Source organism: Lolium perenne, chromosome 1 (genome assembly GCF_019359855.2).
Source record: "Lolium perenne isolate Kyuss_39 chromosome 1, Kyuss_2.0, whole genome shotgun sequence".
In the NCBI taxonomy this organism is placed as follows: domain Eukaryota; kingdom Viridiplantae; phylum Streptophyta; class Magnoliopsida; order Poales; family Poaceae; genus Lolium; species Lolium perenne.
Genome location: NC_067244.2, coordinates 230707069 through 230779157, shown reverse-complemented (window position 1 = coordinate 230779157; position 72089 = coordinate 230707069). Strand labels below are relative to the sequence as shown.

The 72089-nt window shown below is 44.4% G+C and overlaps 1 protein-coding gene and 1 long non-coding RNA gene across 2 annotated transcripts; both read left to right on the top strand.

The window, feature by feature from the left end:
* The first annotated feature begins 36688 nt into the window (after nt 1–36688).
* Nucleotides 36689–38139, top strand: LOC127326563 (uncharacterized). Its single transcript, XM_051353416.2, has 2 exons — nt 36689–37071; nt 37154–38139. The coding sequence occupies exons 1-2, from the start codon at nt 36863–36865 to the stop codon at nt 37416–37418; spliced, it is 474 nt and encodes a 157-aa protein (XP_051209376.1). The 5' UTR covers nt 36689–36862; the 3' UTR covers nt 37419–38139.
* A 1142-nt stretch (nt 38140–39281) lies between these two features.
* On the top strand, nt 39282–68414 carry LOC127326570 (uncharacterized). Its single transcript, XR_011751007.1, has 3 exons — nt 39282–39348; nt 66346–66530; nt 68158–68414. It is a non-coding gene; the product is annotated as an uncharacterized lncRNA (long non-coding RNA).
* The last annotated feature ends 3675 nt before the right edge of the window (nt 68415–72089 follow it).

The following is a 72089-nucleotide window of genomic DNA, read 5'->3' as shown; positions in this document are numbered from 1 at the left end:
GTGCGGCCACCTTGGTGGTTCTTGGGGTGGCCGGCCCCCTCCCCTTGGCCCCTCATTATATAGGTGGAAGCCCCAAGTGTTGGACTACAAGTCTCCGAATAAGACCCGAACCCAAAACCTTCCATGTGATAGGGAAACCTACCCAAGGTGGGAATCCCACTTGGGGTGGGATTCCCCCCTTCCATGTGGGGGGGTGGCCGGCCCCCATAGGGGGAGTCCACTTGGGACTCCTCCCCCTCTAGGGTTGGCCGGCCATGGAGGTGGAGTCCCTCCGGGACTCCGCCTTCCTTGTTGGTTTCTTCCGGACTTTTCTAGAACCTTCTAGAACCTTCCATAGAACCTTCCGGATCATTTTAAATCTCATAAAATGACTTCCTATATATGAATCTTATTCTCCGGACCATTCTGGAACTCCTCGTGATGTCCGGGATCTCATCCGGGACTCCGAACAAATATTCGAACTCCATTCCATATTCAAGTTCTACCATTTCAACATCCAACTTTAAGTGTGTCACCCTACGGTTCGCGAACTATGCGGACATGGTTGAGTACTCACTCCGACAATAACCAATAGCGGGATCTGGAGATCCATAATGACTCCCACATATTCAACGATGACTTTAGTGATCGAATGAACCATTCACATACGATACCAATTCCCTTTGTCACGCGATATTTTACTTGTCCGAGGTTTGATCATCGATATCACTCTATACCTTGTTCAACCTCGTCTCCTGACAAGTACTCTTTACTCGTACCGTGGTATGTGATCTCTTATGAACTTATTCATATGCTTGCAAGACATTAGACGACATTCCATCGAGAGGGCCCAGAGTATATCTATCCATCATCGGGATGGACAAATCCCACTGTTGATCCATATGCCTCAACTCATACTTTCCGGATACTTAATCCCACCTTTATAACCACCCATTTACGCAGTGGCGTTTGATGTAATCAAAGTACCTTTCCGGTATAAGTGATTTACATGATCTCATGGTCATAATGACTAGGTAACTATGTATCGAAAGCTTATAGCAAATAACTTAATGACATGATCTTATGCTACGCTTAATTGGGTGTGTCCATTACATCATTCATATAATGACATAACCTTGTTATTAATAACATCCAATGTTCATGATTATGAAACTAATCATCCATTAATCAACAAGCTAGTTAAGAGGCATACTAGGGACTCTTTGTTGTTTACATATCACACATGTACTAATGTTTCGGTTAATACAATTATAGCATGGTATATAAACATTTATCATAAACATAAAGATATATAATAATAACCACTTTATTATTGCCTCTAGGGCATATCTCCTTCATTCTCCCACTTGCACTAGAGTCAATAATCTAGATTACATTGTAATATACGTAATACCCATGGCATTCTGGTGTTGGTCATGCTTTGCCCTAGGGAGAGCTTTAGTCAACGGATCTGCTACATTCAGATCAGTGTGTACTTTGCAAATCTTTACTTCTCCATCTTCTATGTACTCGCGAATCGAGTGGTAACGCAGCTTGATATGCTTCAGCCTCTTGTGTGACCTTGGTTCTTGTGCATTGGCGATGGCACCCATGTTATCATAGTAAATGATTAATGGGTCCAATGCACTAGGAACCACACCGAGCTCTACAATGAACCTCTTCATCCATACCGCTTCTGATGAAGCCTCTGAAGCCGCTATGTACTCTGATTCTGTTGAAGACTTCGCCACCGTGCACTGCTTCGAGCTTGCCCAGCTTACTGCAGCACCATTCAATATAAACACGTACCCAGACTGTGACTTAGAGTCATCAGGATCAGTGTTCCAACTTGCATTGGTGTAACCATTTACAACGAGCTCTTGGTCACCTCCATAACAAAGAAACATATCCTTAGTTCTTTTCAAGTACTTCAGGATATTCTTGACCGCTGTCCAGTGTTCCATTCCTGGATCACTTTGATATCTGCTAGTCAAACTAACAGCATGTGCTATATCCGGTCTAGTACATAGCATGGCATACATGATAGATCCTACTGCCGAGGCATAGGGGATATTACTCATCCTTTCTCTTTCTTCTGCCGTAGCCGGTCCTTGAGTCTTACTCAAGACCTTGCCTGGTAACATAGGTAAGAATCCTTTCTTACTTTCGTCCATTCTAAACTTCTTTAGAATCTTGTCCAGATATGTACTCTATGATAGCCCTATTAGGCGTCTTGATCTATCTCTATAAATCTTGATGCCTAATATATATGATGCTTCACCAAGGTCTTTCATTGAAAAACTATTATTCAAATAAACTTTTACACTGCTTAATAGTTCTATATCATTCCCAATCAATAATATGTCATCTACATATAATATCAGGAATGCTACAGAGCTCCCACTCACTTTCTTCTAAATACAGGCCTCTCCATGACACTGTATAAACCCGAAGTCTTTGATCACCTTATCAAAGCGTCGGTTCCAACTTCTTGATGCTTGCTTCAGTCCATAGATTAAACGCTGAAGTTTGCATACTTTGTTAGCATTTTTAGGATCGACAAAACCTTTGGGTTGTACCATATACAACTCTTCCTCAATGTCTCCATTAAGGAACGCCGTTTTGACATCCATCTGCCAAATCTCATAATCGAAAAATGCAGCTATTGCTAACAAAATCCTCACAGATTTTAGCTTCGCTACAGGTGAGAAAGTCTCATCGTAGTCAACTCCTTGAATTTGTCGGAAACCCTTTGCGACAAGTCGAGCTTTATAGACAGTAATATTACCATCAACATCTGTTTTTCTCTTGAAGATCCATTTATTCTCGACAGCCTTTCGGCTATCAGGTAAGTCTACCAAAGTCCATCCTTTGTTATCATACATGTATCCCATTTCGGATTTCATGGCTTCTTGCCATTTGTTGGAATCTGGGCTCATCATCGCTTCTTCATACGTCGCAGGATCCTCATCATTTTTATCCACAATCATGACATTTAGACAAGGATCATACCAATCAGGAGTGGCACGTTCCCTTGTCGATCTGCGAGGTTCAGTAGTTTCCTCGTTCGAAGTTTCATGATCATTATCATTAGCTTCCTCTGTTGCCGGTGTAGGCGGTACAAGTACAACTTCCGGTACTGCACTACTCTGATCAACGAGTATAGATTCATCAATCTCATCGAGTTCTACTTTTCTTCCAGTCACTTCTTTAGTGAGAAATTCTTTCTCAAGAAAGGTTCCGTTCTTAGCAACAAAGATTTTGCCTTCGGATTTGTGATAGAAAGTGTACCCTATAGTTTCCTTAGGGTATCCTATGAAGACGCATTTCTCCGCTTTGGGTTCTAGCTTGTCCGGTTGTAACTTCTTTACATAGGCTCCACAACCCCAAACTTTCAGGAACGACAGCTTAGGTTTCTTATTAAACCATAATTCATACGGTGTCGTTTCTACGGATTTTGATGGTGCTCTATTTAAAGTGAATGCGGCTGTCTCTAATGCATAACTCCAAAATGATAACGACAAATCAGTAAGAGACATCATAGAACGAACCATATCTAAGAGAGTTCGATTATGACGTTCGGACACACCGTTTCGTTGTGGTGTTCCCGGTGGTGTCAATTGTGAAAGTATTCCGCATTTCTTTAAATGCATGCTAAACTCATAACTCAGATATTCACCTCCACGATCTGATCGTAGAAATTTAATCTTCTTGTTACGTTGATTTTCTACTTCACTTTGGAATTCCTTAAACTTCTCGAAAGTTTCGGATTTATGTTTCATGAAATAGATATACCCATATCTACTCAGATCATCTGTGAAGGTTAGAACATAACGATAACCACCGCGCGATGCTACGCTCATTGGTCCGCACACATCGGTATGTATGATTTCCAATAAGTCAGTTGCTCGCTCCATCATACCAGAAAATGGAGTCTTAGTCATTTTTCCCATTAGACATGCTTCACATCTATCAAGTGACTCAAAGTCAAGTGATTCAAGTAATCCATCGGTATGGAGTTTCTTCATGCGTTTCACTCCAATATGACCAAGACGACAGTGCCACATATAAGTAGAATTATCATTCAATTTAATTCGCTTAGCATCAATGTTATGTATATGCGTATCACTACTATCGAGATCTAACAGAAATAAGCCATTCTTTTCAGGTGCTCGACTATAAAAGATATTATTCATAAAAATAGAACAACCATTATTCTCAGATTTGAATGAATAACCGTCTTGCATTAAACAAGATCCAGATATAATGTTCATGCTCAACGCGGGTACAAAATAACAATTATTTAGGCTTAAAACTAATCCCGAAGGTAGATGTAGAGGAAGTGTGCCGACAGCGATCACATCGACTTTGGATCCGTTTCCAACGCGCATCGTCACTTCATCTTTCAGTAGTCTTCGTTTATTCTTTAGTTCCTGTTTCGAGTTACAAATATGAGCAACCGAACCAGTATCAAATACCCAGGTACTAGAACGAGAACCAGTGAGATAAACATCTATAACATGTATATCAGATATACCTTCTTTCTTCTTCTTGACAAGGCCGCTCTTCAGATCAGCCAGATACTTGGAGCAATTACGCTTCTAGTGTCCCTTCTCCTTGCAGTAATAGCACTCAGCATCAGGCTTAGGGCCGTTCTTAGGTTTCACAGGAGGCGTGGCAGCTTTCTTGCCACCCTTCTTGAATTTTCCCTTAGACTTGCCCTGTTTCTTGAAACTGGTGGTCTTGTTGACCATCAACACTTGGTGCTCTTTCTTCATCTCAATCTCAGCAGCTTTTAGCATGCCAAAGAGTTCAGGTAACTCCTTATTCATGTTCTGCATATTGTAGTTCATCACAAAGTTCTTGTAACTTGGTGGCAGTGATTGAAGGACACGATTAATTCCCAGTCTGTTAGGAATCACTATTCCCAAGTCACTGAGTTTCTTCGCATGCCCGGTCATGGCGAGCATATGCTCACTAACGGAGCTGCCTTCTTCCATCATGCAGCTGAAGAAATGTTTCGATACTTCATAGCATTCCACGGCCGCATGAGTCTCAAAAATAGCTTTCAGCTCTTTCATCAACTCATGAGGATCGTGGTGCTCAAAACGTTTTTGAAGATCGGATTCCAGACTGCACAGGATGGCACACTGAACTTGAGAGTACCGAGTTTTCCGAGTCTCGTAAACAGCTTTTACTTCATCGGTTTCAGTTTCTGCAGGAGGGTCACCTAGCGGTGCATCAAGCACATATTGCAGATTTCCGCCAGAGAGGAAGATCCTCACATGACGGAACCAGTCGGTGAAGTTGCTACCGTTGCTCTTAAGTTTTTCTTTCTCTAGGAACTAGTTAAAATTGATTGAGGACGCCATCTCTACAACATATATTTGCAAAAGTTTAGACTAAGTTTATGACAAATTGAGTTCAAATTTTAATTCAACATAATTAAAAATCTAGGTGAACTCCCACTCAAAACAATATCCCTCGCATTGTCTTAGTGATCACACGAACCAAATCCACCGCACCTAAGTCCGATCATCACGAGACAAGGTGTGATTTCAATGGCGAACACACAAAGTGTTCATCATATCAACCATATGATTCATGCTCTACCTTTCGGTATCACGTGTTCCGAGACCATGTCTGTACATGCTAGGCTCGTCAAGGCCACCTTAGTATCCGCATGTGCAAAACTGTCTTGCACCCGTTGTATGCACTTGTTGATTCTATCACACCCGATCATCACGAGATGCTTCGAAACGACAAGTCTTGGCAACGGTACTACTAAGGATGAACACTTTATTATCTTGAGATTTTAGTGAGGGATCATCTTATAATGCTACCGTCGGGATCTAAGCAAAATAAGATGCATAAAAGGATTAACATCACATGCAGTTCATATGTGATATGATATGACCCTTTTGTCTTTGCGCCTTTGATCTTCATCTCCAAAGCACGGACATGATCTCCATTATCTTCGGGCATGATCTCCATCATCGTCGGCGTAGCGTCAAGGTCAATGGCGTCGTCTTCATGATTGTCCTCCATGTAGCAACTATTACAACTACTTTGAAATACTACTCAACATGAAATTTAAAGACAACCATAAGGCTCCTGCCGGTTGCCACAATACAATAATGATCATCTCATACATATTCATCATCACATTATGGCCATATCACATCACCAAACCCTGCAAAAACAAGTTAGACGTCTCTAATTTGGTTTGCATATTTTACGTGGTTTAGGGTTTTCGAGAGAGATCTAATCTACCTAGGAACATGAACCACAACGTTGATACTAGTGTTTTCAATAGAAGAGTAAATTGAATCTTCACTATAGTAGGAGAGACAGACACCCGCAAAGCCTCTTATGCAATACAAGTTGCATGTCGAACGAGGAACAAGTCTCATGAACGCGGTCATGTAAAGTTAGTCCGAGCCGCTTCATCCCACTATGCCACAAAGATGCAAAGTACTCAAACTAAAGATAACAAGAGCATCAACGCCCACAAAAACCATTGTGTTCTACTCGTGCAACCATCTATGCATAGACACGGCTCTGATACCACTGTAGGATAACGTTGCATAGAAAACAAAAAATTTCCTACCGCGAACACGCAATCCAAGCCAAGATGCAATCTAGAAGACGGTAGCAACGAGGGGATTGTCGAGTCTCACCCTTGAAGAGATTCCAAAGCCTACAAGATGAGGCTCTTGTTGCTGCGGTAGACGTTCACTTGCCGCTTGCAAAAGCGCGTAGAAGATTTTGATCACGGCGCCACGAACGGGCAGCACCTCCGTACTCGGTCACACGTTCGGTTGTTGATGAAGACGACGTCCACCTCCCGTTCCAGCGGGCAGCGGAAGTAGTAGCTCCTCTTGAATCCGACAGCACGACGGCGTGGTGTCGGTGGTGGTGGAGAAATCCGGCGGAGCTTCGCTAAGCGTGTGGGATGTGGTGGAGGAGAGTGGGCCGCTAGGGTTTGGGAGAGGGGGGCGCCGGCCACTAGGGGTGCGGCCACCTTGGTGGTTCTTGGGGTGGCCGGCCCCCTCCCCTTGGCCCCTCATTATATAGGTGGAAGCCCCAAGTGTTGGACTACAAGTCTCCGAATAAGACCCGAACCCAAAACCTTCCATGTGATAGGGAAACCTACCCAAGGTGGGAATCCCACTTGGGGTGGGATTCCCCCCTTCCATGTGGGGGGGGGGGTGGCCGGCCCCCATAGGGGAGTCCACTTGGGACTCCTCCCCCTCTAGGGTTGGCCGGCCATGGAGGTGGAGTCCCTCCGGGACTCTGCCTTCCTTGTTGGTTTCTTCCGGACTTTTGTAGAACCTTCTAGAACCTTCCATAGAACCTTCCGGATCATTTTAAATCTCATAAAATGACTTCCAATATATGAATCTTATTCTCCGGACCATTCCGGAACTCCTCATGATGTCCGGGATCTCATCCGGGACTCCGAACAAATATTCGAACTCCATTCCATATTCAAGTTCTACCATTTCAACATCCAACTTTAAGTGTGTCACCCTACGGTTCGCGAACTATGCGGACATGGTTGAGTACTCACTCCGACCAATAACCAATAGCGGGATCTGGAGATCCATAATGGCTCCCACATATTCAACGATGACTTTAGTGATCGAATGAACCATTCACATACGATACCAATTCCCTTTGTCACGCGATATTTTACTTGTCCGAGGTTTGATCATCGGTATCACTCTATACCTTGTTCAACCTCGTCTCCTGACAAGTACTCTTTACTCGTACCGTGGTATGTGGTCTCTTATGAACTTATTCATATGCTTGCAAGACATTAGACGACATTCCACCGAGAGGGCCCAGAGTATATCTATCCGTCATCGGGATGGACAAATCCCACTGTTGATCCATATGCCTCAACTCATACTTTCCGGATACTTAATCCCACCTTTATAACCACCCATTTACGCAGTGGTGTTTGATGTAATCAAAGTACCTTTCCGGTATAAGTGATTTACATGATCTCATGGTCATAAGGACTAGGTAACTATGTATCGAAAGCTTATAGCAAATAACTTAATGACGTGATCTTATGCTACGCTTAATTGGGTGTGTCCATTACATCATTCATATAATGACATAACCTTGTTATTAATAACATCCAATGTTCATGATTATGAAACTAATCATCCATTAATCAACAAGCTAGTTAAGAGGCATACTAGGGACTCTTTGTTGTTTACATATCACACATGTACTAATGTTTCGGTTAATACAATTATAGCATGGTATATAAACATTTATCATAAACATAAAGATATATAATAATAACCACTTTATTATTGCCTCTAGGGCATATCTCCTTCACCAATGCACTAGACAAACCAAAACGAGGCCTCATATATGTAGGATCACACGGCAGGCAAAGGGACTGCCCGCAAACTAAGTCTAGTGTGCAAGTCATATGTCACACACGACTAAGTTTGAAGGGAGCACCTTGCCTTCTAGTGTGCCATTGTTAAATCATTGGCTAATGCAGTACACAAACAAAAAGGAGGCCTCATATGTAGGATCACAAGGCAGGCACAGGGACTGTCCGCAAACTAAGTCTAGTGTGCAAGTCATATGGCACACACGACTAAGTTTGAGGGCAACACCTTGCCTTCCAGTGTGCCATTGTTGAATCATTGGCCAATGCAGTACATAAACATGGAAAGCAAGATGCATAGGCCTCATAGAATGAGCACGTATGGAGGAGATGTTTGACCTGAACCAATGGCATGGTGAAGTTCAGTCATGCCATAGGTTCTGATCAATCATGTCCTCACACTACGATTACCGGTTACAATCATCGACCTAGTTCAATCTGAAACTACACAATGTACAACTAACTACACAATCTACAACAAACTACCGCGACTGATTCCGCACAGCAATCTCAACAAGCTAAACCCCAGCACAAAAAACCCTTCCCCTCTTTGCATGCACAGTAAAATCTGCCAGTTTCACCAGTCCAAACCCCGATGTACGAAGGATCTACCGCAATCAGCCACTATAGTAACAGATCTAAGAAAATCGTGACGGTGAAATGCAAGAACTGGACAAGAACTGCAAGAAATAGGGACGAACACCATCGTCAATCCGACCGCTATCCTAACGGAAACCCTAGCAGATCTACTGCGCATGTCGTTGGAAATGCCCTAGTACGGCATGTTTGAACAGAACGAGTAGGAAGGTGAGCAGGAGGGATTGTTACCGCCATTCTTCCGGCTGAGGACGAGCTCGAGGTCGCGGGCGAAGACGAGATGCCGAAGAGGACTGCGGACCTGATTGTCGCCGATGTCGAGGTCCTCGTCGCCGACGTCTCCACCTCTGGTAGCGGTTGTCCTCCGTGCGGCGGTGCGGCGGATTGGTCGGCGGGAGGAGAACCGCCGGGTGATGTGACAGTTTGGGGGGAGGTGAGAGTGCGGTCGTGACTGTGAGGAAGGAGAGGGGAGCGGTGAGCCTAATTATGACGTGTGTTCCCGAAGGGACGCGGCGTCTCCGCCTCCCTTCTCCACGCGTGCAGGCTGATAACCCACAAGTATAGGGGATCGCAACAGTCTTCACGGGAAGTAAAACCCAATTTATTGATTCGACACAAGGGGAGACAAAGAATACTTGAAAGCCTTAACAGCAGAGTTGTCAATTCAGCTGCACCTGGAAACAGACTTGCTCGCAAGAGTTTATCGCAGGTAATGATTTTATAGCAAAGATGATGGTGAAATAACAAAGAGTGAGTAACAAAGACAGCGTAGTGATTACGGTAAATGCAGGATTAAAATACTGTAGGCACAGGGATGGATGAACGGGCGTTGCATGGATGAGAGAAACTCATGTAACAATCAAAGCAGGGCATTTGCAGATAATAATAAAACGGTGTCCAAGTACTAAGCAATCCATAGGCATGTCTTCCGTATATAGTTGTACGTGCTCGCAATGAGAAACTTGCACAACATCTTTTGTCCTACTAGTCGGTGGCAGCCGGGCCTCTAGGGAATCTACTGGATATTAAGGTACTCCTTTTAATAAAGTACCGGAGAAAAGCATTAACACTCCGTGAACACATGTGATCCTCACATCACTGCCTTCCCCTCCGGTTGTCCCAATTTCTGTCACTTTGGGGCCTCGGGTTCCGGACAGCGACATGTGTATACAACTTGCAGGTAAGATCATAAACAATGCATATCATGATGAAACAATAACATGTTAAGATTTGAGATCATGGCACTCGGGCCCTAGTGACAAGCATTAAGCATAACAGGTTGCAACAATATCATCAAAGTACCAATTACGGACACTAGGCACTATGCCCTAACAATCTTATGCTATTACATGACCAATCTCATCCAATCCCTACCATCCCCTTCAGCCTACAGCGGGGGAATTACTCACACATGGATGGAGGAAACATTGCTGGTCGATGGAGAGGCGTCGGTGGTGATGATGGCGATGATCTCCTCCAATTCCCCGTCCCGGCGGAGTGCCAGAACGGAGTTTCTGGTCCCGAGACGGAGTTTCGCGATGTGGCGGCGTTCTGGAGGGTTTCTGGCGACTTCGACTTCTCTCCTCGCGTTTTTAGATCGAAACCTTTAAATAGTCCAGAGGATGGTGATGACCCACAAGTATAGGGGATCGCAGCAGTCTTCGAGGGTACTATAACCCAATTTATTGATTCGACACAAGGGGAGACAAAGAACACTTGGAAGCCTTAACAGTGGAGTTGTCAATTCAGCTGCACCTGGAAACAGACTTGCTCGCAAGAGTTTATCAGTAGTAACAGTTTTATAGCAGTAGCAGTAGTGAAATAACAGCAGCAGAGTAACAAAGACAGCAGTAGTGATTATAGTAAACAGCAGGATTAAAATACTGTAGGCACGGGGACGGATGACGGGCGTTGCATGGATGAGAGAAACTCATGTAACAATCATAGCAGGGCATTTGCAGATAATAATAATACGGTGTCCAAGTACAAAGCAATCAATAGGCATGTGTTCCAATTATAGTCGTACGTGCTCGCAATGAGAAACTTGCACAACATCTTTTGTCCTACTAGCCGGTGGCAGCCGGGCCTCAAGGGAAACTACTGAATATTAAGGTACTCCTTTTAATAGAGTACCGGAGCAAAGCATTAACACTCCGTGAACACATGTGATCCTCACATCACTACCATCCCCTCCGGTTGTCCCGATTTCTGTCACTTCGGGGCCATCGGTTCCGGACAGCGACATGTGTATACAACTTGCAGATAAGACCATAAACAATGAATATCATGATGAAACAATAACATGTTCACATCTGAGATCATGGCACTCGGGCCCTAGTGACAAGCATTAAGCATAACAAGTTGCAACAATATCATCAAAGTACCAATTACGGACACTAGGCACTATGCCCTAACAATCTTATGCTATTACATGACCAATCTCATCCAATCCCTACCATCCCCTTCGGCCTACAGCGGGGGAATTACTCACACATGGATGGGGAAAGCATGGCTGGTTGATGGAGAGGCGTCGGTGGTGATGATGGCGATGATCTCCTCCAATTCCCCATCCCGGCGGAGTGCCAGAACGGAGACTTCTGGCTCCCGCGACGGAGTTTCGCGATGTGGCGGCGTTCTGGAGGCTTTCTGGCGACTTCGACTTCTCTCTGTGCGTTTTTAGGTCGAAGGCATTATATAGTCCGAAGGAGGGCGTCGGAGGCCGGCCGAGGGGGCCACACCATAGGGCCACGCGGGCCCCCCCTAGGCCGCGCCGCCTTATGGTGTGGGGCCCTCGGGCCTCCACCTTACTTGTCCTTCTGGCTCCGTCAGTATTCTGGGAAAATAGGGCCTTCTGCATAAATTCCGAGGATTTTCCCGAAAGTTGGATTTCTGCACAAAAATGAGACACCAGAACAGTTCTGCTGAAAACAGCGTTAGTCCGTGTTAGTTGTATCCAAAATACACAAATTAGAGGCAAAACAATAGCAAAAGTGTTCGGGAAAGTAGATACGTTTTGGACGTATCAACTCCCCCCAAGCTTAGCTTATTGCTTGTCATCAAGCAATTCAGTTAACAACTGAGCGATAAAAGAACTTTCACGAACAGATTTGCTCATATGATGTATATATTCTCATGCTATGGCTAATACTTAAGCAGTTCATAATGAGATACATGCAAATAAGATCATCAAACAGCTATGTCAATCATGGAGAGGTACCAACAATTGATAATAAGCATCATGAATCATGTATATAAGCAGGATTGCAATGTTCATAAGAGAGTATGATAAAGTGGTATCTAGCTTGCCTGTATTTGATTGGCAAAACATAAATGCCCGGGCACCTCTGGAGTTCGTAGAAAGACTAGAAGTAGTGATTGTCAAAGATAAAAGCATCAAAGTTATACCACAATCAATCATATTTTGAGACAAGCATATTATACTAAGAATGACAGTTGTGCTCTCAAGATAGTGCTCAAAGAAATAATGGAGACACAACATAAAAGTAAAAGATTGACCCTTCGCAGAGGGAAGCAGGGATTAACATGCGCTAGAGCTTTTCATTTTCGAAATCAGGAGTAAAATTATTTTGAGAGGTGTTTGTTGTTGTCAACGAATGGTAATGGGTACACTAACTACCTCGCCAACCGGAATTTCAAGAGCGGCTCCCATGAAGTATTTGCATATTTATGTGGCACTCCTTCCAACCTTTCTTACACAAACCATGGCTAACCGAATCCTCGGGTGCCTGCCAACAATCTCATACCATGAAGGAGTGCCTTTTTATTTTAGTTTTATTATGATGATGACACTCCCCCAACCTTTGCTTACACAAGCCATGGCTAACCGAATCCTTCGGGTGCCGTCCATCAATCACAAACCATGGAGGAGTGTCTATTTAAGTTAATTAATTCGGGACTGGGAATCCCATTGCCAGCTCTTTTTGCAAAATTATTGGATAAGCGGATGTGCCACTAGTCCATATGAGAGTCCGTCAAAAGTAAATGACAAGGTTGAAAGCTAAACACCACATACTTCCTCATGAGCTATGAAACATAAACACAAATTGAGAAGCATTTTGAAGGTTTTAAAGGTAGCGCATGAGAATTTACTTGGAATGGTTTGAAATGCCATGCATAGGTATTTATGGTGGACACTTTGGAACAACTTGGTTTTCAGGTGTTTGGAAGCACGAGCAGCGTTCCCGCTCAGTACAAGTGAAGGCTAGCAAAAGACTAGGGAGCGACAAATCAAGAGAGCAGTAACTGTCATAATCATGCTTGCGGCAAAATAAATTAACGGAGGCATAAAAGTGATACAAGAACTCTGAAACAATATAAATCATCGAGGCTTAATTGACTTTGGTTCAGTCATATGCATGCGTGAGCATGTGCCAAGTCGATATAAATGAATTATTCAGAGGAGGATACCGCAATGCCATACTTACTTATGAATAAAACAATGCAAGCAAACATCCATGACATGCTACTCATATTAATAAATTGGAGCTAAACATGAGAGATCATAAACTACTAGACTTTCTCAAATAACATATACCTCACATGAACCAACTAAGCATGCTCACATGGATGAGTATATGTACAAAAATGAAAATAAATAGAGTTCATACCAGCCTCTCACCACAATCCAATTGTCGTAGATCGTCATTATTGCCTTTCACTTGTGTAGCTTGGATAATATGAAATGAAAACCACGCTCCAGCCACCGAAGACCATTGAACTCATAATGAACTTTACAAACCAAAGAAGAACAACAAATATTTTTGGTGTTTTCGAATTAGAAACAAGAACAAAGGAAAACAAGCAAACAAAGCAAAATCTTTTTGGGTTTTCTTATAGCAACTAGCAATAGCAAATAAAGTGAAACAAATGCAAGAAACCAAAGCAAACAAATGGTGAAGAGAAACAACAGAAATATTTTTGGTCTTTTTGTGTTTTGGGAAAGAAACAAAGCAAAAACAAGAAATAGCAAGCTAGAAAACTCACATAAACACAAAGCAGCAGAAATTCGTCAAACTTGACAGCAGTACAGTACCCGATTTTTAATAAATTCTTCCACTGCTCAAATCGAAAAGTGTTTAACTAATGAAAGTTAGATAACAACCTGGGTAACATGCACAAAAATTGGCTTCGCAAAATACTATTCTGGCTATTTTTGAGAATTTGTACGGTAACAGTCCAGAATCTGTTTTCAGGCAGCACTTCCCCAAATATCATCTTCCTCTCATTAGAAAACCACTCAAACAAACAAAACAAGTATGTACAAGTATCCAGCAATCATAATATGCAAAGAATGAGTGATGCCGGTATACCTCCCCCCAAGCTTTGGCTTTTGGCCTAAGTGGAGTTCAACCCCAACGAGGGTCGCTGTTCCTCGCCGGTGGATAATTCATGGCGTAGTCATAGTAAAGTTCCTGTGCAGAAGAAAAGCGTGGAGGCTCCACATGCCCAACATGTTGATGCGAGGAACTTGCTGCATCGGACGATGAGTCGAGGTGTTCCTCGGTCTCCTCCGTGTTGTCCCTTGCATGATGGCCTCCTCCCTCTATGTGTGCATTCAGTGCACGTTCTGTGACCGACCAATCTTCCCTGGAATCAAGGTTAAACAGAACAGGCGCAGGCAATCTTACTAGTTTCTCAGTTTTCTTAGTTATTCTCCAGACTTTCTTATAAAATGTCATCTTGTAAAACAGGTTACCCAAGTTGGAGGAGTCAGAAACAAATTCATGTCTAATCATAGAGACTATGTCAAGTTTTTCTATGGAAAGTGGAATGTCAAGATGATGAGGTTCTACATTATGCAAAGCTAGTAAACGAGAGGCGATGAGACCTCCACAAATTCCACCTTTCTCACGGTTAGTAGCAAGTCTATAAGCTATCAATGCTCCCAAATTATAAGTCCTACTACCTTGCAGTGCCGCAGCTAGAAAAGCTAAATCCGGGATAGAAAGTTTACCACCAATCCTTCTAGCAAGAACGCATTTAGTAATGAAATAGGCAAAGTAGCGGATAGCCGGGAGCTGAATGCTAGTGATTTTACCACTATGCTCTGAGAAACTCCTTCCATAGCAAATCATATTGAAGAGGCTTAAGAGTTCTTGCGGTGATCCCCTTATCTTCTCGCATGACCCCCATTGCGGTACTCTAATTGCTGCACAAAAATCACTGAATGGCAAGTTGACAATTTTATTATAAATCTTATATTGAACCATGGGGTTAGATCGCGACCAATTGAACTTAAAGTCCTGCACAACAGACATAGTTAATTTCGCATATTGGCTTGGCTCTCCTTCAACAAAATCACTCAGCCCTGCACGAGAAATTAGACTCTGAACATCTTCCAATATTCCCGCGCTTCTCATGAAATCCGCGCACGGGTAGTAAGAGGGGTATACTCCCTCTTCACGGTTCACTCTCATGACTTGTTGGACCTCCAATTCTTGTTGGTTAAGTTGATATCTATTCCACTCCATTTTCTGAAATTTTCAACAAACAATATAAAATTTGATTTGGTGACATATAATCAAGGGGAACTACTATAGGAACTTGCTAGAGTACTAATCATGCATCAAAACTAGTTTATACAACTTAGAACAAGCATGCAAGCTCACTAAACATGTTACCTACAGCAGCAAAATATTCAAGATATACTCAACCAAACAAAATTCTACTTGGATAGGCGGAGGAGTCACATACCGGAGAGCAAATGTGCCAAATTTCAGACAGAAATCTGGGCTGAGCAAAGAGATCGAAAAATCCTGAGCTCTTGAGCAAAAACGCGAGTGAGAGAAAGCTGGTTCAAGTTTTTTCGGGAGAGAGAAGATTCTGGGAGGAAGAGATGCTAAAGTGGGGCAAGGAGGGGCCCACACCACAGGGTGGCGCGCCCCCCTCCTTGGCCACGCCGGCTGGTGGTGTGGCACCCTGGGCCTGGGGTGCCCCATAGGTCATCCTCTGGTGCTCCCAGGTGCCTCTTCAAAAAATAGGACCAACGGTATAATTTTTGTGAATTTTTGAAAACTTTGAAAAATGCACATTTCTGGGTATTAAGTTTATTATTATTGGCCAGGAAATTTTTTGAAAACTCTAATTAACTAAGGAACTTTGCAAATCAAAAGTGCTACAGCAAGTAAGACAAGTGGAGGAAGAAAGAGATGTTGTTTACCTCATCTATGCATATGAAAAGTATTCGTTAACAAGGTTGATCAAGTCTTGCCACCGAATAATTTTTACATAACATAAGAAGAAATAAACCTCAAATCAATCATGTTACCTTGAATTGTATTGATATGGATCCAATCATAAGATTTTGATAACCTTCTTTAGGCTCATATATAGGACAATCGATAGTTCCAACTTTGATAGTTCTTACATTAGAAATAGTATTGACTCCACGTACTTTATCAATCTTCTTTGGGAAATAGACAGTATGCTCCTTATCATCAACATTGAAAGTAACATTTCCTTTATTGCAATCAATAACAGCCCCTGCGGTGTTAAGAAAAGGTCTCCCAAGAATAATAGACATATTATCATCTTCAGGCATTTCCAACACAACAAAATCAGTTAATATCAAGCATTTAGTAGTAACTTGAACAGGAACATCCTCACATATACCAACAGGAATAGCAGTAGATTTATCAGCCATTTGCAAAGATATATCAGTAGGTATCAACTTATCTAGATAAAGTCTCTTATAAAGAGAAAAAGGCATAACACTAACACCGGCTCCCAAGTCACATAGAGCAGTTTTAACATAATTATTCTTGATAGAACAAGGAATAGTAGGTATACCTGGGTCGCCCAACTTCTTTGGCACTTTGCCATTGAAAGAGTAATTAGCAAGCATAGTGGAAATTTCCTCATTGGGGATTTTCCTTTTGTTAGTAACAATATCTTTCATATACTTTGAATAAGGAGGCAATTTAATAGCATCAGTCAAAGGGATTTGCAAGAATAAAGGTTTCATCCAATCGCAAAATTTATTATAGTGTTCTTCTTCCTTTGATTTTAATTTCTTAGCAGGAAAAGGCATTTGCTTTTGCACCCAAGGTTCTCTTTCATTACCATGTTTCTTAGCAATAAAATCTTCTTTAGTATACTTTTTATTTTTATCATGCTTTTCAGGTTCATCTTCTACCTCTTCTTTATCAGAAGCATCATTCTTATCATTATCATTATCATTATCATGTTCATTTCCACTTTCAGTTTCAGCATCGGAAATAGAAATACTATTAGGATCATTAACAGGTTCAGAGGATTCTACAACATTTTTATGTTTCTTCTTCTTTTTCTTCTTAGAAGGAGCACTAGGTTCAATGCGTTGAGAATCTTGTTCAATTCTTTTGGGGTGCCCTTCAGGATATAGAGGATCCTGGGTAGAGACACCACCTCTAGTTGTTACTTCATAAGCATGTTTCTCTTTAGAATTATTATTTAGCAAATCATTTTGCACTTTAGTGAGTTGATCAATTTGAGTTTGAATCATTTGAAAATGTTTAACAAGCACCTTAACATCATTGGAGGTTCTCTCCACAATATCATGCAAATTGCTAATAGCTTGGGAATTTTCCATTAGATGATTCTCTACTCTCATATTAAAATTTTCTTGCTTAACAATATAATTATCAAACTCATCTAAGCATTGCGCAGGAGGTTTTGAATACGGAATATCTTCCCTAGTAAAGCGTTGAAGGGAGTTTACCTCAATCATGGGTGAAGGGGGAATTATCTCACATATATCTTCTATGGGAGGTAGATTCTTCACATCTTCGGATTTAATACCTTTCTCCTTGAGAGACTTCTTAGCTTCCCGCATATCATCATCATTCAATTCAATTAAACCCCTCTTCTTCAATATTGGCGTTGGAGTTGGTTCAGGTGTTTCCCAATCATCATGATTCCGGCTTATTCTGGCCAATAAATCTTCAGCTTCATCTGGAGTTCTTTTCTTGAAAACACAACCAGCACAACTATCCAAATATACTCTAGATTCAATGGTTAGTCCACTATAAAATATATCAAGTAGATCATTCTTTTCCAAATCATGTCCAGGTCGAGCTCTGATAAGAGAACAAAATCTTGCCCATGCCGCAGGCAATTTCTCTTCATCTCCCTGATCAAATCTGTAAATTCTCTGTAAAGCAGCATATTGAGCACTAGCAGGAAAGTATTTTCGAAAGAAAACATCACGCAACGCAGTTGGATTTTTAATAGAACCAGGAGGCAAATTATTATACCAAGTTTTAGCATCATCCTTTAATGAGAAAGGAAAAATTTTAGTGACAAAGTAAGTACGCATCTTGATATCATCAGAAAACAAGCTACTCATAGAAGAAAGTTCAATCATGTGTTCTACAGCACTTTCTTTTTCAGTACCACAAAAGGGTGTTTTCTCTACAATAGCTATATGAGATAGATCAAGAGAAAAATCATAATCTTTATCCTTAATGTATATAGGAGATGTGGCAAATTCAGGATCAGGAGATAGCTTATGTCTAACAGTATATTGTGCGAGAAACTTTTTAATGTTTCTTGCATCAGTAATAGAATTGCATTTATCAATAAAATCATCATTAAGCTCCACATAATCTTCATCAGGATCATCACTAGAATAATCAAGTTCAGGTGAACTAACAGGTGCAGTGGCATTTTCATCAGGAGTTTCAGCATTTTCAATTTGTCTAGACCTAACAATTGTAGCATCTAGAAAGGATCCCAATGAACCACTATCATCAAGCACAGCAGAAACATTATCAATATTATGAGAGTTTTCAGATTCAGCAGACGTACCAGCTTGTGGCGGTGAAACAAGTTGACTTATCACAGATGGTGAATCAAGTGTAGCAGAGGTACTCAGAGTTGTACCTTTTCTTGTAGTGGATGGTAATATGGCGACTTTAGAATCGCGAGCTTTACCCATGATGGAGAATTTGCAGCGAACAATATCAATCCAAGTGAACTTCCAAATAAAGCTATGCTCCCCGGCAACGGCGCCAGAAAACAGTCTTGATGACCCACAAGTATAGGGGATCGCAGCAGTCTTCGAGGGTAGTATAACCCAATTTATTGATTCGACACAAGGGGAGACAAAGAACACTTGGAAGCCTTAACCGCGGAGTTGTCAATTCAGCTGCACCTGGAAACAGACTTGCCCGCAAGAGTTTATCAGTAGTAACAGTTTTATAGCAGTAGCAGTAGTGAAATAATAGCAGCAGAGTAACAAAGACAGCAGTAGTGATTATAGTAAACAGCAGGACTAAAATACTGTAGGCACGGGGACGGATGACGGGCGTTGCATGGATGAGAGAAACTCATGTAACAATCATAGCAGGGCATTTGCAGATAATAATAATACGGTGTCCAAGTACAAAGCAATCAATAGGCATGTGTTCCAATTATAGTCGTACGTGCTCGCAATGAGAAACTTGCACAACATCTTTTGTCCTACCAGCCGGTGGCAGCCGGGCCTCAAGGGAAACTACTGGATATTAAGGTACTCCTTTTAATAGAGTACCGGAGCAAAGCATTAACACTCCGTGAACACATGTGATCCTCACATCACTACCATCCCCTCCGGTTGTCCCGATTTCTGTCACTTCGGGGCCATCGGTTCCGGACAGCGACATGTGTATACAACCTGCAGATAAGACCATAAACAATGAATATCATGATGAAACAATAACATGTTCAGATCTGAGATCATGGCACTCGGGCCCTAGTGACAAGCATTAAGCATAACAAGTTGCAACAATATCATCAAAGTACCAATTACGGACACTAGGCACTATGCCCTAACAATCTTATGCTATTACATGACCAATCTCATCCAATCCCTACCATCCCCTTCGGCCTACAGCGGGGGAATTACTCACACATGGATGGGGAAAGCATGGCTGGTTGATGGAGAGGCGTCGGTGGTGATGATGGCGATGATCTCCTCCAATTCCCCGTCCCGGCGGAGTGCCAGAACGGAGACTTCTGGCTCCCGCGACGGAGTTTCGCGATGTGGCGGCGTTCTGGAGGCTTTCTGGCGACTTCGACTTCTCTCTGTGCGTTTTTAGGTCGAAGGCATTATATAGTCCGAAGGAGGGCGTCGGAGGCCGGCCGAGGGGGCCACACCATAGGGCCGCGCGGCCCCCCCTAGGCCGCGCCGCCTTATGGTGTGGGGCCCTCGGGCCTCCACCTTACTTGTCCTTCTGGCTCCGTCAGTATTCTGGGAAAATAGGGCCTTCTGCATAAATTCCGAGGATTTTCCCGAAAGTTGGATTTCTGCACAAAAACGAGACACCAGAACAGTTCTGCTGAAAACAGCGTTAGTCCGTGTTAGTTGTATCCAAAATACACAAATTAGAGGCAAAACAATAGCAAAAGTGTTCGGGAAAGTAGATACGTTTTGGATGTATCAGAGGGCGTGATGTCTACGGATGCTTCTATTCTTGTAGACAGTGTTGGGCCTCCAAGAGCAGAGGTTTGTAGAACAGCTGCAAGTTTCCCTTAAGTGGATCACCCAAGGTTTATCGAACTCAGGGAGGAAGAGGTCAAAGATATCCCTCTCAAGCAACCCTGCAACCACAAAGCAAGAAGTCTCTTGTGTCCCCAACACACCTAATACACTTGCCAGATGTATAGGTGCACTAGTTCGGCGAAGAGATAGTGAAATACATGTGGTATGAATGAATATGAGCAGTAGTAACGGCACCAGAAAATAGCTTGATGCTACAACTGGCGTGTGGTTGATGGTGGTAATATTGCAGGCAGTACAGATGCAGTAGAACAGTAAACAAGCGATGATTGCAGTATTTAGGAATAAGGCCTAAGGATTATACTTTCACTAGTGGACACTCTCAACATTGATCACATAACAGAATAGATAAATGCTATACTCTACACTCTCTTGTTGGATGATGAACACCACTAATTGTGTAGGATTACACGAACCCTCAATGCCAGAGTTAACAAGCTCCACAATATTCGATATTCATGTTTAAATAACCTTAGAGTGCACGATAGATCAACACAACTAAACCAAGTACTAACATAGCATGCACACTGTCACCTTCACACTATGAAAGGAGGAATAGATCACATCAATACTATCATAGCAATAGTTAACTTCATAATCTACAAGAGATTACAATCATAACCTACGCCAAGTACTACACGATGCACACACTGTCACCATTACACCGTGCAGGAGGAATAGAGTACTTTAATAACATCACTAGAGTAGCACATAGATGAATAGTGATACAAAACTCATATGAATCTCAATCATGTAAGGCAGCTCATGAGATCATTGTATTGAAGTACATAGGAGAGAGATTAACCACATAGCTACCGGTACAGCCCTTAGCCTCGATGGAGAACTACTCCCTCCTCATGGGAGACAACAGCGTTGATGAAGATGGCGGTGGAGATGGCAGCGGTATCGATGGAGAAGCCTTCCGGGGGCACTTCCCCGTCCCGGCGGCGTGCCGGAATAGAGACTTCTGTCCCCCAGATCTTGGCTTCACGATGGCGGCGGCTCTGGAAGGTTGTGCCGTGGCTTTTTCCGTATCGAAGATTTAGGTCAGGGACCTTTATATAGGCGAAGAGGCGGAGTCGGAAGGTCGACGAGGCGGTGACACAGTAGGGGGGCGCGGCCAAGGCCTGGGCCGCGCCACCACAGCGCCTGGGCCCACAGGGCCCTCCTCTGGTGGCTCTCGGGTGTTCTGGAAGCTTCGTGTGATTCTAAGATGCTGGGCGTTGATTTCGTCCAATTCCAAGAATATTTCCTTACTAGGATTTCTGAAACCAAAAACAGCAGAAAACAGGAACTGACACTTCGGCATCTCGTCAATAGGTTAGTTTCGGAAAATGCATAAATATGACATAAAGTATGCATAAAACATGTAGATATCATCAATAATGTGGCATGGAACATAAGAAATTATCGATACGTCGGAGACGTATCAGCATCCCCAAGCTTAGTTTCTGCTCGTCCCGAGTAGGTAAACGATAACAAAGATAATTTCTGGAGTGACATGCCATCATAATCTTGATCATACTATTGTAAGCACATGTAATGAATGCAGCGATCAAAGCAATGGTAAATGACACGAGTAAACAAATGAATCATATAGCAAAGACTTTTCATGAATAGTACTTTCAAGACAAGGATCCATAAGTCTTGCATAAGAGTTAACTCATAAAGCAATAATTCAAAGTAAAGGTATTGAAGCAACACAAAGGAAGATTAAGTTTCAGCGGTTGCTTTCAACTTATAACATGTATATCTCATGGATATTGTCAATGTAAAGTAATATAACAAGTGCAATATGCAAGTATGTAGGAATCAATGCACAGTTCACACAAGTGTTTGCTTCTTGAGATGGAGAGAAATAGGTGAACTGACTCAACATAAAAGGTAAAAGAAAGGCCCTTCGCAGAGGGAAGCATTGATTGCTATATTTGTGCTAGAGCTTTGGTTTTGAAAACATAGAGAGTATAAAAGTAAAATTTTGAGAGGTGTTTGTTGTTGTCAACGAATGGTAGCGGGTACTCTAGCTCCCTTGCCAGACAAACCTTCAAAGAGCGGCTCCCATTTTATTTTTATTTTTGGGTGGCACTCCTTCCAACCTTTCTTTCACAAACCATGGCTAACCGAATCCTCGGGTGCCTGCCAACAATCTCATACCATGAAGGAGTGCCTTTTTATTTTAGTTTTATTATGATGACACTCCTCCCCACCTTTGCTTTCTCAAGCCATGGCTAACCGAATCCTTCGGGTGCCGTCCAACAATCACATACCATGGAGGAGTGTCTATTTTTGTTAATTAATTTGGGACTGGGAATCCCATTGCCAGCTCTTTTTGCAAAATTATTGGATAAGCGGATGAAGCCACTAGTCCATTGGTGAAAGTTGCCCAACAAGATTGAAAGATAAACACCACATACTTCCTCATGAGCTATAAAACATTGACACAAATCAGAGGTGATAAATTTTGAATTGTTTAAAGGTAGCACTCAAGCAATTTACTTCGGAATGACGGAGAAATACCATGTAGTAGGTAGGTATGGTGGACACAAATGGCATAGTGGTTGGCTCAAGGATTTTGGATGCATGAGAATTATTCCCTCTCGATACAAGGCTTAGGCTAGCAAGGTTATTTGAAACAAACACAAGTATGAAGCGGTGCAGCAAAACTCACATAAAAGACATATTGTAAACATTATAAGACTCTACACCGTCTTCCTTGTTGTTCAAACTCTTACTAGGAATTATCTAGACCTTAGAGAGACCAATTATGCAAACCAAATTTTAGCAAGCTCTATGTATTTCTTCATTAATAGGTGCAAAGTATATGGTGCAAGAGCTTAAACATGAGCACAACAATTGCCAAGTATCAAATTATTCAAGACATCATACCAATTACTACATGTAGCATTTTCCGTCTCCAACCATTCAACAATTAACGAAGCAGTTTCAACCTTCGCCATGAACATTAGAAGCTAAGAACACATGTGTTCATATGAACCAGCGGAGCGTGTCTCTCTCCCACACAAGCATGAATTTATTCAAACCAAACAAAAATGAAAACAAAAGCACACAGACGCTCCAAGTAAAATACATAAGATGTGACCGAATAAAAATATAGTTTCAAAAGAAGAAACCTGATAATTTGTCGATGAAGAAGGGGATGCCTTGGGCATCCCCAAGCTTAGACGCTTGAGTCTTATTGAAATATGCAGGGATGAACCACCGGGGCATCCCCAAGCTTAGAGCTTTCACTCTTCTTGATCACATTGTATCATCCTCCTCTCTCGACCCTTGAAAACTTCCTCCACACCAAACTCGAAACAAACTCATTAGAGGGTTAGTGCATAATCAAAATTCACATGTTCAGAGGTGACACAATCATTCTTAACACTTCTGGACATTGCCCAAAGCTACTGAAAGTCAATGGAACAAAGAAATCCATCCCACATAGCAAAAGAGGCAATGCGAAATAAAAGGCAGAATCTGTCAAAACAGAACAGTCCGTAAATACGAATTTTATTGAGGCACCAGAATTGCTCAAATGGAAATGCTCAAATTGAATGAAAGTTGTGTACATATCTGCGGATCACTCACGTAAATTGGCATAATTTTCTGAGTTACCTACAGAGAATTAGGCCCAGATTCGTGACAGCAAGAAATCTGTTTCTGCGCAGTAATCCAAATCTAGTATGAACCTTACTATCAAAGACTTTACTTGGCACAACAATGCAATAAAATAAAGATAAGGAGAGGTTGCTACAGTAGTATCAGCTTCCAAGACACAAATATAAAATAAAGTACTGTAGCAAAACAAACACATGGGTTATCTCCCAAGAAGTTCTTTCTTTATAGCCATTAAGATGGGCTCAGCAGTTTTAATGATGCACTCGCAAGAAATAGTAGTTGAAGCAAAAGAGAGCATCAAGAAGCAAATTCAAAACACATTTAAGCCTAACATGCTTCCTATGCATAGGAATCTTGTAAATAAACAAGTTCATGAAGAGCAAAGTAACAACCATAGGAAGATAAAACAAGTGTAGCTTCAAAAATTTCAGCACATAGAGAGGTGTTTTAGTAACATGAAAATTTCTACAACCATATTTTCCTCTCTCATAATAATTTTCAGTAGCATCATGAGCAAACTCAACAATATAACTATCACATAAAGCATTCTTATCATGAGTCTCATGCATAAAATTATTACTACTCTCCACATAAGCATAATCAATTTTAGTTGTAGTGGGAGCAAATTCAACAAAGTAGCTATCATTATTATTCTCATCATCAAATATAGGAGGCATGTTGTAATCATAATCAAATTTATCCTCCATAACAGGCGGCATCAAAAGACCACTATCATTATAATCATCATAAATAGGAGGTAAAGTATCATCAAAGTAAATTTTCTCCTCAATGCTTGGGGGACTAAAAATATCAAGCTCATCAAAACCAGCTTCCCCAAGCTTAGAATTTTCCATAGCATTAGCAACAATAGTGTTCAAAGCATTCATATTAATAACATTCCCATTAGCATGCATATAAAGTTCCATGGGTTTTTTAATTCTCTCTTCAAACACATCATGTCCTAATTCAAGATAAAGTTCATAAAGATCTCTCATATTTTTGTTGTTTTCCATTATGCCTAACTAGTGTAAACAAGAAACAAAAAGATGCAATTGCAGGATCTAAAAGAAATAGCTTCGAGTACTTACAACGGCGAAAATAGCTTAGTAGCCGAGATCCGGAGTGTGAGTACCTTTTACCTTTCCTCCCCGGCAACGGCGCCAGAAAAGTGCTTGATGTCTACGGGTGCTTCTATTCTTGTAGACAGTGTTGGGCCTCCAAGAGCAGAGGTTTGTAGAACAGCAGCAAGTTTCCCTTAAGTGGATCACCCAAGGTTTATCGAACTCAGGGAGGAAGAGGTCAAAGATATCCCTCTCAAGCAACCCTGCAACCACAAAGCAAGAAGTCTCTTGTGTCCCCAACACACCTAATACACTTGTCAGATGTATAGGTGCACTAGTTCGGCGAAGAGATAGTGAAATACAGGTGGTATGAATGAATATGAGCAGTAGTAACGGCACCAGAAAATAGCTTGATGCTACAACTGGCGTGTGGTTGATGGTGGTAATATTGCAGCGATACGGATGCGAGAGAACAGTAAACAAGCGATGATTGCAGTATTTAGGAACAAGGCCTAGGGATTATACTTTCACTAGTAGACACTCTCAACATTGATCACATAACAGAATAGATAAATGCTATACTCTACACTCTCTTGTTGGATGATGAACACCACTAATTGTCTAGAATTACACGAACCCTCAATGCCGGAGTTAACAAGCTCCACAATATTCGATATTCATGTTTAAATAACCTTAGAGTGCACGATAGATCAACACAACTAAACCAAGTACTAACATAGCATGCACACTGTCACCTTCACACTATGAAAGGAGGAATAGATCACATCAATACTATCATAGCAATAGTTAACTTCATAATCTACAAGAGATTACAATCATAACCTATGCCAAGTACTACACGATGCACACACTGTCACCATTACACCGTGCAGGAGGAATAGAGTACTTTAATAACATCACTAGAGTAGCACATAGAAGAATAGTGATACAAAACTCATATGAATCTCAATCATGTAAGGCAGCTCATGAGATCATTGTATTGAAGTACATAGGAGAGAGATTAACCACATAGCTACCGGTACAGCCCTTAGCCTCGATGGAGAACTACTCCCTCCTCATGGGAGACAGCAGCGTTGATGAAGATGGCGGTGGAGATGGCAGCGGTGTCGATGGAGAAGCCTTCCGGGGGCACTTCCCCGTCCCGGCGGCGTGCCGGAACAGAGACTTCTGTCCCCCAGATCTTGGCTTCGCGATGGCGGCGGCTCTGGAAGGTTTCTCGTGCCGTGGCTTTTTCCGTATCGAAGATTTAGGTCAGGGACCTTTATATAGGCGAAGAGGCGGAGTCGGAAGGTCGACGAGGTGGTGACACAGTAGGGGGGCGCGGCCAAGGCCTGGGCCGCGCCACCCTGGCGTCTGGGGCCCACAGGGCCCTCCTCTGGTGGCTCTCGGGTGTTCTGGAAGCTTCGTGTGATTCTAAGATGCTGGGCGTTGATTTCGTCCAATTCCGAGAATATTTTCTTACTTGGATTTCTGAAACCAAAAACAGCAGAAAACAGGAACTGGCACTTCGGCATCTCGTCAATAGGTTAGTTCCGGAAAATGCATAAATATGACATAAAGTATGCATAAAACATGTAGATATCATCAATAATGTGGCATGGAACATAAGAAATTATCGATACGTCGGAGACGTATCAGGGCGTCAGAGGGCAGCCGAGGGGGCCACACGCTAGGGCGGCGCGCCCCCCTCCAGGCCGCGCCGGCCTTGCGTCTGGGGGCCCTGGGCCTCCCCCAGGCCTGCCCTTCTGGCTCCGTGATTTTTCTGGTAAAATAGGCCCTTTGGTATAAATTTCGAGGATTTTCCCGAAAGTTGAATTTCTGCATAAAAACGAGACACCAGAGCAATTCTGATGAAAACAGCGTTAGTCCGTGTTAGTTGTATCCAAAATACACAAATTAGAGGCAAAACAATAGCAAAAGTGTTCGGGAAAGTAGATACGTTTTGGACGTATCACAGGCTTCTGGCCGCAACGTGTCTGACCCCGGAGAAACTGCCATTCTGGGCGTTCCTCCAAGGCCTGTCCCGGGGGTGCTTTAAAAACCGGTTCATGCAACAACGCAGTGGGATGCAGGCAATCCGTGGCTGCAGGCATCCAAACGGGCCGAAAATTGCTCCCCCCATGCGAGCCAAGGAGGATGCAGGCTACCAAACGCGCCCTATGTATTCCGTGTGTTCCCTCTTCGTGTTTCTAAGTGGAATTCGACCCACAGGATAATAGACATATGGAATACAGATGATGTGATAGTTGTCCGTTGTCTTCATCTTCATCTTTTTCATGCATTTATTTTTTGACACCTTTACCGATCCCCTACGATGTAATTTTATATATTGAAACGAAAGAGTACAGAACATCCACAAGGGTCAGGTTATTCCAAAAGGCCAAAATGTTCCGGACAAATAATTGCGGAGGTGACTATATTCCTGCGATGGCTACGCCGTGAGAAGGATATCTGCGGGGACTTTGGAAACGGAACCACAACTGAGAACCACAACTGGTCAACGAGCACCAAGCAGTTTTAAAAACCGGACTGGATCGGCGGTCTGACTGGAAAAAACCGTAACCGACGTCCTGTGCTCATTTGCTGCCCAAATAACACATCTGCTAGGCTTGATTTGTGATATACTATAGAAGTAAATACAATATATAGGATTACATGCTAATATTTCCCAAAATTACCATAGTAATTTCTTAAATTTAGCGGTTTTTATCAGAACTGAACCGACTGAACCATCGGTTGAACCGATGAACAAGTGAGCCAGTCACTTCGCCGGTTCAGTTGCCGATCCGGTTTTAAAAACTATGGCACCGATGCCTGTTGCATCAAGATGAGCTGACTTGCTCGGTGTAGTAAAAGGTAATGTTTGGCAGAAAGTACCACAAATTACGGCCATTCTCGGAAAAACCGGAAAAAAAGATCCATGCACACTCACCGCACAATCATGATTTCTGAGTTTCGAAACGATGGTTTAAACTTTAAAGTGGAACTATTTCCAGCGACATCGTTTTCTTGCTGCAAAAAACATTTCCTACGACATCATCAGTCCCAAGCTGACCTAGAAGCACAGCCAGATAACGCCTCGTTCGGTTACGATGGATTGAATCCGAGCATCCAGACAGGGATTCAAAATATCTACAGCGCACACGCAATACTTTATAACCCCCTCTGCCAATCTCCTAAGAACAAGTACAATAAGGTTTAGTCAGTATGCTATAAAAATTTAAATATACCATATGTGCTTAATTGGAGGAAAGAGAAGGAGAGAGAAGGTAAGAGCAACTCCAATAGTATAGCCAGTTGTTGGCTATAAGCAAGATACCATGTCATCTATAGTCAACATGTAGCCAATAAGTATAATACTTGGCTATAAGAATGTACTACTTTTAAACGGATGACACACCTTTCATTCACACATCTTGCCTAGGAGCACGTGCTAGAGCTAGCTCTTACATAAGACTGGTCATAGTGGGGAGTAACTTAGACTAGTAACATATGACATGTTACTAGTCTAGGTTACTACCTTCATAGTGGTTAGTAACTTATATGTGATGTCATGCATTGTATTATTTATTATGTTGTAGACTCATCTTGTCTTGAGGTGTGTGATGTTATGGTAACATAGCTAGTTACCACCTCACTCTCTTTCTTCATTTATCAGCATGCCATGCCACCAAAATTCATTGAGATGTGTGATGTTACTAGTTATGTTACTCCCACTATGAGCAGTCTAAGAGCTCACTCACATTCTCTCTCCTCCAACTAGATATAAATATATTATTTTAATCATTGTAGTCAGCTGACTAAATCTTATTGTACTTGCTCTAAGTGAGCTCTTATGTAAGAGCCAACTCTAGCACGTGCTCCTAGGAACATTGTGATACTAAATGGTGGATCATGTATTCATAAAGTAGTGCATTTGTAGAGCCAACTATTGTACATGTTAACTGTATATTGACTATAAATAACGTACCATATTGTTTATAGCCACCAACTAGCTATACTATTAAACTTGCTCTTATAATCCATATCTTGAGGAACATGTTTGTTTAGGCCCATCGCTAGCACGTCGCCTATCGTCCAATCGCTCGTTCTCTCAGGAAATTATTTCCATTGACCAGATGAAGAGATTATTTATCCAGACGGAGTCTGAAGAAAATTGTTGGGTTGGGGTGGTTCATAAACCATGTACACTACGGGAATGCCACAAGGTGTCGATGGCCAGATCCTATGCCGACGATAAAATATCAGGGCCATCGGCACAGGACGCCTCGATGTCCGCCCATGGATCCAGCCATCGACACATCTTCGCTGTCGGCATATCGGCAGTTGTGCCGACGGCAGCCATCAGCACAACATTGCATTTTTTTTTTGTTGGGGTTGGTTCGCCACTGTGCCGATGAAACTATGTTGACGGCATTGCCGTTGGCACGACATCGACCATGTGGGACGCGTAGTGGCGTGTCGTCAGCCGATCCAAAGGACTGTGAAGACAACAATGCCGTCAGCACAGATTCCTCCCTAGGCTAACGGCCGTTAGCCGTCCGACGGTTCCCATAGTGGATGTGCCGACGACTCGGGCCCACCGTTAGGCTGGTGCCTGTGCCGACGGCCAGCCTAGTTGTGCTGAGGCATTGTTGTGCTGATGGTTGCCGTCGGCATAGGCCGCCGACTGTGGCCTCTTGTCTGCTTCCTCTAGTGCTAGGGGCTAAAGGAAGAGCAAAATTTCGCTACGCTGGAATAATTACGTCTTGGAGCTGGAAAACCGAGATTGGACGCAATCCGGACTCGTAAGCGGCCTGACAGAGCTTAGTGCAACTCTGCTGAACCCGGTTTACCGTGTAAGCTAAAATTTAGTATTTTCTAGCATTTAAATAATTTAAATAATTCTTTTACATGTAGAGAATGCACGCATGTATGTACGTGTAAACGAAAATTTTAAGTTTTAAATGAATATTTTAAAGGAAATTATAGCGTAAACGAAAATTATAGCATAAATGAAAATATATAGCGTAAACGAAAATTATAAGTTTTATATGAATAGTTTAAAGGAAATTATCCTCCTCTGATTTTTTTGTAACTCAATAATCGGGTAACTACGTTACTTAGTGACAGAGTAAGAAATAAAATCGCTTACCATTGTGTCTATCCGTCTATCACATGCCTGCGGAGTGCTATACTGCGATCTGATCCGGAGAAACTCCGGAAAGTGTCTTTGACATATTGGCACCAATGCTCTCCTCACTTTCAGATTTTTGGAAATTTTAAAAAGTTCATTCGTTTGTAAGTCTTAAAAAATATGAAGTTAAATATATAGATAGATATATACCGGTGGGGTGTCTGCAAAAAAAAAGTCCCGTTAAAAATACTTTGTATTTTGAACAATATAAAAAAGACAAATTTCTGCCAGTAAATGGTAGTAAAATAGTATTACAATAGTGTATCTCTTTGTCAGAAATTTGTTTTTTTATATTTCTCAAAATTTATAGTATTTTTAGTGGGACTTTTTTTGCATACACTTCTGATGAACGTGTCTATCCACATATTTAACGTTATATTTTTTTAAAACATAAAAATGTGAGATTTTAAAAAATTTAAAAAGTTGAAAGTGGAGGCTGGTGCCCATGTGCACCAAATCCTGTCCGGAGAAACTCTCCTTTCTTTTGTCATTTGGGGTCTGCGACGTGGAACTCAGCCCGGGGATAATATGGATATATGAAATACGGATGATGCCATTTCGTCGGGATATTTCGCCGTCGTCTTCATCTTTTTTGCATGCATTCCAAAAGGCCAAAGTGTTCTGGGGTAGGGCATTATTGCGGAGGTGAATATATCGTGCGATGGCTACGCCGCGAAATGGATATTTGCTGGGACTCTTGAAACGGAACCAATGGAGAGCTACAGCTCATGAGTGAGCACTGTCGCCTGTTGCATGAAGACGAGCTGACTTGCTCCGTGCAGTCTGCAGTCAAAGGTAATGTTTGGCAAAAAGTACTCATTCTAAGTATGAATATATCTACAACTAAAATATGTCTAGCTACGTCTGAATTTAGATAAAGTTAATTACTTTTTTTTAGATGGAGGTACCGAGGTAGTATAAACTATGACTGTTATGAAGAAAACATGAAAATTTGCTTTATGCATACTCACCGTATAGTCGTGATTTGTCCTCCAAGGAGATGTGGTTTCTAACTTTCGTATGACGGTTTAAGGTCTTTTTGGATTGAAATTTTTTCATTGAAATTTGATGCATTTTTTTCCAAGCGATCCATCATGGGATCTATTTTTCATTACCATCGTGATAACGAAAAAACACAGGTTCTTAGGTAGCAAGAAGGGGGAGGGATCACCGCCTACTGCTAGCGTTTAAGAAGTTTTAAGAAATTTTATGCATGCTCACCACAATCATGGTTTCTCAATTTCGGATAATGGTTTAGGGTCTCTTCGGATTGATGGATTTTCGTACGAATCTGGAGGATTCCAATCCATAGTAACTTTTCCTGAGGATACCCTTTTAGATGAAAGGAATGACACCTCCAAAATGTCTATAGATTCTTCGATTTTTCTTTCCATGGATTGCAATGATACACCACGTACATATAGAAAGTTAAATATCCACTCTCACCTTTTTTGTGAAGTACTCTAACCTCTTTTTGACACGTATTCACATATCAATACACTTCTCCTATCTATTTATATATGCACCATTCAAATGCCAATTTGTGCAATTTTCTCTATTTTATAATCTCCATTTTGCACCGACAATTCTATCGAATTACTACCCCCTTATTATAAAGTGATATCTAAGATTTGCCTAAATTTGGATGTATCTATACACTAAATAGTGTTTAGATAATCAAGAATTGATAAACTTACGACATTCTTTTGTGGATAGAAGTAATATATATTTTAAATTCGTGTGTTTTTAATTATCCTATGATCCAAAAGAAAAAGCAGAACCTAAGCCTCATTTCTGCTGGGTAGCCGGATAAGGAGGCATCCCACGAAAGAGGGATCACCAGGGTGTGAGACGCAACGAACCACATGCCACATCCTATAGCATTTTCCGTCGACCGTCGTGGTGGTCCACCGAAAACTGTGGTCATGCATGGTTTGGGCAACCCACACGATGGACACAATCCAGCCAACCCGTCACCTCGCCTGCCGGTGTTGTTGCTGGTCCTTCTCCAGCGACGAACGCTGGCAGGCTCCAGCTAGAGAGCGTGTGGGTCTGGCTCGAGTGCACTTGGTCACTTGCATCTCCAGTGGTGGCCTTTGGTCATTTATTATGGCTCAGTGACTGCTAACTAGGCGATCACAGATGTCCAGATCCATAGCTTCACACGAGATAATCTAGCCGTCTGTCTGGTCCATTCTCTACGAGCTGAACCGCGTCTAGGTGTGGTTGCACCTAGGGTTGCAACGGCACAAAGATGTGGTGCACGTATGATTATATTTTAACATAAATTTTGCAGGTGCATAATATGTATATGGAGCATAATCAATGTCCATAATTTATATTATGTTTTTTAATAATTCAGAAATGCGATATCTAATACTAGGACATTGTTCACTTATGTTTCTCATTGGAAAGGGCTCGGGGTTTGGTCTAAAGCCAGGTAATGTCGCAAATCGCTTTGACGGGACGGACACGGCTTTGAGCTGATCCAGACAGTAGGAAAAAGTATATATTAAACCTTAAATTTGTGGAGGTTCAACGAAATAAACTTTGAACTTTAAATTCATGTCGTTTGTACCATGAACTTTGCAATCCCAGTCTAAATAAAACCTCAGATGTATTTGGCTCATCGAGAAAGAGATAATCACGGCCAGGAATACAAATTATCTCACTGACAAGGTAGATCCGCATGTCAGATTAATCTCCTTCGAAAAATACATCTTTCCCTTCTTGTCGTCGTCGTTGGCTGCATTAGCGAGGGAGGGGGAGAGCAGACGAGGCATGCAACAACACTAGGGGAGGCACGGGGGGGGGGGGGGGGGGGCGAACCAGGGGCACGACGATTGAGTAAGGCCGAGGCTACGGCCAACGCCGAGATTCAAGACGCGACTGGCCTACCGGAGTACAACAAGAATTGACCCATGTGCACCTCGGCCTAGCCGCCCTAGCGGCAAGGCGGAGCCCTTCTCCTCCCTCGGAGGGGCGAAGCCCTTCTAGTCCCTCGGCGACTGCCGGAACTTGCAGGAGATGGTCTCCAACGCGGCGGCGCAGGACGCGCCTCTCCGGTCGACACTCGGCCCTCCTTACCTCTCTGCGTCCGCCGCATCCACCTCCGCCGGCTCCCAACTGTGGTGCCCCGCCAAGCTCACCTTCGGTCGCTTCCTGCCTTCAGAGATGCACCAAGTGCAACATCTCTAAAAGTACGAGCACAATGGCTACCGAGCCACATCGTTAACCAATTAATAGGTGCTAGGTTCGAAACTCAGCATCCCTTCTCCTTTTATTCCGCACACCGATACCTAGGTCGCACGGATTAGTTTGTACAACCTCTTCACTGGCAATAGAGAGATTGAAAAAAAAATGACGCGTGGGCCAATATAGTCAGCAGAAGCACCAATTTATAATTTATTTTTCAGCTCTAAAAAAAGGTCTGGGTTCGATTCGAGTTCAGAGTTTTTAAACTAGACTTTTTTTCTCTAAAAAGTATAGCACGAAACACTTCGATTTACTGGTGCTTGGGACAGTTAACACGAAACACTCTGATTCACTAGTGCTTGGGACAGTAGTGAGGTGCTTGGGATAAGGATTAACTAAAGGCGTCGCAGCGCCTGAGCCTGACACTCGACCAGGTAATTAGATCTCAGTACATCGATGGAGTTAGAGGATGGCATAGTGATCAACTGGCTGGGAAAAAACATAAGAGCAGTTGCATCTGGTTCTGGGGCAGCGTGACATCGTGCTGCCCAGGCGACATGCGAACGCGAGAAATGTCAGTGCGGCGTGCGCCCCGGTGAGATGCACCGTGGCCCCGTCGCCGGAAAAGGCCCGTGGCCCTGTCGCCGGAAATGGCGGTGACACGACGTCGCGCGCCGGCACTTGTTTAAAGTTCAGGCACCCATTTTTCTTCGCCGGGGCCGACGTGTTTCGTTTACCGCTCGACGTGTCCGGCTCGCCGGATTCCACACGGGACACGCACTTGGCGCGTAGCAGCTTCTCCTCCGACGCGTGTCCGGCCAACGGCACCACGTCGTCGTTCGGTTTGAAAGAATAGAAAAATATCTTTGCTTTTCACAGATGGCGATGCGAGTAGCTGATTGGTCGACACAGGCGGAGGATGGTGATCGAGATAAATGTATTTTAGTAACCGACATTATGGTGGAGGTCGGTACTTGTTCCGGCCACGCACGGGCCACGTGAATACCTGATGGGTGAGTGACAATCGCCGAGTGTTATTCCTACCAGACGTGTTTTGTCTCAAAGTTATGTATGGGGATGTTTAGGTTGGACATCCTTTTATCATTAGTGTCCATGCAATGGAATGTGAGTGATTCAAATTTTTTCGTTACATGGGACATGTTATTTTTTACGTGGAATATGAATCGGGCTAAAGGGAGTCGCTAAGATATGGGAAGAGTAGGCATAGACGTTTAGCCACCGGGAAGTAAACGAATAGGTTAATTTCTAGATCAAAACTAGATCCAAATCTATTTTAAGCTATCCATATTCGGATTTTAAGAACTCGCTGGATTATTAGATTCCGATGTGTCACCTAGGGTATGGTGTAATATATGATAAAGTAAGTAGCATGCGGATATGGATTATCCCAAAAACCTGTAGCATAATCTGAATGTTTTAAACTGAATAATCGGGTTTTAATGATAAAAACAAAGGCCAATTTCATATGATTAATAGCTATTAAGTTACCATTTCACCATTACGCATATCTCTATATTCTTAGCACCAGTAAACTGATGGTTCAAATGTTTAATTTATAAATAGACAATCCCATCGATGCCTGAGTTTGAATCCAAATTATATCTCTACATAGATAATTAACTGACTAATGCAAAGTTAAAACTTTAAACCTTATCAAATTTTGCAAGAAATATAATCACCAGTCCATGACGGTATTTATCTGGCTATTTTTGCGGTCCGGGTCCCCCCACCCCCTCCCCTCTCTTTCGATCCAAATCCTTTGTTTGGGATATCCGCGTTCGAATCCACATTAGAGAGATAACCGTCTGATCCGAATCTCTGTTCGGTATATCTGGTTCGAATATGCAACCGAGAGATATCCGTCCGATCTGAATCCAGGAATCATATACGGTAAATGATGTGTCACGAGCAAAACACGACCCATTTACACCCCTCTTCTGCGTGCACAGCTAGAGGCCACACTATTTTTTCTAAAATTCAAAATCAATATTTGTGTGCTTAAAAAAATGATTGTAGTCAATAATGTATCTACAGTCTCAATATTTTTTTTAAAAAAATTATAGGCTATCAAAAAAAGAATAACAAAACATGACAAATTTATAGTTTTGTAATATCGCTATTCAATATATTTAGATTCCACACATTTATCATTTTGTTGTATGAATGAAAAGTACTCCCTCCATTCCCTTATATAACATGTTTTCGCCAGCTAATGTATACTATTTTGTATTGACATTTTGCACGTTAGTAGTACTGATCATTGGCTATATCAATGTTTTTTTGAAACATTGAAATATAATTTTCAACTAATGCAGCAGTACCTTGCTGTCAAAAAGAAAGGGCCAACTAATGCAGCAGTACCCACGCATAACAGACGTACCCACGTGTTGACGTGTATGCATTTGAATACAGCGATCGGATCGGGAGTTGTACCCTCTACGCTTTCATGTCAGTACTCAACTTGCGGTTGAAGGTTTAACTATGCAGATTTTTTTGATGTGGCCGTTCCGCCATGTTTCAAAGATTCACCTAGATATGCTAAATTCACGATAGTCCTGCAGAAAATAACCACATGTCATAAAAAAAAAGGGTCATTGGACACGACGTGACGTGCCCACCACACCGCACGGGAGACCCACGCCGACGCCGCAGCCTCAGGGACGATCCCGGCCGGCGGGACCATGCCGGGCCCATCATCCATCCACCCATGCAACCGGAAGAGGATAGGATCGGACATGGCAGAACCGGACCGGCCGGGGCACATCGCCGGATCGGAATCCGGGGAAAAGCCATGTGGTAGGGGAGTGGCCACGACCGAGTGGTTTCCCACCGGAACCGGAACCGGCGACGGCGGCGGCAGGCAAAATCTGCAGCAAATCACGCACGTTATTACGGCCTTACGGGGATGCTAACGAGCCGTGTCGGTCAGATCAGTCAAACCCACGCGCCCGATCGAAAGCGAGCGCGCACCGGCGCGTCGCGCGCGTTATCCCGTACGTTCCGGGGTCGACACCAGCTCGATCTGCCTGCCCGCTGTGCTGTATATATACGCTCGCTCGCCACCCCACCGGCGCTCCAAAGGCCAACCAGCACAGCCGCCCGCCGCACCAGCCATAGACGACACCCATCTCGCGTCTTCTTCGTGCCCTTTTAGCCACGGGCCGGGAGATCGAGCAGCTGCAGCACAAGAGCACCGGCCGACGGGGGTTGAGCTTCAGCCTCCAGGCTTTGCCAAGATGAGCTTCAGGCTTGCCGACGAGGAGGCGTTCGAGGCGTCGTCGTGCGGCTACTCCTCCGGCGGCGACTCGGGCGACGAGAGGGACCGCTTCCCGGACAGCGCGGGAGGCCACCGCCGCCAGTCCGCGCCGCCGCAGGCGCCCCTCATGCGGATGAACTCCGACAGCATCTACGACATGTCCGGCATGACCGCGCACCTCCCCGCCAAGTAAGTACCACCGGCCAAATCTCACAACTCTGCCCCGATGGATGAAAGCTTTTGCTCACCGCGCGAGGACGATCTCTTGCAGGAAGGGGCTGTCGGCGTACTACCAGGGCAAGTCGCAGTCCTTCGCGTGCATGTCCGAGGTGCGGAGCCTCGAGGATCTGCAGAAGAAGGAAAAGCCGCCGCGCAGGATCAAGCCATGCAAGAGCTACGCCGCCCTCGGAGGGATGCCCGCCAAGCAGGTGCCGGCGGCGAGCTCATGCGCGAACCTCGGACTCATGGCCGCCGGGAACGGCTTCGGGAGGGCGCCCCGGAATATTCCTATCAACCAGGACTGCTACCACCAGTAGACTACTACGGGCGGCGCGACGCCGTATCCCGTAGGGATGTTTTTGTCGGATGCTTCGTTTCTGTTCTTCTTGTTCTTCTCCGGGAGCTCTGTTTGTTTGCGGGCGACAGAGATCAGGTGACATGCCTATGGCATGTCACCGATGAACAGTGCCGTAACATGCACTCCAGGCCGTTGGATCGAAAATGAGTAGACAAGATCAAGCACTGTAGCGACGTACTGTAGAGGACACTGTAGCAGATGTACTGTAGCGACGCACTGTAGATTTGTCCCTGTAGCGGTGCACTGTAGATTGTTCCTGTAGCGGCTACTGTTCATGTTCATCTGGCCATCCATTTTCAATCCAACGATTAGAACATGGTTGCATGTCACAGCACTGTTCATCGGTGACATGCCTATTGCATGTCACCTGATCTCTGTCCAGCCTGTGAATGATTTGCGAGAGAAAACTTTGCGTTTGTGATGTAAATATTGGTGAGTATGTAACTGTTGTGCGGAAAGGGGAGCAAATCCAAATCAGGCTGCTGTGTTTCGCTTGGGCTACTAGTACCGTGGTCCAGAAGGGGATAAGAGGCAGAGGAACTTCGATCAAGACAGAGCAATGCGGTGGCTTACCAGGAGGGCTCTCGTGTCCATTTTGGTTTTACGCCGGATGTTCCAATTTCCAAAATTTTAGTGTAGCTCTGCTTCAGTTCGGAAATTCAGATACGATCTTCAGTGTTCGAATGTTGTCCATCCACCTAATGAACCACAGACCACCATTTCATACCCAACGAAGACGTCGGAATGGTAGGTTACCTCACAACCATAGGTCCATAGCCACTCTTCAAGGATGATTAAAAAAGATGGTAAAAATGCTCCTCCACGAATCGATTCATTTTCAAAGTCCCCTCACCCTTGTTAACACGTGAAAACAAACAGCTACGCCACCACTTAGAGGCGATTTCAAGGCGACTTGGGATCCCAGCCGTCTCTCGTTGGCGCCGTCGCTCTGCCTCGCTCATGTGGCCTTCGGGCCATGGAGGCGGGGTGAATCTCGGCTTCCATTGGTGGGAGGATTTCATTCCCCTGGTTTTTAGGGTTTTAGTTTAGTGGGGCGACGCTTAGATGGTGTTGGCGGCGTCTTCTCCAATAAAATCTCCTAGACTTCAGCCCCATCTCGACTACAACGTCAAAAAGCTTGTGGAGTAGTGTGGTTCCCGATGTTTTCTTCTGGCTAGGGGATCTCCAGATCTTCATGGAGCTTCATCGGCGTTAGTCCTTCACCTTTGGGGCAAATGTGGTCTTCTTGACGATTTCCCATCTGCAACCAATGACGTTAGGCCGTCTCAGGGAGTAGCGGCAGCAGCGACGCGTCGTCGACACGGTCTAGAGGTTGAAGAAGAATGACATCTCAAAGGTTTTATTGTAGTTTTTGTTTTTGTTGAGGTGATTTGTACTATTCGATGTTTCTCTTAATGTTAAGGTTTTATTTTTTAAAAAAGTCCCATCACCCCTGCACATTCTAAGTTCTTTTTGTCAAAAAAATCTTGTTTTCTGCCCTTCGGTTGGTTTTCCACTAATCCACCAGATTGCCCATAAGGTAAATGAAGTCGGAGCAGGTTTTTTTTTTTTGAGGGGGAGTAGTTTTTTTTCTTGTGCTAAAGAAGTCGGAGTAATTATCTACACATGATCTGGAAACAAGGCCTCGGCTTGTTAGAACGGACCGCTCCCATCCTCTAGAACGGTTCACCCGTCTCCGAAAATGTCCCGGCACGGCCCATCAAGCCCGCTAGGGCCTCCACCCCCGTCTCCACTCTCCCTCTCGCAAAAGCGCATCCACCATGTCGCCACGCTGCCCCGTGTACTCCCTCTCTCGCTGCCCCCGCCGCCCCCGCCCCATAGCTGACCTCAACCGCCCCTCTGATATCTCAACCGCCGGCAGCGAGTAGGTGAAGCTCACATCTGCCTTCTCTCTCCCCCTCAATCCCTGCTATGTTTACTCCTTTCTTTTCTAGAATCTCTTCTTATTCGCGTAGGCAGCAGATTACGTTTTGGGTATATTGTCGAAATCGTTAAACATATGTCATTGTTTGCATAGGCATCATCGAGCATATATTTGCAGTCTGATTGTGCAAGCGGTGGAAGTTCGTATCTGACTGCGTGAACGGAATTCTGTATAGGCATTATGTTTGCTTTAATCCCATACATGAAAAATCTACTACCTCTATCCATAAAAAGACGTCGAAAGTTTATTTAAATTTAGATATATCTAGACACTTTTTAATGTATAGAATGTATAGATACATCCGAATTTGAATAAATCTTCGACATCTTTTTATGGACGGAAGGAGTAATAAATGGAAGCGTTCTGTCACGGGTTGGGGGAGGATTGGATCGTAGGTTGTAGTTGTGATCGGTGGGAGGCTTAGGGCGATAATCCCGTCGGCCTATGGTTGGAGAAGGAGGTGAGGATAGGCGCCTAGGCGCATGGAGCAAGATGTGAGAGATTGGATTAATTCTGATTGTTCCTTGAAACGCATAGGGATGGCTTTATATATTAGCCAATTACAGAATTTGCATCTAACTCTGACTCTAGTTTAGGTAATTGGCAGGGTAACCTTCTTCTGGACTAAACCTTTCCAATTATACCTAAACTCTACTAACTTAAACTAGGACGACTCTAAGAGGCCGCAAGGCCCTTGCCCTTGCGACGGCTGTAGGCTTGGCCCCACATGACATCTCCCCCTCCATTCTGAAACAGCTTGTCCTCAAGCTGGAAGTCTGAATAGCGCTCCCTAAATGTGGTGACATCCTCCCAAGACGCTGCAGACGCAGGCTGGCCTTCCCATTGAATGAGCACCTGCTGGACTCCACGAGCAATCCGCGCACGCAATGCTTGTACTGGAGTCGGATGAACGCGTCCCTGAAATAGCGGAGGAAGCTGTGGAGGACCTGTCGGAGGCGGACCATGGTACTTCTTGAGGACCCCAACATGAAACACGTTATGAATGCGGGCACGAGGCGGTAACTCCAGACGATATGCAACCGAATCAATCTGAGCGAGGATCTTGAAAGGCCCAAAATACTTGGGTGCCAATTTGCCTTTTGCTCCCGCTCCCAAGAACGCCGCTGGCCGGTGCTGCAGACGAAGCCAAACCCACTCGCCCACATCAAAGGCAATAGCCCTATGGTTGACATCATAAAAGTGTTTGTACTGCTGAGCTGCTTGAAGGAGACGGTCACGGACATCCAGCAAGAACTGGTCGCGGTCCAGAATTTGTCGCTCCACCGCCTGATTACGAATCTCGCTTGGAGTATAATCACGAAGAGACGGAGGGTCACGGCCATACACAATCCTAAAAGGTGTGTCCTTCAGCGCCGAATGATAGGAAGTGTTGTAGCAGTACTCAGCCGATGGTAACCATTGAAGCCACTGGCGAGGCCTATCCCCAGTAATGCATCTAAGGTACATAGTGATGACCTTATTCACTGCAGACTGGCCGTCCGACTGTGGATGGAATGCGGAACTCATGTGTAAGCGTGTACCCGCAGCCGAAAATAAAGCTTTCCAAAATCCCGAAGTGAATACCACATCTCTATCCGAAACAATGGATGTAGGAAAACCGTGAAGACGAACAATATGGGAGAAAAACTCCTTAGCAACCGTCTCAGCAGTATATAGATGTGCCAAAGGAATAAAATGGGCATACTTAGAGAAACGATCCACCACTGTAAGGATGACACTCTTACCGCCCACCTTAGGTAATGCCTCAATAAAATCCATGGAGATGTCTTCCCAGACACGAGATGGTACTGTCAATGGCTGTAAGAGTCCAGCGGGATGAAGCTGCTCTGTCTTATTGCGTTGACAAACTGTACAAGCACAAATATACTGCTGCAGGGCAGACCGTGCTTGTGGCAAATGAAAATCCCGGTGGAGGCGATGCAAAGACTTCTGGATACCTTCATGACCGTCATCGTGAGCTGCCGCCAAGACCTCCCCGACAAGCGGCGACGAGGGAGGCACATAAGCCCGTTGCTGGAACGTAACAATGCCGTCGACCAATGCCCAAGGCTGTCCCAACTCGCCTGACTCAAGCTGTTCCCGAAAGGCGACCAATGCCGGGTCTGTGTGCGTGGCCTGACGGAGAGCCTCAAATCTACACTACTTAAAAAGGAGCAATGGGTTCCGTATTCTGCCCACGGTCAATACGTCGAAGAGTTTCGTCGTCCTTCGTCGCTCGCCCCGCACGCGCACATAACTGGGCCAAAAGCCCAACTAACTCTCACCCCGCCGAGAACCCCATCTCGCTCCCCTCTTTTTTTCTCTCTCACGAACCATGGCGGCAGCAGAGGGCTTCGCCGGCCGGCGCCCTATCTCGATCCCCATCACCATCTCCACCCCGCACCCCTGATCCTTGACACCACCGCCCCCCCTCTGGATCCCTGTCTCCACCGGCGCTCTCTGCATCCTTGACTCCACCGGTGCCCTCTTGATCCCCAACACCACTGCCTTCCCTTTGATCTTCGTCTCCATCGTCACCCCCTTGATCCCCAACACCATCGCCACCCCCTGCCCGACGCACCGAACACAGACCCTATTTGAAGGCTGGAATCCATCGGAGGCCATCGTGGTAGTGACGAGGTCGTCATTATCTGCACCCTATGGGAGGTGGGCGACAAGGCGCCGCAGCCTCCACAGCTTCCACGGAGTCGCCAGCGCGTGTGTTTATGCGGCCTTGGAGGCATCCCCTTTTGAGGATGACGGTGCAGCTTTGGAGATGTTTGGCGAAGCCATTCCCAACCTGGATCTGGTCTCCGGCCATGCCAACATGTATTTGATTCTTTCGTCTAGGGATTCAAGGTAATTAATCCTTCCCATGGGATTAGGGCTGAATTTTTTACATTTTCTCTATTCTGTAAGAGATCGTGCTAGGGGAGTTTTATCCTGATACATACCTTGTGTCCTTGTTGTTATCATATCGATTCTCCCTACAAATTTATTAAGCCTCGGTGGTCCATTTGCTAAAATTTTCATGTCCTGTGTTTGTATCTTGCAAAATGGATATATCTTTGAATAAGTGAAGTTCTAGCAAGGTTGGAAGGGAATTTTTATATCGCAGATAAGCCTACCAGGCAGACAACTTCACGTATCAAACTGAAGCCTCTCCACATGTTGTATCATTAGCGGTATCTCATGCAGTAACAAATGCATAATGCATCCTTGCTTTTTTCGGCCTCAACCTACTTGCTTCACATGTGATGGTAGAGTTTTCTTTCTTTTTAACAGTGATAATTAACCTGGCATCTACTGACACAACAAATATTTTAGTTTTGTTAGATACAGTATGTCCAATGATTTTGCACTACTAGAAGCTTAATTATGTTTGGAACATAAGGCATGCGTCCTTTGTATCATCAAATTATATTGTTGTTGTTTGTCCAACCTCTTTCATGCAACCTCTTTGTATTACATGCTTCCTACCATGTACCGTAAAAAGACTCCTCATTGATGGAATGAAAACATCCATCTGTACTTTTCCTTTCTCTCTTAATTTATTGTTAATACCCATTCAACGCAGTGCATGAATATTATAACTCTTCTATATTCCCTCTCCCAATTAGCAAACCTGCACTGCATTGAATGGGTATAGCCTGTACATGATCAGTGAATTATATGTAAAGTGCAATTTTGTCACTTCACTGCTAATCTTGGTTGTTATTTTAAGTTTTGTTCACTTGCATGCAGGATGTAAATGCTGTGCTAATATGGGCTCTAAGGTTTTCGAAATTGAGGATTTTGGGCGTACAAGAGTTCACCAATCAAGCAACTAAGAGATAATTCAACAAGCCATTGAGAGCTGGTGAGACTGTCTATGACCACTGACTACCTTATTTGTTAAGCATCTGTCAACTATCCTAGGATACCTACTGAATGTTTTTTCTGCAATAAGTACGGAACAATAAGAGTGTTTTTTCCATTGAAGAGTTTTTATTCTACTAACGACTCACATTATCCTGCTAAACTTGAGAGCTTCCTTGTGTATCCAGACTGGTTGACTGAATCCATTAGTTGGACTTCAGCGGCGTAACTTTTGCCTCTTGAGGATGAAATGCCCAAAGTTTCTGGTATTCAGTCGATAATGTGCTTTGCACGTACTGGTTTTCATGCTCCAAAGGATATTTGGTCTAACCGAAAGATATATTTTGTATTTCCAATCAAACAAATGTACTAATTTTGTTTCATACATTTTCTTGGTGTTCATTGTACTAAATAAATCAGTTGCATGGCAGGGTATTCTCCCTAAGATGAGCTTTTGATGTCAGGCAAAGACATTGTATTGAGCAGAACAAAGACATTATAATTCACACCGAGCCGACCGGCGCTCTAGACCAGATGAGGTAAGACAAGGGAAGTGATTGGAGACAAAACGGAAATGAATTGGGCTAGCTAGCTGGGTCGAATTTGACACCAATAATTTTGGTGTGTTTATTCTTGGGGTAAGAATGATCTCCAGTACACATGTTTCTGGATACTTTTTGGTTTTTCGATGCAACAATGATGCTCAAATCATTATCTTTTATATAAATTTGGAAGGGAAAACCATGCTTATATATCACGACCGCTTATATATCATGATCTTTTATATAATATTTTTCTTAGTGATGAATTGATCAGAAGCACACTGATTTACTTATTGATTTGTGTGCTCCAGGAATGGCTAAACGTGCAAGCAATTTACTTACTGATTTACTTATCATGACGCGAGGAGGTAATAAAGGTGGAACCTGAGGAGCCAGGCAAAGACAAAGTACGAACCTGAGGAGGTAACAAAGGTGGAACCTGGGGCTCACTTGCTGAGACTAAGTTGGACACTGTTTTTAAGGTTAGGTATTGCTTGCACTTGGCACCATTTATATCCAGCACTGCTAAGGTCACAATTTCTGAATTGCTATGTAAAACCTCCAAATCTTAACTCCACCTTTCAGTAATGTGGTGTAATGAGCTTGCCCATCTTTGATTTTAGTCTTGTTAGCTTCTCAACGCTGATATATCGGAAAGAAATATCCCTAAACAGATGTACTCACGCGGGGCGGGCGGGGGGTAGCCGAGTTGTCTCAACATGAACGAATGAACTACAAATGCGACGCAACGAAGGTTTTAATAACTAATATCGAAGGCATAAAAGCCAAGGCTGGGCCGCCATCAAAGAGGGTAACAATGTTGGCTGGGAGTTAGAGGAATGGCACGGCGGAGGGTGGCCGTGGGGATGGTTGCCTTTCGCTTCTGCTTTGCCGCGGCAGTGGGCCCTCATGCCTTTGATTTCCGCCGAACCCAGACAGCCATCTTCGCCGGTCATGGTTTAAGTTGATGCATTATGTTCGTTTGTTTAAAAGAAATAAATTAAAAAAGTTAGCTTTCAATAATAAGTCACGGTGAATATTAAAATTTTAATATTACTAAAATAAATCGTGCATTAGAAAAAAATGTTCATGTTGTCCAACAATTGTTCACGACCATTCAAAAAAATGTTCATTATTTTATTAAAATATTCTATTTTCGGAAAAGAATCACATATTCTAAAAAAATTCATGCATTTCAAGAAATGTATGTGTGTTATGAATTATACTACCACCGTTTCATTAAATAAGGCATCCTCGTTTTACGAGCTTTTTGTTTGACCAAGAATTACTTTAAATAGATAAAAATAGTTTGTATGAAATTAGTACCATTAAAAAGTTCTTTTCAATACAAATCCAACGGTACTAATTACATATAATATAATCAAGATTTTATTGCTCAAATTTTATGGTCAAATTCGTCTTGGAATACGCGTGCGCCTTATTTCCTTGAAACGGAGGTAGTATATACATTGAGAAATAAAATTTGAGTACCCGTAGCAACGCACGGGCATTTGTACTAGTAGATCAAAAGAAGTCCCTGTGATAGCGCATGTATGGCTGGTAGCAACCTCACGGCGAGAAAGAGCGTCAGCGACAATGTTCTGTCGTCCTGGTTTATACTCTACTGTAAAGTCAAAGCCCAAAAGCTTGCCAACCCAATGATGCTGCGGAATTGTGGCCAGGCGCTGGTCCAGCAAAAATTTGAGGCTGTAATGATCAGTTTTGACAATGAAAGCACGACCCCAGAGATAAGGGCGCCAATGACGCACGGCTTGAACAAGCCCTATGAGTTCCCTCTCATATGCAGCTAGAGAAACATGTCGTGGAGCGATGGGTTTGCTGAAGTAGGCAATTGGCCCTTCTCCTTGATGCATCACGGCACCAAAACCAGATCCAGAGGCATCACATTCCACAATGAACGGAGCTGTAAAATCAGGCAACTGAAGAACCGGTGCAGTAGTGAGTGCAACCTTAAGGGCCTCAAATGCGGTCGCCGCCTGGTCAGTCCAGAGAAAGCCATCCTTCTTCAGTAGTGCGGTGAGGGGCGCCGCAATGGTGCCGAACCCGTTAATGAACTTGCGGTAGTATCCCGCCAAACCCAAGAATCCCCTCACAGCTCGAACTGTACGGGGTGCCGACCAGTCGACCACGGCGAGGACCTTATCGCTGTCCATGGCCACTCCTTCCGCAGAGATGACGTGTCCCAGATAGGCCATAGATTGCTCCCAAAAAGAGCACTTGGAGCGCTTGAGATACAACTGATGTGTGCGCATAGCCTCCAAGACGAGCTTGACATGGCGAAGGTGGTCCGACCACGAGGAACTGTATATCAAAATGTCGTCAAAGAAAACCAGAACAAATCGACGAAGGAAAGGTCCAAGTACATCGTTCATCAGTGCTTGGAAGGTCGCCGGCGCATTGGTTAACCCAAATGCCATCACCACAAACTCAAAAAGGCCCTCATGAGTGCGGAACGCCGTTTTGTGGATGTCTTCCGGGGCCATTCGAACTTGATGGTAGCCTGATCGTAGGTCCAGCTTCGTGAAAAATCGGGCGCCTTTCAGCTCGTCTAGCAGCTCATCCACAACTAGAATAGGGAACTTGTCCTTGATGGTGACCATGTTGAGACCACGAAAATCGATACAAAAACGCCATGTACCATCATGCTTGCGTACCAGGAGCACAGGTGACGAGAACGCCGACGAGCTTTGGCGGATAAGGCCCCGAGCAAGCATCTTTGCACATTGACGTTCCAGTTCATCCTTCTGAATAGCCGGGTAGCGGTAGGGCCGGATGGCGACGGGCTGCGTCCCAGGAATAAGGTGAATATGACGGTCAAGAGCGCGTGGCGGCGGTAGACCCTGGGGCTCGGCGAAGACGTCCGAGAACGCGGCCAGGAGGCTGTCGAGAAGAGCTCTGCCCTCGCAGACATGTAGGTGTGCAGGCCGGCCTGAAGAACCTGCACTGGCCCACTCCACCCGATGGTCCGTGTGCCAAAACGACATCCACTGAGTGGTGAAATCCCACACAATGGGTCCGAGCGTCTTGAGAAAACGTGTACCAAGCACAACGTCAAACCCGCCCAATGGAATGGCGTGCAAGTCAACAAAAAAATTCTCCGTGTCAATCGTGATCACTGCCTGCTTGAGTTGTCCACGGCAAGTAATTCGGTCCCCATTAGCAACTGTGACTCCAAGGCGGCGATCAGAGGAGAAGGGCAACCCCACAACAGTGGCCAACTCCTCGTGAATGAAGTTATGCGTACTACCAGAATCCAGCAGGGCAACCAGGTCACGATCCCCGATACGTATAGCAACCTGCATGGTCTCGCTGGTGGGAATTCCAGTGGCAGCGAGAAGTGAAATTTTGGCCTCCTCATGTGCATCTGCTAAGGGCTCCTCCTCGTCATCAGCGGACTGTATGTAGAACAGCCGTTTGCAGCGATGTCCCCGCACAAACTTCTCGTCACAATTGAAACACAGGTTCTTAGCACGGCGGTCATCCATCTCAGCAGGGGTGAGCTTTTTGAAAACGAGTGCTGGTGCTGACCCGGCTGATTCTTGGGCTGCTGGAGTGGGGCTGGCTGCGGTCCTGGACGGGCGGATTGGCCGAGTCGCAGTTGTGGCGGCTCCAGTAACAATGTTCAGGTGCTCGAAGGATATGGCCAAGTCCATCGCGGCGTCGAGCGTAGCAGGTTTCAGCATCTCCACCTGCGTCTTCATGGGCTCCCCCAAATTATTGGTGAATATATCCCGCTCCTTGATACGTCTCCGACGTATCGATAATTTCTTATGTTCCATGCCACATTATTGATGTTATCTACATGTTTTATGCACACTTTATGTCATATTCGTGCATTTTCTGGAACTAACCTATTAACAAGATGCCGAAGTGCCGATTCTTTGTTTTCTACTGTTTTTGGTTTCAGAAATCCTAGTAAGGAAATATTCTCGGAATTGGACGAAATCAACGCCCAGGGGCCTATTTTTCCACGAAGCTTCCAGAAGTCCGAAGACGAAACGAAGAGGGGCCACGAGGCAGCCAGAGCATAGGGCGGCGCGGCCCCTGCCCTGGCCGCGCGGCCCTATGGTCTGGGCCCCTCGCGCCGCCTCTTGACCTACCCTTCCGCCTACTTAAAGCCTCCGTGACGAAACCCCCAGACCGAGAGCCACGATACGGAAAACCTTCCGCAGACGCCGCCAACGCCGATCCCATCTCGGGATCCAGAGATCGCCTCCGGCACCCTGCCGGAGAGGGGAATCATCTCCCGGAGGACTCTACGCCGCCATGGTCGCCTCCGGTGTGATGTGTGAGTAGTCTACCCCTGGACTATGGGTCCATAGCAGTAGCTAGATGGTTGTCTTCTCCCCATTGTGCTATCATTGTCGGATCTTGTGAGCTGCCTAACATGATCAAGATCATCTATCTGTAATTCTATATGTTGCGTTTGTTGGGATCCGATGAATAGAGAATACTTGTTATGTTGATTATCAAAATTATGTCTATGTGTTGTTTATGATCTTGCATGCTCTCCGTTATTAGTAGATGCTCTGGCTAAGTTGATGCTAGTAACTCCAAGAGGGAGTATTTATGCTCGATAGTGGGTTCATGTCTCCGTGAATGCTGAGGGGTGACAAGAACCTCTAAGGTTATGGATGTGCTGTTGCCACTAGGGATAAAACATTGGTGCTATGTTCAAGGATGTAGTCACTAGTTACATTACGCGCAATACTTAATGCAATTGTCTGTTGTTAGCAACTTAATACTGGAGGGGTTCGGATGATAACCGAAGGTGGACTTTTTAGGCATAGATGCGCTTGGATGGCGGTCTATGTACTTTGTCGTAATGCCCAATTAAATCTCACTATACTCATCATGATATGTATGTGCATGGTCATGCTCTCTTTATTTGTCAATTGCCCAACTGTAATTTGTTCACCCAACATGCTGTTTGTCTTATGGGAGAGACACCTCTAGTGAACTGTGGACCCCGGTCCAATTCTCTTTACTGAAATACAATCATCGCAATACTTGTTCTACTGTTTTCTGCAAACAATCATCTTCCACACAATACGGTTAATCCTTTGTTACAGCAAGCCGGTGAGATTGACAACCTCACTGTTTCGTTGGGGCAAAGTACTTTGGTTGTGTTGTGCAGGTTCCACGTTGGCGCCGGAATCCCTGGTGTTGCGCCGCACTACATCCCGCCGCCATCAACCTTCAACGTGCTTCTTGACTCCTACTGGTTCGATAAACCTTGATTTCTTACTGAGGGAAACTTGCTGCTGTACGCATCACACCTTCCACTTGGGGTTCCCAACGAGCGCGTGCTTTACGCGTCATCAAGCTAAATTTCTGGCGCCGTTGCCGGGGAGATCAAGACACGCTGCAAGGGGAGTCTCCACTTCTCAATCTCTTTACTTTGTTTTTGTCTTGCTTAGTTTTATTTACTACTTTGTTTGCTGCACTAAATCAAAATACAAAAAAATTAGTTGCTAGTTTTACTTTATTTGCTATCTTGTTTGCTATATCGAAAACACAAAAAAATTAATTACTTGCATTTACCTTATTATAATGTCTAGTCCCGTAGTTGTTACTCTATCACCTGAGGAATCAATCTTCACCTTTAAACAAGGAGGTGAAGAGAATTTTAAAGAAGCATGGTCTAGAATTTTTTATGCTTATAGTAAAACTGAACCTAAAATGACCTTAAGTTTGCTTCTTAGTAATTTCTATTTCGGGCTTATTCTTCGCTATAGATATGCCTTAGATGCTGTAGTGGGAGGAGATTTCCTTCATTGTGATGGGGATCAAGCTTTTAATGCTATAAGGAAATTGATTACATCATTTAGCTCCGATAATAATTTTGATCCATCTCATGCTAGTATGAATAATAGATTAGACACTATTGAAACAAATATATCCTGTTTAAAAGAAGTGTATAATCGAATTCGCGAATATTATGATTATGTTCCATTAAGCTTTGAACCTTCAATGTGGGTGCCTACTGTTAAAGTTACTATTGGTGGTGAAACTTTTCCTGCTCGTTGTGATATTATGTCCGAGTTTTGCCTCATGCCTGAAAAAATTTATAAATCTTTGACACTTTGGGGACTTACTGAAGGGGGAGAAGAAATAACTCTTGTGGATAACTCTGTTGTAATTCCTATGGGCATAGCTGAAGGTGTTTTCACAACCTTTCTTGGAAGGACGGTATCCATTGATTATCTCGTTATTGAATGTGTAGGGACAAGACAAATCACACTTGGAAGATCCCTGATGAAACTCATGGGAGCAATCATAGATGTTGGGAAAGGCACTCTAAATTTTACCTCTACACCCGGATGCGGTCATGTATTCCCTAGACCAAAGAGTAGGAATAAGAGTAAGAAAGGTAAGAGTAACACCCCTGGTAAGAATGCCGATGCATCATCCTTTGATAATACTTGATACACACTTTCTGCGCCTAGCTGAAAGGCGTTAAAGAAAAGCGCTTATGGGAGACAACCCATGTTTTTACCTACAGTACTTTGTTTTTATTTTGTGTCTTGGAAGTTGTTTACTACTGTAGCAACCTCTCCTTATCTTAGTTTTGTGTTTTGTTGTGCCAAGTTAAGCCGTTGATAGAAAAGTAAGTACTAGATTTGGATTACTGCGCAGTTCCAGATTTCTTTGCTGTCACGAATCTGGGTCCACCTCCCTGTAGGTAGCTCAGAAAATTAAGCCAATTTACGTGCATGATCCTCAGATATGTACGCAACTTTCATTCAATTTGAGCATTTTCATTTGAGCAAGTCTGGTGCCATTTTAAAATTCATCAATACGAACTGTTCTGTTTTGACAGATTCTGCCTTTTATTTCGCATTGCCTCTTTTGCTATGTTGGATGAATTTCTTTGATCCATTAATGTTCAGTAGCATTATGCAATGTCCAGAAGTGTTAAGAATGATTGTGTCACCTCTGAATATGTTAATTTTTATTGTGCACTAACCCTCTAATGAGTTGTTTCGAGTTTGGTGTGGAGGAAGTTTTCAAGGATCAAGAGAGGAGTATGATGCAACATGATCAAGGAGAGTGAAAGCTCTAAGCTTGGGGATGCCCCGGTGGTTCACCCCTGCATATATTAAGAAGACTCAAGCGTCTAAGCTTGGGGATGCCCAAGGCATCCCCTTCTTCATCGATAACATTATCAGGTTCCTCCCCTGAAACTATATTTTTATTCCATCACATCTTATGTGCTTTTTCTTGGAGCGTCGGTTTGTTTTTGTTTTTGTTTTGTTTGAATAAAATGGATCCTAGCATTCACTTTATGGGAGAGAGACACGCTCCGCTGTAGCATATGGACAAGTATGTCCTTGTTTTCTACTCATAGTATTCATGGCGAAGTTTCTCCTTCGTTAAATTGTTATATGGTTGGAATTGGAAAATGATACATGTAGTAATTGCTATTAATGTCTTGGGTAATGTGATACTTGGCAATTGTTGTGCTCATGTTTAAGCTCTTGCATCATATGCTTTGCACCCATTAATGAAGAAATACATAGAGCATGCTAAAATTTGGTTTGCATATTTGGTTTCTCTAAGGTCTAGATAATTTCTAGTATTGAGTTTGAACAACAAGGAAGACGGTGTAGAGTCTTATAATGTTTTCAATATGTCTTTTATGTGAGTTTTGCTGCACCGGTTCATCCTTGTGTTTATTTCAAATAAGCCTTGCTAGCCTAAACCTTGTATCGAGAGGGAATACTTCTCATGCATCCAAAATACTTGAGCCAACCACTATGCCATTTGTGTCCACCATACCTACCTACTACATGGTATTTTCCGCCATTCCAAAGTAAATTGCTTGAGTGCTACCTTTAAAATTCCATCATTCACCTTTGCAATATATAGCTCATGGGACAAATAGCTTAAAAACTATTGTGGTATTGAATATGTAATTATGCACTTTATCTCTTATTAAGTTGCTTGTTGTGCGATAACCATGTTTACTGGGACGCCATCAACTTTTCATTGTTGAATTTCATGTGAGTTGCTATGCATGTTCGTCTTGTCTGAAGTAAGGGCGATCTACACTGAGTTGAATGGTTTGAGCATGCATATTGTTAGAGAAGAACATTGGGCCGCTAACTAAAGCCATGATCCATGGTGGAAGTTTCAGTTTTGGACAAACATCCTCAAGTCTCTAATGAGAAAAGAATTAATTATTGTTGAATGCTTAAAGCATTAAAAGAGGAGTCCATTATCTGTTGTCTATGTTGTCCCGGTATGGATGTCTAAGTTGAGAATAATCAAAAGCGAGAAATCCAAATGCGAGCTTTCTCCTTAGACCTTTGTAAAGCGGCATAGAGGTACCCCTTTGTGATACTTGGTTAAAGCATATGTATTGCGGTGATAATCCAGGTAGTCCAAGCTAATTAGGACAAGGTGCGGGCACTATTAGTACACTATGCATGAGGCTTGCAACTTATAAGATATAATTTACATGATGCATATGCTTTATTACTACCGTTGACAAAATTGTTTCATGTTTTCAAAATCAAAGCTCTAGCACAAATATAGCAATCGATGCTTTTCCTCTATGGAGGACCATTCTTTTACTTTCAATGTTGAGTCAGTTCACCTATTTCTCTCCACCTCAAGAAGCAAACACTTGTGTGAACTGTGCATTGATTCCTACATACTTACTTATTGCACTTATTATATTACTCTATGTTGACAATATCCATGAGATATACATGTTACAAGTTGAAAGCAACCGCTGAAACTTAATCTTCCTTTGTGTTGCTTCAATGCCTTTACTTTGAATTATTGCTTTATGAGTTAACTCTTATGCAAGACTTATTGATGCTTGTCTTGAAGTGCTATTCATGAAAAGTCTTTGCTTTATGATTCACTTGTTTACTCATGTCATATACATTGTTTTGATTGCTGCATTCACTACATATGCTTTACAAATAGTATGATCAAGATTATGATGGCATGTCACTCCGTAAAATTATCCGTGTTATCGTTTTACCTCGCTCGGGACGAGCAGAACTAAGCTTGGGGATGCTGATACGTCTCCGACGTATCGATAATTTCTTATGTTCCATGCCACATTATTGATGTTATCTACATGTTTTATGCACACTTTATGTCATATTCGTGCATTTTCTCGGAACTAACCTATTAACAAGATGCCGAAGTGCCGATTCTTTGTTTCTGCTGTTTTTGGTTTCAGAAATCCTAGTAAGGAAATATTCTCGGAATTGGACGAACGCAACGCCCAGGGGCCTTTTGTTCCACGAAGCGTCCCGAAGTCCGAAGACGAAACGAAGAGGGGCCACGAGGCAGCCAGCGCAGAGGGCGGCGCGGCCCCGGCCCTGGCCGCGCGGCCCGATGCTCGGGGCCCCTCGCGCCGCCACGTGCCCGACCCAACCCCCTACTTAACGCCTCCGGGACGAAACCCCCAGGCCCGAGATCCACGATACGGAAAACCTTCCAGAGACGCCGCCAACGCCGATCCCATCTCGGGGGATCCAGGAGATCGCCTCCGCATCCTGCCGAGAGGGGAATCATCTCCCGGAGGACTCTACGCCGCCATGGTCGCCTCCGGTGTGATGTGTGAGTAGTCTACCCCTGGACTATGGGTCCATAGCAGTAGCTAGATGGTTGTCTTCTCCCCATTGTGCTATCATTGTCGGATCTTGTGAGCTGCCTAACATGATCAAGATCATCTATCTGTAATTCTATATGTTGCGTTTGTTGGGATCCGATGAATAGAGAATACTTGTTATGTTGATTATCAAAGTTATGTCTATGTGTTGTTTATGATCTTGCATGCTCTCCGTTATTAGTAGATGCTCTGGCCAAGTTGATGCTAGTAACTCCAAGAGGGAGTATTTATGCTCGATAGTGGGTTCATGTCTCCGTGAATCTGGAGGGGTGACAAGAACCTCTAAGGTTATGGATGTGTTGTTGCCACTAGGGATAAAACATTGGTGCTATGTTCAAGGATGTAGTCACTAGTTACATTACGAGCAAAACTTAATGCAATTCTCTGTTGTTAGCAACTAAATACCGGAGGGGTTCGGATGATAACCTGAAGGTGGACTTTTTAGGCATAGATGCAGTTGGATGGCGGTCTATGTACTTTGTCGTAATGCCCAATTAAATCTCACTATACTCATCATGATATGTATGTGCATGGTCATGCTCTCTTTATTTGTCAATTGCCCAACTGTAATTTGTTCACCCAACATGCTGTTTGTCTTATGGGAGAGACACCTCTAGTGAACTGTGGACCCCGGTCCAATTCTCTTTACTGAAATACAATCTACTGCAATACTTGTTCTACTGTTTTCTGCAAACAATCATCTTCCACACAATACGGTTAATCCTTTGTTACAGCAAGCCGGTGAGATTGACAACCTCACTGTTTCGTTGGGGCAAAGTACTTTGGTTGTGTTGTGCAGGTTCCACGTTGGCGCCGGAATCCCTGGTGTTGCGCCGCACTACATCCCGCCGCCATCAACCTTCAACGTGCTTCTTGACTCCTACTGGTTCGATAAACCTTGGTTTCTTACTGAGGGAAACTTGCTGCTGTACGCATCACACCTTCCACTTGGGGTTCCCAACGAGCGTGTGCTTTACGCGTCATCACTCCTCGGCGTCGGCGATTGGCTGGATTTGTGAGAGATTTTCGAGGAAGCGCTTGGAGTAATCCGCGACAGTGCTAGTACGGCGTGTCGAGATCAACTCACCGAAGGGGTTGGCGCGCGTCGGTGGTCCGAAGTGGTTGGAGATTAGGGTCTGAAACTCTCCCCAAGACGGTCGCTGACCCAGTTTTGCCTCGAGGTGGCCGTACCATAAGGCGGCGACGTCGGTGAGGTGGTACGAAGCCAACCAGGTCTTATCGGATTCCTGCGTTCGCTGACCGAGGAAGAAGAGGTTGCATCGCGTCAACCATGGTCATGGGTCGCTTGCCCCATCAAAGAGGGGAAAGTCGATTTTGTAGAGGCGGGGGGCGCGATCAGATGCGTCCGCCATGGCCGGCGGTACACCAACCCTGGCCGTAGACGTTGGCGCCTGACATGGGTATACCCTTCGGGTACCCATTATTAGTATACCTGGATCGGCTCGGCCCAATATGGAGAAGGCCCAACAAGGCAACCCGAAGAAGTAGTCGACTAGGACTCTTGTAAAACCTTAGACTGGTTGCATATATAAAGCTAGCCAGGACACCCGAAAGAAGGAGGCCAACAGATAGACAGCATAGCTCCGCCTATGGTGGCACCCTGTAAACACATCTATGATCATATACTGAATTGCTAGCAGCACGTTAGGGATCCTCCACCGAGGGGACCCGAAGCTGGGTACGTCGCGTGCCTAATCTCGCTCCCGGAATCTCCATCGTCGCTCTCTCCCGAAACCCAAGTCTACAATACGTAGGCATTGGCGAATTGATCCCTCGTCAATTGGCGCCGTCCGTAGGAATAAGGCGACGACTGGATTTTGTGATCCGGGCGGGATCCGTCGAGTTCGTTATCTGCAAGACAGAAGACGAGGAAAAACCAGATCGCATTTAGCGCACACACATCGAAAGCGCTCAAATCCATCATCAAGAAGCTGCAGTGTCAGGCGTACCCACCGGGAAAAGCAGCGCCTGATCGTGAACCGACAGTTAGGAGTTTCCTGGGATCCAAGCGTTTACCATGGAAAGAGAAAAAAGTAAGGCATGCGTGAAGATCGGATCGAATTTTCAGAGAAAAAAAAAGAGAGGACAGCCGGCGAGACGTCATCGAGTCAGAAAACCATCCACGCTCAAGATGCCAAGACTCAACGAACCAGCGATGCGAGGCTGGACAAATCTGTATTCAGATCAAGTTCTACGTATCTATTCAAGGGCACCCAAAACTTCCTGGCAAATTGATCCTGGCAAGGTTCCACGTGATCCATGCAAAAAAAAAAGGTTCCACGTGATCTTGTCCCCTTCAAGGCCACCATAAACACTTGATTGGTTGGCCTTCGGCAATATCATGCATGTATTACCTGCAGCACTAAGTCTCCAAGTACAACTCGTGGATTGAAAGCCTCCACGCAGCCAGTTTGATACTGAACACAAAAATCGCTTGGAAAATCATCGAGGTCATCCGATCAAGTTGCGAACTCTCATCCGATCATAAGAACCATCAGGTGTTATTTTTCTATTTTCTTTAAAGTTATTTATTTGAACAAATATACGTATATTTTGTTTTATGGTATGTCTACTTTTCTGCACACAGTTAATACACTACAGTCTTCATCGCGGATTCGCCACGCCGATTCACTTCATTACGCTCGGGAGTTCACCCGTCGAGGATCCACCACGTCGGCTGCGTCCGTTTCATCGGTATCTCCTTTACATCGGCATGCTCGGGGGCTCACCTGTGACGGATCCACTTCATCGACTACGTTCTGTCGGGTCAACAACTTTCGGCTAAAACGCGGGACGTCTCCGCTTCATCGGTTGCGTCCTCTTCATCGACTATGTCGGCCACATCTACTACTTCCGGCCAAGCGCCGCGTGATTGCAGACTGCGTCAGAGGCACGACTTGTGTCCACATCGGCTCCGCCACACCCGATAAAAGCTAAGTTCTCCTTTTCCTCCAAGATCCAATTATTTTTTTTCGCCTTACCCGAACATTCGGGGGCTGCGCCATTATATTATTACAGTAAAATTCACCCAACACTGGGGGCTGCGCCATTACTTCGTTACCACAAATATACTTGGTTACTTGGTGAATTTCTTTTCTTCGGCTCTGGACATATCTTCTCCGGCTCAGTGAAATTATTTTCTTCGGCTCAGTGGAATTATTTTCCTCGATTTAGTGGATTTATCTTCTTCGGCTCAGTGGATTTATTCTCTCTGGATTACTGGATTGGTTTTCTTTGGGTTATTATTGGTTCACTTATACAATATTACCCGACGCGTTTCCGGGTCAATGGATTCATCTTCTATGATTACTACTGGAACTATTTTCTCCGACTCAATGGATTCATCCTCTATGATATCAATGGATTCATCTTCTATGGTTATTACTGGAACTATTTTCTTCGGATCAATGGATTCATCATCTATGATATCAGCGGATTCATTTTCTATGGTTATTTCTGGATACTTCGGGTCAATGGATTCATCATCTATGATATCAGCGGATTCATTTTCTATGGTTATTCCTGGATTCTTCGGGTCAATGGATTCATCTTCTATGATATCAGCGAATTCATCTTCAATATATGATTCATATTTGATGGTGTAATCTTTAATATGAAGTCATCTCAAGTACTTCATCTTGGATTCATCTTCAGTATTTCATCCTTAATGGCCTTCTTTCGGCGACACGGATAATACTCGGGGACTGGACAACAACTTCGCCCCGAGTAACAACTATGACACGGCGTCTAAGCAACAATCATGGCATCACCCCAGCAGTGCTCGAGGGCTCGGCTATCTCTTCATCAACAATTTGGTGGTATCCACTTTCGTTAATTCGGTGGTTTCTACTTTGGCTCAACTTTTTTGCTGCACTCGAAGACTTCATCGCGCCGACTCCGTCGTGCCCAATAAGCTAAGTGTTCCTTTGATTTGCATAAAGTTGATTATCATTTACTTTCGCCGCACCCGACACTCGGGGGCTGCGTCATACTTCTTCACTTTACATCTCAGGTCGACAGAAAGAATAATTACGCCTACAAAAAAAAGTCTTCAAGGATGAACCCGACAAAATTGTCTTCAAGGATGAACCCAACGAAATCTTCTTCAGGGAGGAACCCGACGAAATCAAAAGAGAACCCGACGAAATCTTTTTCAGGGAGGAACCTGATGAAATCAAAAGAGAACCCGACGAAATCTTTTTCAAGGAGGAACCCAACGAAATCTTGAGAGAACCCGACGAAATTGTCTTCAAAAGAGAACCCGACGAAATCTTATTCAAGGAGGTCCCGAAGAATTATCTTCAAGGAGGTCCCGAAGAATTATCTTCAAGGAGGTCTCTAAGAATTATCTTCAAAGAGGACCCGAAGAATTGTCCTCAAAGAGGACCCGAAGAAATTTTCCTGAAGGAGGAACTCGACGAAATTTTCATCAAGGAGGAACCCAAAAAAAAAAGGTGGACAAATCTTCGGGTTCATTGACTCGTCATATTGTTCCAAGCAAGAGCATCGGTGATGTACCCGACAATATAGAAGAACCAATATATTCGGCTGTCTTATCAAGCCCGAGAGAAAAATAGAAGAACCCGCAAAATGGGTCATTGCATCAGCCGAACAAGGCACTTGACAAAATATTCTCAGAGCGCCAAAGTCGCGAATAATCTCTGAATGCCGCAAAACTCTGCGAAGGTAAGACCCCGGGTCCGTCCTGTGTGGCGTGGCATCGCCAAAGACTGCGCTCTGCTACTTTTTTCCACATCAACAGATGTGAAGAAATATCTCAGCGGACGCGCTGTGGACCCGATAAAACATGACTGGGGCTCGACAGATGGTAAGACCTTAAGCGGCACATGTCGAGTTAGCACCAGTATCCCGAGATCATGTCTAGGGACGTGGTCTTGAAGTAGGTTTTTGCGGATTGCCACTAGAGTAGTTAACTAGTACCTGATCCGTCAGATGAACTAGCCCCAATTACCATTATCCCTGTACAATATAGATATGGATGTCAAATAAAAATAGCAACGGCCTGGAATCGATAAAAGAGGGGATGTGCCAAGTTCTTTATCGAGTAGTACAACTTGAGTCTATGCCCAGGTGCAAGCACCCGCGCATAGGCTTGGAGGCTACTCTTATCGAGAGTATTGTTCATCCTCCTGATAAGATACAAGAAAGAGGAAAAATTGTGGTGTCGATTAAAAGCAAGATTGAGCCTACACCCAAGTGCAAACACTTGGCTGTAGCCTCGAGGGCTACTCCCATCGGGAGCGCTGGCCACGCACCCGATAGAAAAATAACTTCGACAGCATCTACGACAATCAAGCTTTGCAGACTCAACTCGATTCTACGATTCGAGTGGAGCCTACTCCCATCGGGAGCCCATGGATTTCATCAAGTCCTCCAGAAATATAGTTAAGTTCTTCATCGAGTAGTACAACTTGAGTCTATGCCTAAGTGCAAGCACTTACCCATAAACTCGGGGGCTACTCCCATTGGGAGCGCTGTCGCGCACCCGATAGAAAAATAACTTCTAGAATCATCGACATCATTTATGCTACACATGATCTACGACATGGACCTCGCCTTTGGAGATGATTATGCTTAGAGTCTCTACGCAAGTCTTCAACTTCCCTAGACACTCGGGGGCTACTGACATGGGTATACCCTTCGGGTACCCATTATTAGTATACCTGGATCGGCTCGGCCCAATATGGAGAAGGCCCAACAAGGCAACCCGAAGAAGTAGTCGACTAGGACTCTTGTAAAACCTTAGGCTGGTTGCATATATAAAGCTAGCCAGGGCACCCGAAAGAAGGAGGCCAACAGATAGACAGCATAGCTCCGCCTATGGCGGCACCCTGTAAACACATCTATGATCATATACTGGATTGCTAGCAGCACGTAGGGATCCTCCACCGAGGGGACCCGAAGCTGGGTACGTCGTGTGCCTAATCTCGCTCCCGGAATCTCCATCGTCGCTCTCTCCCGAAACCCAAGTCTACAATACGTAGGCATTAGCGAATTGATCCCTCGTCAGCGCCTGCATGAGCCCTAGGCCGCCAAGTTGGGGCGCGCCCTTCCCTTCAAGGCGAAGGAGAGCGAGATTGTCGGCACGTTGCTGCTGAACTGTATCCGCGATATCGCCCTGGAACTTTTGGAGCGTCTCGGCGATGGACTTGAGGGTGGCGCGGTCCTCCGCACGTTCAACCCTTGCTTGGTGATTTTCATCGGCGAGGTTGGTGAGGGTGGCGAGCACAGATTGGTGATCCTCCTGCTGTTTGGCGATGATCTCGGCTAGGGTTTGCGGAGGTGGCGGCGGAGGCTCCATGGCAGCCGCCGGGATCGAAGATGAATCTGATACCAAGTTGTCACGGGTTGGGGGAGGATTGGATCGTAGGTTGTAGTTGTGATCGGTGGGAGGCTTAGGGCGATAATCCCGTCGGCCTATGGTTGGAGAAGGAGGTGAGGATAGGCGCCTAGGCGCAGGGAGCAAGAGGTGAGAGATTGGATTAATTCTGCTTGTTCCTTGAAACGCATAGGGATGGCTTTATATATTAGCCAATTACAGAATTTGCATCTAACTCTAACTTAGTTTAGGTAATTGGCAGGGTAACCTTCTTCGGGACTAAACCTTTCCAATTATACCTAAACTCTACTAACTTAAACTAGGAGGACTCTAAGAGGCCGCAGGGCCCTTGCCCTTGCGACGGCTGTAGGCTTGGCCCCACATGACACGTTCAGTTAGTTAATGTTTGTATTTACTGATTAGTAATTTAGTATTGTACTAGCAAAAGTGCCCGTGCGTTGCACCGGAAGATAGAAAATCATCAATTGAATAGAAATATCGCAACGGTCAAAGTTTTTTCCCCAGTTTGAAGGACTCGCATAACCCTATAAAAAAATTCAATTTCTTATTAGGTATATTTTTCATTTTTGAATTTGTTTTTATTTAATTTACTATTTATACTCTTTTTAATATTAATATATTATATTTAAGTATAATAATCTGCCTATTTCTATCTCTCCCTCTTATCCTCATTTCTTTATCTCATGGTACATTAATGAAGTTCAAAAAATGATCGATTTAAGATATCCCAGGTTAATTCGAATTGATGTCCACTATTTGTGATAGTTATACATCTGCCATAATGAGTATCAATCAAGATAAAAAAAGGTTCAACAACGAAATTGGTGCCTAAATTAAGAAAACTGAGTCAAAATAGGTTGAGTATTAGATCAATGTCCGGATGATGATGCGAATTCCACAACAGACGATGCACATGTAGCTGCCGGCCGTCGGGAGAAACCAACTTTTCTTCCTCCCCCATGGCCGCCGGCCTTGTTCCTCACCAGTCACCCCTCCTCTCATGTTCGCCTCTCCCCTCCCTCGTCCGCCCCCTACACGCGTGCCCCATCACACCATCGTCCTCGGCCACGCGAATTATATATTAGAAGTGGACCGATGAAAAGACAAACATCGTGAAGGATATATATTAGTTGTATAAACGGATAAGGTTCTCTTCTCCAAATAGGAGAGCCGACGGGAGAACACGCCAGGCGAGGCGGCGCACAAGCAGCGCGGACGACTTCCTGCCGGGGCGGCTTGGGGCCGTGTCCGCGCCCATATCGAGACCGTGTGGCAAATAGCAAAGCTCCGCCCCCGCTACTGTGGCGTCGCCTCCGTCAGGAGGGGCCGCCGCCCGCCATGCGAATCGCAGGATTGTTGAGTAACAGAGCGGCTCTTCCTTTCTCCACGTTTTCCTTCCTTCCATCTTTTATATGGATTTTGAGTTTATATCCTGGGGGCTTCCTTTCTCCATGGAAGGAGGGCTTCCTTTAGGTATAGATTTCCTTCCATCTTTTCTGGATTTTGAGTTATCCGAGGGGCCTCTGCTTCCTTTCTCGTTGTGTATTCCTTCCTGATCAGTAGATGATACTCCGTTCGATGGAGGCTTATTGTTTCTCACGCGGCTTGTTGAATTCGAGGAAATTTGCGTATATAAGCCGGCCTGACTTCCTGTAACAAAACGATGTGGGACTAATCTAATTGATTCAATATGATTGGGAGCTAGACGAACCCAAGCGGATGATCTCCGTGATCCTGCATTGGCCGCTTGCTGGTGAGTTGGGCCGTTTGGCCGGCCCATATCAAGCGAAGGCAGCAATTGTCCAGCTCTCACGAGGAGCGTTCGGTCGACCCAGCAACGAAACGTTTTTACTTGGCGGTGGCAGCACTCAGTAAATTTTTCTGCCTCAAGTTAGCGTTCTAGGGGTAAAAGGGGAAGGCAGCGATTGTTCAGAGAGCGGAGGTCGTGGGAATAAAACACGAACCGCCCCGATTGACTGGCATGTGAAAAAACAAAATGAAATGGTATGTAATGGTATGGTGCGTATTATGTACTGTGGTGGGAGGGCAAAATCGTCTAAAAAAAAGCGTTGACGAAACTTTTTGGCAGAAACCTTAGCTCCTTTATTATTAGGTATAGATTGGAGCAATTGACGGGACTTTCGTGTGCTTGCTAGAGTCCAAGAAAGATCGCTGCTTCCTTCAGGGCCACCCAAGGTTTTCATCACGCGAAACAACCTCGACAATACTCTATCGATGCACCTCATAAATCCGAAATCCAAACCCTTCACCCTTGTCTAGTTGTCCGCCCTTCCTCTCCATCCATTGTGACACCTTGGGTGGCGTCGCTCGCAGTTTCCATCTTCGTCTTAACCTCTCACGCCACCATCGTTCAAAACTCTCCAACGAACTCGTCTCCTCGGCTCTGTCAGCTGAAGCTAACCACCTCAAAGGTATATCATTCAATCGTAAACTACCATGGATTGGATTTCCGTCTTCTGAAGCTAGCACCTCAAGTCTCCTATAGTCGACCACCGTTATGTTAGAATTAGACTCGTATACGTATAGTATACCTATTGTAACCGTATCATATACCTATATATATGTGAAGATCCCTACCCGATGAGGTACATCGGGATAGGCCTCAAACTCGTTTTTCCTGTTTCGCTTCATGGTATCAGAGCGAAGGTTGTAACCTCGGTCTATCCCCGTCGTCTTCCGCTGCTCGCCGGCGTCCTCCGCGCCGTGCTGTCTTCTTCCGCCGTACGTGATGGTTTCCTCCGCAGAATCCGTTCCGGTGGTGACAGATCCCACCGCTACATCAGGTGCGCCGCCGCCGGCTGCTACCTCGTCCGCGCCGCAAGCCGCGATCTTGCCGTCCGCGACTCTGGGCGCGCCCGCGATCGTGCCGTCCGCGACTCTGGGCGCACCGGCCGCGCAACTGCCGGCGCCCGTTACCTTGCCGTCCGCGACTCTGGGCGCGCCCGCGATCTTGCCGGCGCTCGTTCCCTCCGCGCCGCCTGCAGACCTGCCGGGGATGTTCAACGCGGCCCTCTACACCGATGCTGCATCGGTCGCCGCCTCTCTCAGCCAAGGATCCGGACATGGCCATCTCCCAGGTTACCCCGGGTACTACCCGGCAGGTTACACTGGATACTACGCGCCTCCGCCCATGGCGCCACCCTCCTTAGGGTTTGGCACGCCGGGACCGACTACAGCACTAGCTTTGCCCCCTTACGGCTCTACTCCACCATTGTCGTCGGGCCCTGCTGCTACACCGCCGGTGCCTCCGTTTCAGCAGGGGTTTCAACAAGGTTTTCACCATCAACCGTTTCCTGCACATGGCCTGCCACCGGTTGTTACTATAGCCTCGTCGATCACCATCAGGTTGACAAGCGAGAACTATCTATTCTGGCGTGCCCAAGTTGGTCCGCTTCTTCGCAGTCACATGCTCATGGGATATGTTGATGGCTCTCTCCCGTGTCCTAGTCCTCATGTTGTCGTTTCTCATGCCGGTACCATGCATCATGCGCCCAATCCGGCTCACCAACACTGGACTCAGCAGGACCAAGCTATTCTCTCTGGGTTTGTCTCCTCGATGACTGAAGGCGTCCTCGGCATGATCATGTTTTCCGGCACCTCTCGCGAGGCTTGGGAGACCCTTAGTGGAGCTTTCGCCTCCACCTCTATTGCTCGATCCTCTGCGATTCGACAGGAGATGGCTGAACTGAAGAAAGGAAACAAGACAGTCAATACTTATTTCCATCAGATGAAGGCCCTCTCAGATTCTCTCACTAGCATTGGTGAGCCCCTGCGTGATGCGGAGTTTGTCTCATACCTACTTGCTGGACTTGATGAGGATTATGATGCCCTCTACCAAGTGGTGACGAATCGTACCACTCCTATAGCAATTCGCGACTTGTTCTCTCAACTTCAGGCTACAGAACAGCGCAAATTGGCTCAACGTCGCTCGAGTGGCTCCTCGCATTATCCTGCTGCACACATTGTTGCACCTGCAGCCGCCTATGGGGCCAGCCGTGGTGGACCCCGTCCCGCCGCACCATCCGCCAAGACCACACCTACAGCCACGCCCAAGCAGAATGGTGGGCGTACTCCTGTTGTCTGTCAGCTGTGTGGGACTCCGCGCCATGTGGCCTCTCGGTGTTACAAGAGGTTCAACCGTGATTTTCTTGGCCTTGGCAATGATGGGAGCGTTACAGAGAAGCAACTTGCTATGGCGATGTCTGCCTCTCATGGCTCTCAGGGTGCTTCACAGTCCGTAGACCCGGCGTGGTATGCGGACTCCGGTGCCACTCACCACATTACTAGCGAGCTTGATAAGCTTACCTCGCGCGAGCCCTACCACGGCACTGATCAGGTCCATACAGCTAATGGCACAGGTATGCACATTCATAATGTTGGTCAAGCTATTTTATCCACTCCGTCTTCTAGATCTCTAGCTCTAAATAATGTCCTTCATGTTCCTAAAGCCACTCGAAATTTGTTATCTATGAGTAAACTTTCCCATGATAATAATGTGTTCATTGAACTTCATCCTCATGATCTTTTTGTAAAGGACCTGGACACGAGAGCACCCATCCTTAGAGGTCGTTGCAGTGGAGGTCTCTATGAGATTAAAGAACCTGTCATCAAGCAAGCCCTTTCCAGTGTCAAGGTGTCGCGTGATATGTGGCATCATCGTCTAGGACATCCAGCATTACAAGTCGTTCAACATGTTCTTCGTAGTCATGAGTTACCATCTACACATGAGTCCAATAAAATCGAGTCTGTTTGTGATGCGTGTCAGCAAGGGAAGAGCCATCAGTTGCCCTTTTCCTTGTCTACTCGTGTAACACAGTTTCCATTAGAGATTATTTATTCTGATGTTTGGGGTCCTGCTCAAACCTCTGTTAGTGGACATCGTTTTTATGTGAGTTTTGTTGATGCTTATAGTCGTTTTACTTGGCTCTATTTACTCAAACATAAATCTGATGTCTATGATGTGTTTCTCCAGTTTCAAAAACATGTTGAACGTCTCTTGAATCGCAAAATTATTCATGTCCAAACTGATTGGGGTGGGGAGTATGAGAAACTTCATCCCTTCTTTCATAATCTGGGTGTCTCACATCGTGTGTCTTGTCCTCACACACATCAACAAAATGGTACCGTTGAGCGCAAGCATCGTCACATTGTTGAAACCGGTCTTACTTTACTGGCACATGCATCGGTTCCCTTGTGTTATTGGAATGATGCTTTCTCTACAGCTTGTTTCCTCATTAACAGGCTTCCTAGTCGCACCATTGCGATGAAAACACCTCTTCAGAGACTTCTTAATGAAACACCTGACTATACCTTTTTTAAGGTGTTTGGGTGTGCTTGTTGGCCACACCTTCGACCCTATAACAATCATAAACTTGATTTTCGTTCGAAGAAGTGTGTGTTTCTGGGCTATAGCTCTCTTCATAAGGGATACAAGTGTCTTCATGTTCCGTCTAATCGTGTCTACATATCTAGGGACGTTATTTTTGACGAGAACGTTTTTCCCTTTGCCAACATGCCCAACTCTCAGGAACTACCCCCTGTGTCGGAGTCTTCTTTACTTTCAGCTGACCGCTTTATGGATGTTGCACATGCCTTGCCTTTGCTTGCTAACCATGGTGCAGGTATCGGACGCGGGAGTCGGCTCGACGTTTTTACTCCATCGGACGCTTACATCGATCATGGTATGCATGGGAGTCCCCCGGGCTGCGTGCAGCCATGCACATCTCCTTCAACTGAGCTAGGCTCTGCCTTGGGCTCTGTGCAAGCCGAGCCGGGAGACATCATGTCTGGCTGTCAACCCGCCAACCCGCCCTAGTACTGTCACCGTAGCTTAGCGTCACTGTGGATGCTTAACGCTTGTTGCAGCCGCTGCTGCGCCTGTGCACATCATCATGTATTTGTGCCCCTGTCATCTCCGACCGGTTCACAATTGGACATTTTTTTTTGGCGTGAGCTTTTAGTCTGAATTATTTTAACCGAATGTAATTAACTTCCACAAAACCATCTAGATCTGCACCTGCTCCATGTCCCAAGTTAGGAGGCCTCGGCTCTTTGATCTGATATCTTGTTGTGTTATCTGAAAATATCTGATCTACAAAACCTTGTGTGTGGGACAACCTGCGTGGCGTAAAGTGCAATTTGTTCCTTCTTTTAATATTTATACAGATTAACACAGCTGTTACTGATGCCATAATCTCGTGAGGGTTGCTTCAAAGCCTGAAATATCAATCAATAGGTCGCATTTTGCTTAAGGCACTTTATTGTTGGAAACTTTAATTGATGTACCTTCTAATTCCTTTTGTTTGACCATATGGAGGCCTTCTGAAATTGCATGGATCAACTAAATGAACCAATGGCCGGAAAAATAGTAAGTCTGAGGTTAATGCATATTTGCTGCTCGTGATAAGGAAAAGATAAACATGCAAATCGTGAATTCTTCATCTGACCGTACTGATCACTACGTCTTTCTGCCATTTGCAGACTCCGATTGGATTATACTGGGCAAGATGGAGCCGAGCTTGATGGAGGTGAAAGCCGCGAAACTAGTATTCCCCCAGGACAACCCGCTTCTTTCCACATTTCTGCTGCTAACATTCGGGTGTTTCCATAACCATTGATCCCTGCCTTACCTCAGGTTCATTGCCTACAGTACACTTGGGTTCTAGGTAAGATTATCTTTCAATGTACAGATTTAGGCTTTGGCTTCCCTCTAATTAACCACTGCATTTGCTTTCTTTTTACGTCAACTAAACTATGGACACTATTATCATGATTTATGCCTACCTCTTTTTCTAATCTCTTCATTTTAGTAATCTTCGTAGTTTTTTATAAATTATGTTGATGAAAATGCGGAAAACCATAACTGATCCCGAGCTCAGATGTGCTCCTTTTCTCGACCACCCATTTGATCTTGGGACCCACTCCTGTCAGCCAACATGCAGAAATTGGTAGAACGGGAGGATACGTGTATGCTATGGTGGGCCAACATGTGACGGCTGTGTATTTTCCGTCTAACGTCGTTGTGAGTTGTGACAGAGCATCATGTCTGCGGCCACGCGTTTCCCGTCTCGTGACCCCCGCGCTCTCCTCGCGGCGGCGGCGACTCCGGCGCTGATGGCCACCTCCCTCTCGCTTTGGCCCAGCGCCCCTTCCTCTGCTGCCCCTGCGTTGTCCCAAGCTTCTCTGGGGTTTTCCCCTGGCCTTGCCGGTCTTGCTCGGGGCGCAACCTTCCGATCTAGATCAGGAAACTGCAGACCCCGCCCTGCCGTCGGGCTGAAATAAGCTCATCTCTGCTGCTGCTCGAGTTCCACTGCTGCTGCTCGAGGTCGGGCTAGGTCGCCTCCACCTTGCGCTTCAGCTGCAGCCGCTGCCACGGGCCGTCCCTCCTCGACCGCCGCTGTTGCTGCAAGACCTGATGCTCGACCTCTAGGCCGCATGGCGCCGCCTAGGATGGGGGACCCAGAGATGCGCCCGGCCGAGGTATTCTTACTGATTCATGCAACACCGGTAATGCTGCACGAGGAGGCGCTCCTGGCCACCAACGCCACGGTGGCGGTCTCCAAGGTCAAGCAAGGGCAGGCCGAGCGCCGCCAGGAACCGACGGTGAACGCAGGGCGAGCGCGAGCAGGTCAAGGCACGGGGCGGGTGGAGGGCGGCCGGCGGGGGCGTAGGTAGGTGGAGGGGCCGCGGCGGGGCGGCGCTCGAGCTGCGGGCGCAGGGCGGGGGCGGTGCCCAAGGGGAGAATCATTTATAACCCCCATGTTGGCATGCTTTCTCTGCTGAGCCCCTTTCTTTGTTTGCCTCTAGTTTAACCCCCCAGATCAGCATCTCTTCTATCTAATGTCCCCCTTTGACATGGTTAACAAAGTTGACAGTATATGACAGTCAAATATAAATAAGAATGGACCAAAATACCCTTCAGTTTAATGGACACAGGGATACACAGGAATTTCAAAACTGCTACAGTTGTGCCATGTTTCAAACCAGAAAAATAGTATAATTCTACTGCAGCTGTGCCATATTTCAAACCAAAAAAGTTGTATAATTCCGCTGCATACTTATCATCCACACAAATATACATCAAGTAACAAATAAGTTCAACATGACAACATAGAGCATAAGTTCAACTGACAGCAAATTCTAGTGAGTTTACCCTCACGTACACATCAAAAGAAAGTGTCTTTGCATCTCACATGTATAGCAAACTAAGGATTCATGACAGCCACAAACTAGTTCAGATTTCGCTTAATTTCCTCTTCTTTGGGGTCATCTTTTTCTTCTTTCCTTTTGCAGGAGACTTCGGTGTTGGAGTGGCAGCTTGGGCTGTAGCAACTTGGCTCCTTGTGATATGTCCAGGGATGCTAGTTGTGGCAGCTTGGCTCCTTGTGACAGGTCCAGGGCTGCCCTTGGTAGGTGTACATGGAATTGCATTACTAACTGAAACATCAAACCATGGCGATGGATTCTTTTTGCCCCTACTTTACCTACATGAAGAAATAATTAGAATTATAAACATGCAAGGGAAAAAGTCATATCATTAGAACAGTTTGACAAACTACACAAAGTAGAACAAGAATAAAGTGAAGTTTTATTGTATACCTTTTTTTTGTTCCATTTTTAAGACAGCCGACTTCTCTATGTCCTATCTCTCAGCATTTTTTGCATTTGTTCAAGGACCCCTTCCGTGATCCACTTTCCCACCAACTTTTGATCCCCTGTTTCCTTATTATTCCAGCATCCTTTTTCTTGCCTTTTGGAATTGGTGGACGCAACACAAAACCTGTATCCATATGTGGCCACTGATTCTTGTCAGTAAGGGGCTCAATTCTGCCAACTGAGTAGTACGCATGTACATATTCCTCCATGTTCACAAAGTTGTGAGATTGCAAAACATATATGAAGGCTAGTGCATGGCTACAAGGCTTGCCCGTGTGCTACCATTCTAGACATGTACACTCATGTGTGAGTGTTTTGACCACATGCCTTTCATCATTTTTGTTGGTATTTATCACTTCCCCAGTCCAATCAGCTGATGGTTTGGCCTTGAGATGTCCCTGTCCTCTAATCTTTGCATTTAATTGGTGTATGACAAATGGTAGAATTTTACCTTGAAATCTTTCTCCAATCATTCTCCTCTTTCCAAATAGTCTCATAAACATCTAAGCTTGTCAGCTAGTTGAATAATTGGTAGGTCCTTGATGTATCCCACCCAACTGTTAAAGCACTAGTAAGATTATTATTTATGTAGTCACACTTGATTTCAGGGTTGAACATGCACCTCATGCATAGCAGATTATGGTAGTCATTAAGGTAAGGATACACTTTCTCAGATGCATCAAACACCTTCTCCATGTGATGTTCATATTCTTCCAGCCTATATGCCCTAGCAGCAGGCCACAACCGGCCAAACACATCACCATGAAAATATTTTTGAAAATTGTGCCACATATGCCTAAAGCACTCACGCTGCTCAGCTTGAGGAAAGACCATTTAACATCATTTTTAAGGCCTTTGCAAGCATCAGTATAAAAAGCCAATAGATCGTGAGGAGGATCCCCAATTGCCTTCTTCACTTGATTTATGAACCAAGACCAATTATGTCCATTTTCAGACTCAATAAAGCCAAATGCTACCGGAAACATTCAATTGTGACCATCTAAAGCAGTGACTACAACTAGCTGACCATTCCATTTGCCATTTAAGTGAGTTGAGTCAATGCTAATATACGACCTACAACCATTAATGAACCCATCAATGGAAGGCTTGAAAGCAATAAAAAGTTTGCTGAAATGCACTTCACCTTCGGTTGTGGTTGTATCAATCTCTACAGTAGATCTCAATTCTATCTTGGCCTTGTAGTTGAACAACATTGTGAAGCTTTTTTCCCAAGTTCCATATAAGCTTGTTGCTGCCTTTTGTTTGCTTTCCACACCGTTTGGTAATCAAGTGTAACATGATGCTCATCTTGCAAATCTTTAAGTATCTTCACAGCGCCAATGCTCAACTTTCATAAATATACAAATCTATAACCTTTTGATCTGTACTATTTTGGTTGTTGGCTGTGAGGCATCAAACTGAGCACATTTGTACCTCAACTAGTGGAAAAAAACTAGCATGACATGTCAATCTTGGGTGGCCGACAAGGCAACAGCTAAGTTGAAGAAAGATCCAACCATTGGCGCTGTGAAGATACTTAAAGATTTGCAAGATGAGCATCATGTTACACTTGATTACCAAACGGTGTGGAAAGGCAAACAAAAGGCAGCAACAAGCTTATATGGAACTTGAGAATAAATCTTCAGAATGGTTTCCAACTACAAGGCCGAGATAGAATTGAGATCTCCAGAGAGTATTGTGGAGATTGATACAACCACAACCGAAGGTGAAGTGCATTTCAGCAAACTTTTTATTGCTTTCAAGCCTTGCATAGATGGGTTCCTTAATGGTTGTAGGCCGTATATTAGCATTGACTCAACTCACTTAAATGGCAAATGGAATGGTCAGCTAACTGTAGTCACTGCTTTAGATGGTCACAATTGAATGTTTCCGGTAGCATTTGGCTTTATTGAGTCTGAAAATGGAGATAATTGGTCTTGGTTCATAAATCAAGTGAAGAAGGCAATTGGGGATCCTCCTCATGATCTATTGGCTTTTTGTACTGATGCTTGCAAAGGCCTTAAAAATGATGTTAAACGGTCTTTCCTCAAGCTGAGCAGCGTGAGTGCTTTAGGCATATGAGGCACAATTTTCAAAAATATTTTCATGGTGATGTGTTTGGCCGGTTGTGGCCTGCTGCTAGGGCATATAGGCTGGAAGAATATGAACATCACATGGCGAAGGTGTTTGATGCATCTGAGAAAGTGTATCCTTACCTTAATGACTACCATAATCTGCTATGCATGAGGTGCATGTTCAACCCTGAAATCATGTGTGACTACATAAATAATAATCTTGCTGAGTGCTTTAATAGTTGGGTGCGCTACATCAAGGACCTACCAATTGTTCAACTAGCTGACAAGCTTATATGTTTATGGGACTATTTAGAAAGAGGAGAATGATTGGAGAAAGATTTCAAGGTAAAATTCTGCCATTTGTCATACCAATTAAATGCAAAGACTAGGGGACAGGGACATCTCAAGGCCAAACCATCAGCTGATTGGACTGGGGAAGTGATAAATACCAACAAAAATTATGAAAAGCATGTGGTCAAAACACTCACACATGAGTGTACATGTCTAGAATGGCAGCACACGGGCAAGCCTTGTAGCCATGCACTAGCCTTCATAAATGTTTTGCAATCTCGCAATTTTGTGAACATGGAGGAATATATACATGCGTACTACTCAGTTGGCAGAATCATGGCAGCATATGAAGGTGTAATTGAGCCCTTACTGACAAGAATCAGTGGCCACATGTGGATACAGGTTTTGTATTGCGTCCACCAATTCCAAAAGGCAAGAAAAAAGATGCTGGAAGAACAAGGAAACAGGGGATCAAAAGTTGGTGGGAAGGTGGATCACGGAAGGGGTCTTTGAACAAATGAAAAAAATGCTGAGAGATACGACATAGAGAAGCCGGCTGTGCTAAAAATGGAAAAAAGGTATACAATAAAATTTCACTTTATTCTTGTTCTACTTTGTGTAGTTTGTTGTTCTAATGATTTGACTTTTTCCCTTGCATGCTTATAATTCTAATTATTTCTTCCTGTAGGAAAAGTAGGGGCAAAAAGAATCCATCGCCATGGTTTGATGTTTCAGTTAGTAATGCAATTCCATGTACACCTACCAAGAGCAGCCCTGGACCTGTCACAAGGAGCCAAGCTGACACAATTAGCAGCCCTGGACCTGTCACAAGGAGCCAAGTTGCTGAAGGACAAGCTGCCACTCCACCGAAGTCTCCTGCAAAAGGAAAGAAGAAAAAGATGACCCCAAAGAAGAGGAAATTAAGCGAAATCTGAACTAGTTTGTGGCTGTCATGAATCCTTAGTTTGCTATGCATGTGAGGTGCAAAGACACTTTCTTTTGATGTGTACGTGAGGGTAAACTCACTAGAATTTGCTGTCAGTTGAACTTATGCTCTATGTTGTCATGTTGAACTTATTTGTTGTCATATTGTCATGAAACTATGTTACTTGATGTCCATTTTTGTGGATGATAAGTAGGCAGCGGAATTATACAACTTTTTTGGTTTGAAACATGGCACAACTGCAGGGGAATTATACTGTT

What these genes read in the sequence shown, in the direction of transcription:
- LOC127326563 (XM_051353416.2), top strand. Translation starts at nt 36,863, where the DNA reads ATGAGCTTCAGGCTTGCCGACGAGGAGGCGTTCGAGGCGTCGTCGTGC. An exon ending in ACCGCGCACCTCCCCGCCAA is followed by an intron (nt 37,072 to 37,153) that starts GTAAGTACCACC and finishes GATCTCTTGCAG; the next exon opens with GAAGGGGCTGTCGGCGTACT.